At 46.8% G+C, this 72,089-nt stretch overlaps 2 protein-coding genes across 2 annotated transcripts; one reads left to right on the forward strand and one right to left on the reverse strand.

Moving 5' to 3' along the window:
- The first annotated feature begins 431 nt into the window (after nt 1-431).
- LOC146007431 (uncharacterized) lies at nt 432-2,770 on the forward strand. Its single transcript, XM_083145781.1, has 2 exons — nt 432-474; nt 882-2,770. The coding sequence occupies exons 1-2, from the start codon at nt 432-434 to the stop codon at nt 2,402-2,404; spliced, it is 1,566 nt and encodes a 521-aa protein (XP_083001907.1). The 3' UTR covers nt 2,405-2,770.
- A 21,715-nt stretch (nt 2,771-24,485) lies between these two features.
- On the reverse strand, nt 24,486-60,124 carry LOC146007432 (uncharacterized; the record flags this gene model as incomplete). The annotated part of the gene is given in 8 exon segments (XM_083145782.1): nt 24,486-26,646; nt 32,568-32,679; nt 40,711-40,813; nt 45,382-45,644; nt 45,790-46,089; nt 46,865-47,344; nt 54,225-54,383; nt 58,451-60,124. Coding segments are annotated over 8 exon segments (4,470 nt in total), but the record flags the coding sequence as incomplete, so codon positions are not given.
- Between the last annotated feature and the right edge of the window lie 11,965 nt (nt 60,125-72,089).

Below are 72,089 nucleotides of genomic sequence, written 5' to 3' on the forward strand. Positions count from 1 at the left end.
TAGCACACCCTAACACTTTATTAACATTTATGTTTTTTCCCTATTGTATGTATTATTTTAATCACACCTTCACCTCCCTACATAGCACTTATGTGCTTCTTATTTAACACTTACTAATTTTCATTTGTGTGCTGCCCTGGAGTAGTCAGCCTGTGTCGGCATGTTGGGGGCCCACACCCCAGACCCATACCCAGTGTTAGGGACCCCCAGTGACAGAGACGCCTTGACGTACGGCCTGGGGGCTTAACCCTATATCTGCAGATATATGCAACCAAGATCTCTGTATTGTCTGATTATTATATGTATATTTCTCATTCAGTGTGCAATAGGGATACAAACTGTTTTTCTTTCCTAACCAGATTTACCCCTCCCTGTTGGCACCTGAATGACAGACCTCTGATTGAGCAGCTTACCAATAAAAATGTCCTACCATGTGGCGTCTGGGTCTCGCTCCCTGCTTCAGGGAGCTGGGCGGTGGGAGTAGAGATGACAGGCTGATGCAGCAGCACAGCCTCTCAGTTTTTGTACAGGGGCATAACCACGCCCCCTCGAGTTGGCCATGCCCCTCCCACTGGCCACACACCCTTATTTACTGGGGCTTTCAGCTGCCCTGTCACCAACTGGTCACTGAACACAGACCAGGTCCTCTACAGTGGTAGCTGGCAGAGTCAAGTACCCACTTTCATGTAAAGATGGCGCTGCAGCACAGGTATTAACCCCTTCAGTGCAGGGGCGTCCAATTGTCAGTGTGCGAGGGGGTCTCCGGAAATATTCCCTGGTGTAAAAAGAAGAAATCTATTTCCATGCGTATATTGTATTCCCAGCACACGGACACCAAAGAAGGAATCACTCTGATGGATAAACCCCATTTTGTTTTTCAGATTTGAAAATAGAAGATGACATCACAGGAAGTTCTCCAGGAGAAAACCGCATTCCTCTAACTATACATTCAGACCATCGCAGTGCAGATACATCGCCCGCTCCCTCCGATAGTGAGGAATGTGCCACTGATGACAGTGATGTTGGTACACCTAGTACATCTCCCAAAATATTTGCCTGTTGTGAATGTAATGAGTATTTTCTGTGGAAGTCAAAGTTAGTTAAACATCAGAGAAGTCACAGACCGTTTCCATGTTCTGAATGTGGGAAATGTTTTACACTGAAAGCATCACTTGTCAGACATCAGAAAACTCACACAGGAGAGAAGCCGTTTTCCTGTTCTGAGTGCGAGAAATCTTTTGCTTATAGAGGAGATTTTTTACTACATCAGAGACTTCACACAGGGGAGAGGCTGCTAACATGCTCTGAATGTGGGAAATGTTTTACAAAGAAAGCAAAACTTGTCATACATCAGAGAACTCACACAGGGGTGAAGCCGTTTACATGCTCTGAATGTGGGAAATGTTTTGCACAGAAAGCACATCTTGTTATACATCAGAGAAATCACACGGGTGAGAAGCCATTTGCATGCTCTGAGTGTGGGAAATGTTTTACATACAAATCAGGTCTTGTCCTACATTATAGAACTCACACAGGGGAGAAGCCATTTTCATGTTCTGAGTGTGAGAAATGTTTTGCTGTTAAAGGAAAGCTTGTAAACCATCAGAGACATCACACGGGGGAGAAGCCATTTTCCTGTTCCGAGTGCAAGAAAAGTTTTGCTTTGAAAGGATATCTTATACAACATCAGAAAATTCACACAGGGGGGAAGCTGCTAACATGCTCTGAATGTGGTAAATGTTTTACACAGAAATCAAAACTTACCAGACATCAGAGAATTCACACAGGAGAGAAGCCATTTTCCTGTTCTGAGTGTGATAAATGTTTTGCCGTTAAAGGAGATTTGGTAAACCATCAGAGACATCACACGGGGGAGAAGCCATTTTCCTGTTCCGAGTGCAAGAAATGTTTTGCTGTGAAAAGAGATCTTGTTGTACATCAGAGAATTCACACAGGGGAGAAGCTGCTAACATGCTCTGAATGTGGTAAATGTTTTACACAGAAATCAAAACTTACCAGACATCAAAGAATTCACACAGGAGAGAAGCCATTTTCCTGTTCTGAGTGCGAGAAATGTTTTGCTTTTAGAGGAGAGTTTGTGCTACATCAGAGACGTCACACAGGGCAGAAGCTGCTAAAATGCTCTGAATGTGGTAAATGTTTTACACAGAAATCAAAATTTGTCATACATCAGAGAACTCACACAGGGGAGAAGCCATTTTCATGTTCTGAGTGTGGAAAATGTTTTGTGATGAAAGGAGATCTTGTTGTACATCAGAGAACTCACACAGGGGAGAAACCGTTTCAATGTCTGGAGTGTGAGAAATGTTTTACACAGATATCACATCTTATTAGACACCAGAAAATCCACAAGAGAACAAGAGAAAATCTGGGAGATGAGTGACATAATACAGGCTAGCTGCAATCCTCAGGCACTACGGACAATTAAACATGAGAATATTTTAACATGTAATCTCTTATATATTTGGCTACATCTGTCACTCAAAGTGTGTGAGTGTGTGTATAACGCTCTGTTCCTGGACTTTCCTCTTAATGTGTGATTGCCTTCATCTGTGCTGAACACCTCTCTGATAAATTAACCTGTTTAAAACAGGTGATGGCAATCATATATTAAGGGGAAGTCTAGAAACAGAGCATTGTGTCCCTCTTGGAGAGGGTCATGTTGGGAGGTATGTGACAGAGAACCAGCCCAGTGAGCCCACAGACAGTGCCAGACACCCTCTGCCTTCCCATGTTACCCAGCACTGCTACCCCCCCCCCCCCCCCCCGCAATTCGCAGCAGCCCCAGGATTAAATGGCACATGCAAAACACTGGCACGGCTATGGTCGACAATGAAAAAGGTTGACATGAGTTTTTGAAGATTTATTTTTCATTTTTTTAATGTTTTCATATTCATTCTCATGTGTCGACATGGACACCAATGAAGTGCCACACTTATGTCAACATTTACATGTGTTGACCTTTCTGTGTTGATTTTTTCTTGTGGCGATTCGCGTCACTAAACCCCCCCCCCCCCGCAACCCCCACTCTTGCGATTCACGGCACACACACACAAACCCCGCGATTCGCAGCAACCACCCTCCGCAACCACCCCTCCCGCAATTCGCGACCCCCCCTCCTGCAATTCGCGGCACCCCCCGCGACCCCCCCACCCGCGATTCGCGGACACCCAAGTTGCAATACAGGGCATCTTTCATACAATTCTAACCATATTACTCATGTACAAACGTTCACAAATTAAGGGGGCGCAGCCCCTTACGACGGTGTGAAGAGCCCCCGTAGGGTGCGATGAATCACCTAGTAATATAATAAAGGTGTAATAAGGCTCCAGCAGATCACTCGGGTGGGGCGTGGCTTAGCAGAGCATGTAGGAGGCTGCAGGGTGAGAGTGCTCCGTGATATATCCATTTAACAATCCTGTGAGCAGGGACATAGGCGCCCCTAACCTGTATGTACTCACCCGTTTGTAGTGAGGTGTCCTGTGGCCGCAGCAGGCGTTTGGTGCGTCAGTGGTGGGATCCCTGGCCTGGTACACGCTGTCTCGCTGGCCTCAGCACGCTTGTGACCAAGCGCCATCTTGGAGGGACCTGACACGTGATCAGACCATCTGGCTGCTCTCCTGTCTCACCACCCCCGTCACCGGGCTCTTAGTGGGGTGGCTCTCCTGTAAACTACAGTAAGTGGTGGGACAATCCCTCCTGCACCCTCTTCCATCTGGCAGTGTGTCCTGCAGACGGCTGTTACACTGCCCTGTATCAGTAAGTGGGGACAGAGACATCCACGCTGTGGGGGATGCATAGCTCTCTCCTGTACTCTGCCCGGGACTGATTGCTAACCCAATGTGCTCCCCGGTACATTTACTTACTGGATCTCTCCAGTGGTCCACTACCTACCTCTATATACATCTTATCTGGTGTCATGGGGAAACCTGGACACCATGCTGCAGCTTCCAGGCTGGAGAGCTCACAATGTTCTGACCCCCCCCCCCCTCCAAGGGAGTGATTCATCTTCGGAGGCCACCCCTCTGGAGGTCCCTATACAAACAACGCAGCAGATGTTACTGGTTATATATCGGCCTCAGAGCAGCATGTTACAGATAAAATTGGCCAGGTACAGATTGAGAATCCAGGAACGGGTTGGTGAGGCAGAACACCGTACCTCTGACTTGGATGAGATACGGGATACCACTACTCCCCTGACAATACAGTTGCTGACTGATCTACACAGATGCTGGCGGTTAAGTCAAAGCTATCTGACAACGAAGGAGGCTGAGACGCAATAATGTGCGTCTGGTTGGTTGGCCAGAGAAAGTAGAGGGGTCATCCCCCGAACAACTTCTAGAGAGCTTGGTCCTCAAGCGTTAGCCGAGCAGCCTTTGGTCCCCACTCCTCTGTGGAGAGAGTACACCGGATGCCATCCAGGGCTCCCATTCCAGGTGCTCCTCCGCCCACTTTTATAGCCCGCTTTCTGCATTACAAGGACCATGACGCATTTCCGCTTATCCTGACTTTGCCCTGGATGTACAATAAAATGAATGGCCGTTTCTTCAGGTTAAGAAGAAACGAAGAGACCGCCAAATACAATCCTCCATGCTGTCTCCAGCTTGTCTGCCAGTGGTGTACGAGGACTCCGCTCATTTCTTCAGTTCTGCGCACAAGGCGGAAGCTTGGTTGGCCAGAGGAATTCGAGCTCCTGTCTGATAGAGGAAAGCATTTAATGTTCTGTTATTGGTGAAATTCTTCATTGGTATTTTATTCCTCAGTTCAACACGTTGATCCATCTTCTAAATGTAAATGGTTACAATATGCGCCTGGTTCTTATATTATATTATACGTTTCAATACCTGCAATATGCCTATGTCCACCGGAAACAGCCGCTCTTCCCTGGAGCAATTACTAGGATATAGTGTTTTAGGGGTTAATATCCCTACACCCCCTGGGTTCCTGTTGCCCTTGGTTTTTCTTTTATGTTGTATCTGGTTCTGATGGATGTGCAGGGTGGGGGGGGGGGGGGGGATGGTTGGGTTTTTCTAGCGGTTCTATGGTTTCCGCAATGTGTGTCTGTTTTACCGTTTGCTAACAATTCTTTTTGGCGGTGCTGTTATACAAGAGTTGTGGGCATGCCGTATACTGTATATCCGGGTTCTATAATAGATGCTGGTTTCCATTCCTTCTGCACACAGGTTACATTGTGTCCCTCTTGCATTACATACGAATATCTTTTTGACATGGCAGTGAGGGGTGACGGGCTTCATATACTCAGCTGGAATGTTCGGGGTCTGATCATGTGACACCAGCACTAATACTTACACGTTAGTAAATGTAAGGCAGGTATAGCTTGCCTTTCAGAAACCCATGTTACAGGTAGTAGGACAAAACCACAGGTAGGTTCTCTGTAGCATTCTACCTTATCTAACAATGCCAGCGGTGTGTCCATTTCAGTGAAGAAATCGGATAATTTCCATTAGTTCATAGTCAAATTGACCATTATGGCAGAGACGTTTTACTTAGGGCCCATATATATCCTAAACGTCTTCATATCCTTGCCATGTATGTCCCCGCTCCGTATAGTAATGAAATGCTTAATGTATCTATCTCTCCAGATACACCTGTTGCCTGTATGGGATACGTCAATGTCTATATGGATAGAACCCTAGATAAATGGAGCAAGACTTCTGCCCCAACGCCCTCTCCTACTCCGCTTGCAGCACTGGTTGCTGAATTAGGATTCGTATAGTTTTAGGGCATTCTCTAGAATTGATTTACATAGTAATTAAGGCTGAAAAAAGACGTTCGTCCATAGAGTTCATCCTATCTGACTTGTAACTACTGACTTGAGTGAGTCATATGTATAGGATTCTCTTAGTGGCCAAATATGTATCCAGTTCTGATTTAAAGTCATTAACAGTAGTTGCTGTAATCACCACCCCCCCCCCCCCCCCCGACAATGAGTTCCAGAACGTTACTGCTCTAATGGTGAAGAATCCTATTCTTACTTCAGTACGGAATTTCTTTTCCTCGAGCCTCAGTACATGCCCCCGTGTCCTAAGTATAGGCCTGTTACTGACCAATCCTCTCCAAGTTACATATGATTCCCAAACCTGTATTTGAACACACCAATCATATCACCTCTCAGACTCCATTTCTCCAGTGATAACATATTCAGCCTGGTTATCCTATCTTTGTATTCTAGTGATTCCAGACCTTTTAATAGCTTAGTCGCCCTTCTCTGTACCTGTTCCAATTCATTTATGTCCTTTTTAAGGTGCGGTGCCCAGAACTGAACACAATATTCCAAGTGTGATCTCCCCAATGCCTTGTAAAGAGGCACTATCACATTGGCATCCCTTGAATCCATACCCCTTTTAATGCATGCAAGTGTCCGGTTTGCTTTTGCTGCTGCACTTGAGCAGTGTGCACTATTACCCAATTACCTCATCTATGATGACCCCAAGTCCTTCTCTACAGCAGAATTCCCTATATATAATAACTCCATTTAGCATATAAGTAGCTTGTTCATTTTTGTTCCCATAATGAATTACTTTACATTTATCAACGTTAAACTGCATTTTCCCCATTTCCAGATTGATTACGTCACTTTGTAGTGTACACTAATTTAGCATGAGTGTCTCCTGACTTGGCCCCTGTAGTGCTGGAACCCAATATCTCCAACATGGTATTTCCCATCACTCTGCGCTATTGGTGATTTTGGACACTCATAAAAGGAATGCTGCCCACAAGAGGGGATTCAGTATTGGATCCCGGCATTCAAAATCCCGACGCCGTAATCCCGACTGCCAAAATCCCGACAAGGGGGGGACATGGATCGCCCCCCTTTGCGGGCTCGCTGCTCTCGCCACACAACGGGCGCGGTGCCTCGCTACCCTCGGCACACTAATTTATTCTCCTTCCGGGGGTGTCGTGGACACCCACGGAGGGAGAAAGTGTCGGGATTTCGAACGCCGGGATCCTGACCGCCGAGATTTACACTGCATCCCACAAGAGGCTGTATAGCTTATGACTAAGTTTCCGATTGATTGCATGAGTTGGGCTCTGGCTAGGAAAGAGTGGTCCAATTATCTGCTGGATAAATCTAAACGTAGGCTACTTCTTACTCAACATGCCTTATATTCACAAGCAAATGTAGCTGGCCGTTATCTACATACTTATAGCTGGCGGGGAAAGGCGTGCTAACTCAAGCAGCAGATCCGTGACACAATATATATAATAATAATATACGGCAATACTCTACACCCGACATTGCTCAGGTCTTCTACTCTTATTACTCTATATGCGTCCAGAATTTCCTACACGACACAACAACTGCTGGCAGATCTCTCACATTGACCTACTGTGGCTCTCGCAATCCGCTGTTGCTTTTATGGATCACTTCGGAGGAGGTAGAGGCTGCCATCACCTCATTCCCGAATAAGAACAGGGAGTGATGGTGCCCCAATTGAAGTTTATAAGAAATACTGTGATGTTTTTGTCCCCTACTTGCTGAGTGTATTAATGCCTGTTATGAGGATGGCAATCTGCCCCCCTTCTATGCTAGAATTATTGTACTCCCAAAACCGGGCAAGGATCCCACTGTCCCTGACTCCTGTCGCCCAATCTCATTATTATCTACTGATATAAAATACAGGTCGGGCATCCCGTATCCGAATTATTCTAAAAACCGTGTTTTTTTGGAATAATTAAAAAAATATTTTGTTGTTTTTTTCCCCCCAACCCTCTTTTAATACTTACCAAGTCCTCCGGCGTCCATAGCAGGCCTTCAGCATCCTCTCCGGCGTCTCCAGCAGTCCCAGGAGTGCTTTGCGCGAGTGCGCGCCGGTGACATCACCGGCGCGCCTGGGAACTTGCGCAAAGCACTCCTGGGACCGCTGGAGACGCCGGAGAGGATGCTGAAGGCCTGCTATGGACGCCGGAGGACTCCATGGACGCCGAGGGACCATCGGGGACCCACCAGGGGCAGGTAAGTATGGCTAAAACAAAATTATTCCAAAAAACTGAATATTCCCTTATCCGGAATGCTCGTGGTCCCGAGCATTTCAGATAAGGGATACTCAACCTGTACTAGCAAAAGTTTTTGCAATGCGTATGAACCATGTCATCAAACAGGATTTATGCCGGGTAAATCAGTCATTCAGAATTTGTGCAGGTTGTTTTGCCATTTGCAGGGAGATGGTGCCGATGGGTCGGAGGCAGTGGTGGTATCCCTGGATGCTGCCAAGGCCTTTGACTCAATAGAATGGTCTTACTTATGGTGCGTGTTTTATAAGCTGGATTCAGTTATTATAAGCCTGTCTATAGGCTAGGGTATCTATAAATGGCTTCCTCACTTCCCCCTTTCTCCTGGGTTGAGGGACTAGACAGGGCTGCCCACTGTCACCGGCCCTTTTCACCCTAGCAATCGAACCTCTGGCCTGTCTTATTAGAAACTTCCCATATTGAGGGTAACACCATTGGCAATCACATCGATGTCATTGCTTTGTATGCTGATGATATGCTCCTTATCTTAAATGACGCTGGCCACTCACTTGCTTGAAGTGGTGAATTTGTTTGGGTCCTTTTCAGGATTACTAATTAATTGGGACAAATCTAGTATTCTCCCCATTTTGGGAGTTATCCCCATAATATTGCCCCCTGCCTCCCCACTTCAGTGGTCCCTCCATTTCAGATACCTTGGATTATGGATCACTCCAGATGTTAAAACCTTCACCCAGCACAATATTGATCAGGTTACGTCTGAACTTTAGAGGGAGGTTCATATTTGGCAGAAGCTCCCCCTCACTGTTACTGGTCGTATAAATCTTTTTAAAATCAGTGCACAGCCTAAATATTTATTTAGAATAATTTTAATAGGCATTATGGTGTGTGGCATAATAGGTAATGGACATTACGGTGTGTGGCGTAACATGTAATAGGTATTATGGTGTCATTTTTTTTTTTTTTCAAATAAATGTTTTATTGAAACACCATGAAATGACATCTTACAGTGTATATTCATATAAATTGTCTGTGACAAAGTAGATCCAAAGATGACAATTTAACATCATTGTTCAATGTTTTAAGAATAATGTGGAGTGTCAATACAAATAAATACAATGACCAGCATACAATAAGTGTCTCTCATGCCTCTTATTAATGAGTGAATGTTTATACATTTATTACTTCCTGGGGCCCTTAGTACGAAGTACCAGACAAGAACATTTCCTAATTAATTGTTTAGCTCAATCGGTAGATCCCCGAAAGAGTCCTCAACATGTACCGCCGGACCAGGGAATTGATGAGGTTGTAGACTAATCAAGACTTCATGTAATTCCTCTGACGTTACATCCTTCATGACGATTTCTTTCTGATTTTGGGACAGTGGGGGAAGATTAGCTGCTGATAACAAAGATTCTTGTTTCTCTATGTTAATGGGGAATTCTCTGTATAAAGTTTTAAAGTATTCTTCAAAGTGGGCAAGTATGTCTTTTGTTTCAAACAAAGTTCTATGGGAGGCTGGGTCCATTATAGCCATAATGAAGGATTGTTTTCTGTAAGGTTGTGACATGAGGGAGAGCAGCCTACCCGATTTGTTACCCCATTTATAAAACATTTGTTTCGTGTAATCTAATTTGGGTCGTGCTTGAGCTGTTAAAAAGGATTCAAGAAATTTTCTATTGTTTAAATAGCTATCTAAATTTGAAGCAGAGCTGAGATCCTGATAATTCCTAAAAGAGCGAGTTACCTCTTGTTGTAAATCCCGATACTGTTTTGCGGTGTCTTTTTTACGTTACGCAACATATTGTATCACCTGACCTCGCATTACCGCCTTTGAGGTTCTCCAGAACAAAACTATTTCTTCCCAATGCTCTAAATTGTCGTCACGGAAATTGTTCCAAGACTGTTTGAGGAAGTTTTTAAAGTCCTCTGAGCTTCCCAGGTAGCCTGGAAATCTCCAAAGGTGGTCCGCTCCCTCCCCAGAGCCCAACCACAGACTCAGTGACACCGGAGCATGATCCGATATGCGAATATCGTGTATGTCCGCTTGGCGTACAGCAGACATTAACTGATCAGATACCAAGAAATAATCTATCCTGGACAGTGTATGGTGCGCCCCTGATAGATGCGTAAATGATTTCTCTGTATCATGTATCAAACGCCAAGGATCACTCAGCTGTAGGTTGGTTTTTAAAGTCTGGATATGGAGCCAGGAGGGGGGTAATGAGCCCAATAAAGACAGGGATTTATCCAGCGTGGGGCTATCTACTGAATTAAAATCCCCTCCCATTATCAACTTGTAAACCATGCGGCCCGCCAGAATTTGGGAGATCCTGGACAGAAATCTTTCAGGTGAAACGTTAGGAGCATATAAATTTAATAGGGTAAATCTCATTCCCTCCATCTCCACATCCAAGAGCAGGAAGCGACCCTCCACATCCTCCACAGTGTGGAGGACTTGATATCTAAGATTTCTATTGAGTAGAATGGCCACACCCCTGCTTTTGGTTCTATACGAGGCCGAGAAGCATTCCCCAATCCAACGTGCCCTTAATATGGAATCGCTGTCCCTTAACCAATGTGTCTCCTGCAACATAGCAATATCAGGCCTATGTTTTTGTTTAAGTGAGTGATTACCTTCTTACGCTTTATGGTGGTATTCAGGCCATTGACATTCCATGACAACAGCCACAAGTGTGGGTGGTCCCGTCACGGTGTGGGATTATTTAGTCCTGCAGACATGGATCGACGCTATAAGGAGTTGGCCCTGAGCTAAAAAAAAAGGGCATATGTTAGACACCAAATTGAGTTGTCGAAAAATCTGAGATTGTGCGGCAGCCCTGAGACACAAACAGAAACATTGACACTTTCATAAGATAACATGAAATATGAAAAGACGAATATGAAAGACTATTTATTCGGTATATGTCAGGGACCACAGGCTTAACAGTGGGTAGTGGAGTGGAAGTGAGACTTTACCAGCACCTAAGAGGTTAAACTTCTCCTCTCCTCCTCTACCCCACCTCCAGGCCAGGCATTTCAGTTTTGTTGGTGCTGGGCAGGAGCCAGTTGCACCTTTACAGAGGAGCTGCTATATGCAGCCTTACTTCATTTACATTTATCATTCTATATTTACACTAAGTGTCAGTGACAGCAGCAGCGTCAGACACCAGCACTGCTGCTCCATCACCCGGGCCCGAGCAGCTGCAGCACCACTCAAGGGTGTGTGGCCGCAGCTGGCCCCGGGCACTCTGGATGGCGGCAGCCAGGAACTGACAGAGAAGGTAACACGCTCTCTGTGATGGCGCATAAGCGTCTGTAAGCAGCCCTGCACGGGAGAGAGAGTGCGGTCTATAGTGATAAACCAGATATTTATCTGATAAGCTTAGATATGATAAATAACCCAAACCAAATATATTTACTTTATTACCTTTAAATATAACGGCAACGCTGAAATGATTGCACACCCACACAACCTTTTTATAAAATGTATGGCAATGCTTTACTTAAAGAATAGCTTCGTTACAGGTATTTGCAAATGCAGACTAACACAAGAAACATAAAACTGACTAGCTAATACTTAAACAGCAATTCTAAATCAAATCAAAATGGACACCTTTCAAGGACAGTGATCAGCCATGATTAAACCTCCTTCATAATTACCTCCAGCCCCCCCGTGCTTGCTGGTTCTTCCTCAACTGCCTTAACCACTCCCTCTTTATGCCCAATATTTATACTTTATTCAGCTCAGTTATTTCATTATTCATATGGCCTAAAATGTGATTGGATCAGTCCTATTGAATTAATGATATTATAATCAGTCACGTCATTTCAGACTGGTAACTAGGAAGAGAAATTTCGAGGTCTCGTTGACCTGGAGGCCTTGGGGTCTACGCATGCGTACCCCGTTATCTGGTTAGTTCTCATTTCTAGACAAAACTGTGCAGACTGGCTGTCTGCCCTTGTCCTCTGTTACATCAATAAGACATTCTTAAACCCAGAAATCCAAAACAATATCTCATAAGAAATTACTTATTTCAGCAGTATTCTGACTCCACACGCCATCTTGTAACGAGATATGCAAGTCATGCCTAACAAAATGGCTGCTGCTTCTAACATATAATAACTGTTTAGCGCAAAGGGAAGGCCTCATACGCAGTGAATAGTACATTGTGCAACAAGCTAAAGTCATCTGCAGCAATAATAACAATATTTGAGAAAACAGAGTATAACAAAAGTATATAATTATTGATGCGTTATTTCAGTTTTAACAGTAGCACCGGTAGCGGTGCCGCCCGGCAAATGAGGGATACCCACCATTTTACCGGCACTGCATGAGAGATACTTTCCCTGGCGGCCATTTGTTAGCAGGGGGAGTGGTCTCTCCCCACACAGCCACTCCGCTGGGGACAATAGGAAAGGATACTCATGCAGTTCCCGCCACTGCTCCCTCCTGCTGCACATGGAGCCACCCGGGGTTCCATTCCTTCACTGCCAGGATGCATCTCCTACAGGACAAAGGCTACAGTTTTTGTGCTCCAGCCAACCATAGCTGCGGCAAAAGAGGTTAGTGCCATTTGTCTACATTGTTTGCCTTTTGTATGCTTGCTGTGTACTGTATTAACACTATAACTGCCTGCAGAAGATATTGTGTTTGCTGTACCATATAGACTGCCTGTATATTTTATAGTCCTGACTCACTGCAGTCCCTGATCATGTGTCTAAGGGTAAATCCAACAAGGCAGGGGCACCAGCATTGCTGTCATGTACAGTCTGTAATGCTGGCCTATTCCCCAGGACTATATACAGGATTGCTTATGCGTCAACTGCTACAATACACGGTGCCATGCCTTCAGCCTCCTCTCAGGAGCCTGCTTGGGCCTCATCACTTACACAAATAATTGATACAGTCTCAGCAGCACCACTCCTGAGGCCACCTTTGGTCAGAGTGGCCCCCCGCATTGGATACTCCCTGGGTGGGGTCGGTATCTGCCGCTACTCAGCAGGGTGGGCCCGATAGACGCAGGGCCTTCATCAGGGACTCCCCCCACATCCCAGCCCTTCCGTCAGCATGACACTGACACAGGAGGAAGATGATGAGGAAGACGTAGATGATGCAGTGGATGTGGGGGACAATTTAGATAGGGCAGACCCCCCCCCCCCCCATCCCGTCTTAATGTATCAGCCTTGGTTACAGCAGTAAAAGAGGTCCTTAAATTAGAGGACCCCTAAGCGCAGTTTGGCTTTATTCCCAAAGTCGGAAAACCTGACCAAAGTCATCACTTAGGCATGGGAGGTGCCAAATAGGAGGTTTAACTTGCCTAAAAGAGTTCCTTATTTTGACCCCCTCCACCAGGAGGAAAGAGTTCACTGGGAAATGCCACCCAAGGTACTCGCACATGTGGCGAAGCTGGTGAGATCCACCACGCTACCCATTCCAACCGCGTCTCTTAAGGACCCTGCTGATAGGAAGTTGGAAAACTTCCTAAAACTCATTTACATCACTGCTGGTGCAGGGGCTAGGCCTTCCCTGGCATCAGCCTGTGTGGCTAAGGCCTTAACAGAGTGGGCAACTACTTTCATGGCTGGTGCTGCCGAGGGTGTGCCCGCAAGTGACCTGCTACCCACTATTAACATGGTAAATCAGGCTGCACTCTATTTGGGGGAGGGAGCCCTTGATTCTGCCACCCTCACCTCTAGGGTGTCAGTTTCGGCTGTGGCTGCCCGCAGATCCTTGTAGCTGTGCTCTTGGATGGTGGACCCTAAAACTTTAAAAGCACTTCCCTTTGATGGTTCCCTTTTGCTACTCTGTAACTGCGGTGGCAGCTTCTAAGGTAGCTTTTCTGCCATCCACCCCTACTTATCCCCAGGTTGCCTTACAGTCCTTTTGCTTTCAGGGCTGGGTTAAGGGACAGGCCTTCTCTAGATACCAACCCTAATGGGCCAGATCCTTCAAGCCTAAGGGTAAGCTTCCCTGGGCCACCAGGTGCCTTGTCCCTAAGTCAGAGGGCAAACCCTCCACATGACGGGGTGGGCCTCCACCTGGGGGATCCCAAGGTGGGCGGTCATCTGTTGGGGTTTTCGGCCATCTGGCTGGAATCCACGGTGGATGCATGGTTTAGGGATGTTGTCTCCCAAGGCTACTCCCTAACCTTTTGGCATCGCCCGCCAAACTCATTCTTTTCCAAAAGCTTTGGAAAAGTTCAGGACTCTGGAACATTACCACCCAGAAGCTCCTTCAGTCAGGAGTCATAGCACCTGTCCCATCGGCCCAACAGGGCTCGGGTTTCTATGCCAGCCTCTTTCTGGTCAAGAATCCAAACCATCCCATTCTTAACTTAAAAAGGCTCAAGGCAATAAGTCTGTTTGTGTCCCAAAGTTCAGGATGGAGACACTGCGATCCATAGTCTTGGCCCTAGAGCCGGGAGACTATATGGCTTCCCTGGACATCCAGAATGTATAACTGCATATCCCCATCAGGCCAGACCACCGCTGGTTTCTGCGGTTCATACTTCAGGACTGTCACTTTCAGTTTCTGGCCCTGCCTTTCAGCCCTTTCGACTGTGATGGGCAGCTGCTTTCGCAGCCAGGGTGTCCGGATACTACCCTATCCGGGTGACCTGCTAATTCTGCACTCCGCAGAGATTCTCTGGGACCATCTGACCATAGTGGTGATGCTCCTGGAATGTCACGGCTGGGTCATAAATTGGCCCAAGTCCTCCATGCTTCCAGCTCAGTCCATGATCCACCTAGGAGCCAGGTTGGATACCATTCATTTGAGAATCTACCTGCCGGAAGACCGCCGCCGGACTCTGGAGTCCCGCATCCGGCATCTCCTCTTGCTCAGACAGGTGTCAGTGTATGCCTGTATGAGGGTCATGAGGTCAATGTTATCGACCTTCGTCATGGTGGAATTTGCCCACTTCCACTCCCGCTCTCTGCAGCGGGAGATACTCACCAAGTGGTCAGGGTCCTACCACAATATCCAGACGCAGATGCTAGCCTTATCACCAGCTGTATGTCTCTCACTCTCCTGGTGGCTCATGGACCACCACATCACTGTGGAAAGACCATTCTGGATCCTCTGGTGGACCCTCCTCACTTGCCAAAGGTCATTTAAGGGCCTTTGGACCACGCTGGAGGCCCAGATTTCCATCAATGTCCTCAAACTGAGGGCAATCTTCTGGGCCCTTTGCTTGGCGGAACCCTGGCTCAGTCAGTCAATGCAACGAAGGTGGCTTATCAACCACCAGGGTGGCACTCCCAGTCGTGTCATGGTGGAGTCATGCCCCATCTTCCAATGGGCAAAGAAAAAGATTCCTGTTCTCTCAGCGATCTTAATCCCAGGAGTCCTCAATTGGGAAGCGGACTTCCTGAGTCATCAGACCCTGAATGCGGGCGAATGGGCCCTCCATCCATAGGTGTTCCAGTTACGGGTGCGCCATTGGGGCAGGCCCGAGGTGGACTTGATGGCATCATGCCACAACTACAAGGATACCCTGTACGGATCCAGGGGCTTGCATGGTGGACGCACTGTTGGCTCCGATTTCCTTCATCCCGCAGGTAATTCACAAGTTGAAGGTGGAGGGTGACACCTTGATCGTAGTGGCTCCATATTGGCCCAGACGAATCTGGTTCTCGAATCTGCAGGCCCTGTCAGTGACCCCTTTGATCCGTCTACCTCTACGCACAGACATGCTCTCTCAGGGACCGGGTCTACACCCGGATTTGCGGCATCTGGCTTTGACAGAGTGGCTGTTGAGATCTCCCTATTAAGAGCCAGAGGCTTTAACAGGGGGATTCCAAAGGCAAGGCTGCATGCTTGTGAAGAAAAACAAAGCCCTCATCCTCATGTGAGCTAGCCTATGGGCGTCAAATACTTGGAGGGTGTGACCCTTGGACCAATGAGAGAAGACTTTACCTGATGCATTATGTGCTTTTGGAGACAGTGTATAAATATCTGCCACTTGGATCAGTTTTGGTAACACTCTGAAGACTTCTACTTGACGACGAACATCCTGGATCCAGGGGGCACTTGTGTGTGTATGTATGTATGTATGTATGTATGTATGTATGTATGTATGTATGTATGTATGTATGTATGTATGTATATGTAGGTTGTGGTTCTCTCTTTGCTGTAATTATCTGTTGGCTGTCCTATACATACTTTGCTGTTATCTTTACTTTGCTAATTAAATCTGTGCGTTGGACCACAATACAACAGTATATGCTATTGTACTCTCTTAAAAGTGATAAAGTGCACATAACCGCACCAGAGGTTCGCTATGCTAATAGATGCAGCTTGCATCTGCGACAAATATCTTGTCATGCTTAAAAATAATTTCCCTTCTACAGTTACTACTGTATGGCATTTGTTTAAGGGGTACTAGTGTCACATGATGTATAAGGGGGACTACTGTGTGGCATGTGGAGTGCTAGTGTGTGTAATAATGTGTAAGGGGTACTACAGTATGGAGTAATGTGTAAGATACACTACTATGCAGCATAATGTGTAAGGGGCACTGCTGTGTGGTATAATGTGTATATGGGGCACTACTGTATGGCATGTCTATAAGGAGTGCTAGTGTGTGAGATAATGTGTAAGGGTTACTACAGTGTGGAATAATGTGTGAGACACTACTATGCAGCATAATGTGTAAGGGGCACTACTGTGTGGCATAATGTCTATAAGGAGTGCTAGTGTGTGAGATAATGTGTAAGGGGTACTACAGTGTGGAATAATGTGTGAGACACTACTATGCAGCATAATGTGTAAGGGGCACTGCTGTGTGGTATAAGGGGCACTATGTGTGGCATAATGTGAAAGAGGCAATACTGTTGTGCATGTGTATATGGACTAGTGTGACGTGTAAGGAGTACTATAATGTGGTTTAATGTGTATTAAGGGCAGTACTATGTGGCATAATGTGTAAGGGGCACTACCATGGGGCATGTGATAAGGGGCACTACTGTGTGACATTATGTGCCAAATGACCAGTTTGTCACTATTTTAGGCGTAAAGAAATTGTAGATTGCGCTTTGTCTTTGGTTGGGTATGGGGGAACATATGTTGTACATGAATGATGGTAGAATTAACGCAGTGGTAAACTTTTAAATGCTTTTACTAAGTAAAATAAGTGATAGATAATGCATACAACAATTCAGTATCATAAACAAATTGAATGTCCTTAAGACTGACAGATCTGTAGTCTCGTGCTATGGTCTGTACACCGGGCCCTGAGCGCGTGTGTCAGATTAATGGCAACGATCTCCTGATCTGTGAGTGAAAGTTAGGAACAGTGTCCAATCTGTTCCCAGTTGAAATAAATCTCTGTCCACAGTTTCTTTAAAAGTTAAGAGTTATCTAAATGCGGCGTCCCGCTTATCAGATAAATTATGTCTTCGGGTACCCCTTTAAAAGCCCGCTGGTTTGTTGCTGCAGGTTTTCAGAGGAGAGGGACTGGTGCAGCTTAGGGGTGCCGGCGTCCACTCTCAACTGATAGCCCCAGATGGTGAAGGTGTTGCACATGTGTACACTCCATGTTTAGATTTGTTCTTGTGCGCTATTTTTTGCCAATGATTGATTTAACCTCATTGTGTAGGTTGAGCCCTCTTGGTGCAAATGTTTTATGTTTTTACATTCATTTTAATTCTGCTTTGTTGATTTTATGTGTACAGTCTTCCACCCTCCAGTTTGGATGTAACAATTCTATACCCACAATTTTCAATGATTGTGGGTAGGGTGGCCAATCCCGGGATCATTATCGGCGGGATCCCGGGATCATTATCGGCGGGATCCCGGGATTTGGCCCCCAAAACACCGGGATTGGTGTATCCAATCCCGGGATTTCAGGATCTGCGCAGTCTAATGCTGGGCAGCGTCTGAGCATCGCTCAGACGCTGCCAGACTTCCCCTGCACCTGGCAGTGCGGCCCTGCGCAGTGTGATGAGGTCATAGGTCACGCTGCGCAGGCCGCACAGACAGCCTAAGAAGTGTCCTGCGTGCTGGCTCCCGGAGACCCCACTACCCACCCGGCTCACTGAGAACTCTCTCCCCCACCCGGCTTCCTGCCTGCTCCTGTCCTAGACAACATGCTGGCTGGCTCCCGGAGACCCCGCCTACCCACCTGTGGGTCACTATCATGGTGAAGTTTGAAGTGTCTTGAGATATTGTGTTCCTTGTACCCTCTTTTTATGTTCCTTAAGTGCTCGTATATACGCTCTTTTAGTTGTCTGGTAGTTCTGCCAACGCATTGTTTGTTGCACCCACATTTCAGGAGATAAATGACACCCTTACTGTCGCATGTGATTTCTTGCTTTATTTTAAATATTTCGTCATTGACAAAGGATTTAAAGTCGGTGGTGGGTCTGGTGCTTCTCTGTTTTTGGTTGTTACAACCGGCAAAGTTTCCACAATAGAAGAAACCTTTTGTTAGGGGGGCACTGATCTATTGTTGTTTGTATGGCAGGTTTTGGGGGGATTTGGTTGTTTATTAACTTTTGTTTTAAATCAGGTACCTTTTTGAATATAAGTTTTGGTATTTGTGGGAGATGGTCTGCCAGAACTTTATCTTCTAATAGTATTGGCCAGTGTTTGATTAGAATTGTCCTGATTGTTTGGAGTATTGTGTGATGAAAAGTACCTCATTAAGGATTGGATCTTTATCTGCTCCTTTATCTCTGTATTTCAATAGGTCTTCTCTATTGGTCTGTTGAATTTGTTGAAAGGCTTCACTGATTTTGTTTTCTTCATATTGTTTTTCTTTGAATTCACTGGCCAGTTCATTCCCTTGTTTTATGTAGTATAAAATGTTGGAGCAGTTTCATCTTAGTCTCATAAACTGGCTTTTGGAGACTGAATTCATCCAGTTTGGGTGATGCCAACTGGTTGACAGTATGTAGCTGTTTACATCTACTGTTTTTTTAATTATGTTTTTGTTTGAATCCAAGATTTGTCTGTGTAAATGTTTAGGTCGAGGAAATGTACTTATTTTTTGGTTGTGAAAATTAGATTGTTCTTGTTATTGTTTGTGTGAAATGAATTATTTTAATGACTGCTCATCCCCTCTCCAGATGAAGAGCACATCATCTATGTACCTTGTCCGTAGCACGAGATTCGCCTCTAGTCACCTCCCCCCATATGTGGTGGTCCTCCCACCAACTCAGGAAGAGGTTGGCGTTTCTGGGGGCGAATCTCGTGCCTATTGCTGTCCCAGTGGTCTGCATAAAAAACCAATTCTCAAACCAGACATAATTGTGTTTAAGAATGAAATCTATGCTGGTGATAATGAATTGTATCTGTTCTGTTGCTAAATCTTTATCCTGTGTGAGATGGTATTTAATACTTTCTAGCCCTTGCTCATGTTCTATCACTGAATATAATGATGTAACAATGGATGTGGCCATCCAGAGGTCTTGGTCCCATTGGGTATTTTGAAGTTTGTCTAGTATATGTGTGGTGTCTCTTAGAAATGATCTGTTTTTGAACATATGGCTGCAAAAAGGTATCCAAGTATCGTGAGAGGTTTGATGATTTATTGGCCTACCAGGCTTTACAGCATTTTTGTGGATTTTCGGGAGATAGTAAAACACTGGTATAACTGGATGGTTGGTCTGTATGAATTGTAATACTTTTTGTTTCAGGATCCCCATTGTATGTCCTTCATGTAAGTGTTTGTCTAACTCTTGTTTGAATTTAATGGTTGGGTCTTGTTTTAGTCGGGAGTATGTTTTTGTATCCCCCAGAATTCTCTGTGATTCTTCTAGGTCAGTGGTTCTCAACCTCGTCCTCAAGGACGTTTTCCATGTCACCCAGCAGGTGCACTCATTATTCACTGACAGATTTTAAAAGATCCACAGGTGGAGCTAATTATTTCATCTGTGATTCTGGGCCTTATTCTAGTTCACTCTTAGAGGCAAATTCCTTCTCAGATGGACAAAACCATGTGCACTGCAGGGGGGCAGATGTAACAGGTGCAGATAGAATTAGATTTGGGTGAGTTATTTTGTTTCTGTACAGGGAAAATACTGACTGCTTTATTTTTACACTGCAATATAGATCTCACTTTGAAGAAAAACCCCACCCAAATCTAACTCTCTCTGCACATGTTATATCTGCCCCCCTGCAGTGCACATGGTTTTGTCCATTTGAGAAGGAATTTGCCTCTAAAAGTGAACTAGAATAAGGCCCACTGTGTGGAGACCTGGAAAACATGCACTGTTGGGGGGTCCTGAGAACCGGCATTGAGAACCACTGCTCTAGGTAATCGGCTTTATTAAGAATTATAATCCCTCCCCCTTTGTCAACTGGTTTTATTATTATTATTGAGTGATTGTTTTGTAGATCCTGTAATGCTGATATTTCTTTTCTAGTTATTATTCATTCATACACCCTCCCGCCCTCTACGGTCAGCTGACGACTGTCGTCTCTCCTCCACCCTGATCACTGCTTCCCATGCTAGAGTACAGGACTTTGCCCGTGCTGCACCCCTTCAGTGGAACGCACTCCCTCGCTCCATTAGACTCTCCCCGACCTTGCAAAGCTTCAAACGGGCACTGAAAACTCACCTATTCATCAAAGCGTACCCTTCCACTGCATAAACCAGCTGGTTCTCCGACCCCTTGCCTGTTTACATCCTGCTATCTAACCACCACCCACTTGCTTGTACCTCTTGTAATCTGTCTGTCTCCCCTTCCTACTAGATTGTAAGCTCCTCCGAGTAGGGCCCTCTTCCCTCCTGTTGTCAAAGCCCACTTCTCTTCACATTTCACTCACAGCTCTCCTTTACTCCAACACTCAGTGACCATCTTCATACTCATCTCCATCATTGGCCTCAAGCCTCTAGTTGTATGTTGATTGGGTCCTCACTACTTACATTTAAGCTGTAATGTGTATTGAACTGTGGTGCTCTTTATTTGTACTGTATTTTTGTTATTTATTCAATGTTATGCCAAGTTTTGTCTCCCTGTATTGTTCCTTTGTACGGCGCTGCGAAACACTTGTGGCGCCTTATAAATAAAATTATAATAATAATAATAATAGTTAGGTTTCTGTCATGATTGTGTATGTCTAGTTTTTCTAGATCTTTTTCTACCATCTTTGTGAAACTGTCTCCCTGTGCGCCTTTCATGTAGCTGGGGTAGAAGGTCGATGCTGGTTTTTGGTGTGTATGTTTGTATTGGTCCCCATTATCAGTGTTTCTTATTGGTGCTGGCGTTGTATTTGCAAAAAACTTCTTGTTATGTGAGTTTTCCTGTAAAATTATGTAAATCAAGGTACGTCTGGAACTTGTCTCATTGATTGGTAGGAGTGAACTTTAGCCCTTTACATAGTAATTTTGTATGTTCTTTTGTCATGATATGGTTGCTTAAAATGAATATTCCTTTTCCTATTTCCCCCTCCTGTGTCTTACTCTCTTTCTTGCCACCTCCTCCTCTGCACCCTCTTCTAGTCCTCTTATTGTGTTTGTTACATTTCTCCATCTCGTTGCTTTCTTTATTTATGGAGGTGCTGTGTGTTTCACCCCTAAAAAAAGAGGTGCTATGTCGACACATGTCTGGGTGCTTGTTGTCTCACTTGGGGCCTTATTCTAGTTCACTCTTTCTGACAAAATCCTTCTTAGATGGACAAAACCATGTGCACTGCAGGAGGGCAGATGTAAAATGTGCAAAGAGAATTAGATTTGGGTGAGTTATTTTGTTTGTGAGAAGGGTAAATACTGGCTGCTTTTATTTTACACTGCAATATAGATCTCACTTTGAAGTAAAACCCCACCCAAATCTAATTATCTCTGCACAAGTAACATCTGCCCCACCTGCAGTGCACATGGTTTTGTCCATCTAAGAAGGATTTTGTCAGAAAGAGTGAACTAGAATAACCCCCTTGGTGAGGTCTGATGTTGTTTAGATGTTCTTTGGTCAGTGTTTGATTCTAGTTCTGATCCTTTCTCAGATGTACCCTGATGTATTGCGAATTCTGTTTTTAATATTGAGAATCTGATGGTATGTCCCTCTGTTCTGCTTGATTCCCATCCTTGTTCTAGTGAAATCCTAGCTAGATGGTCGTAATGTGCGTTTTCTTCTAACGGTGTTTCTACTTCATGTATTGAAAACGATTGTTCAGATATCGATGTATTCGTTGTCTCATCAGCTAGAATATTGTTTTCTGCTGGGGTCTCTGTTTCTTGTCTTGCTTTGGTATGTAGTGATGTCATATACTGCTGGTATGTAGTGATGTCGTATACTGCTGGTATGTAGTGATGTCATATACAGCTGGTATGCAGTGATGTCATATACTGCTGGTATGTAGTGATGTCGTATACTGCTGGTATGTAGTGATGTCATATACTGCTGGTATGTTAGGTTGGGTCTTTTGTATACTGAACTGCTCGTCAATGTTTTTTTCTCTAAAGTCTTAATTGGTTTCTTCTTGTCTCTGGGTGGTATATTGAATCTGTCCCCAAGGAATTTTTTATTTTTGAAGTTCAATTAGTTGTAATTCTCCTCTAATCAGTCTGTCAGAGGTCAGGTCTGAAAGGGTGATAAATTCTACTATTTTAGGCGTGGCAAAATATCACTGCCGGTGACACCTTACTGACTACCTCAGCGCATGTGCTAAATCAAATCAGTTACTGCCACCAGCCAGAGTACCGTGTGTATGCCAATGCCCAGGGCAAGCACTGACTCTTACATGCACACAAATTTATTAATACATAAAGAAAATGGTAACATGCTCTCGGTCTTGGGTTGGAAAACGCAGAAAACCAGAACTAAGATTTAGATTTTTAATCCAGGTCCAAACTTCAAATCTCATTGTTACAGAAATAAGAAAGGTTACAAGAATATCATAGTTTCTTTCACTGGCTTCCCTTTCCTTTCAGAATCCAATTTAAGCTTCCAACACTTACTCACCCATTCACATCTCTGACCTCATCGCCCTTTACACTCCTGCCCGCCCTCTTCGCTCTGATAATGCACGCAGCCTCTACTGCCCAGGGATTACTTCCTCCCACTCCTACCTCCAAGACTTATCACATGCTGCCCCCTACCTCTGGAATTCTCTACCTCTCACACAGGCTCTAAAGACCCACATCACTTTTTAAAACAACCTGACGGGTCTGCAACCATACACACTGTGGGGAGGATTCGCACAGGCACTGAAGTGTAACATAAGTAAATAATCAAATTTTACCAACATCAAAACCACATTACCGGTAATCCCATGTGGTATCAGGTTGGCGGTGCTTCCAAGGTAGGTTCAGAGCAATAACTGAAAACAACAGTCAGTCGTAGAAAACCAAAGAAGAACAACAGGGGATAAAATGATCAGTGAATTAATTAAAAAAACTTTTATTCAGAAGATAGTTTAAAATAGCGTCATATATTTAGCAATAAAGACAAACATGAAAGACATAATCAATACATATAAATGCAGAAATCCTTATAATGATAGGAAAGGTCTTTGTGATCACATACAATGGTTACACTACGGATTATCACCTATATAACTGTCACCACCGGTAATAAGATGTGAGTCACTACAATAGGTGACATCGGCAAGGAAATGTCAGTTATAACGCATGACACTGAATGAGAACATTCCGTACTCAGCAATAGATACAATATTTAGTATCCATAGGTTCCAGTGAATACATTTATAATATTGCTCAGCACCAGTTAGCATCCTAAAGGCTGACAGATGAGAGATGCAGAGGAACAGAACAGATCTGGCTGTATAGAATACTCCACTGGGAATAGTTCCTGCGCTTCTGCTGTCTGAGAGATTACAGCACCAGGTATTCCCTGGTAGTCTCCTAATCAGGAACTAACCAGGCCAATCACTGCTTAGCCTCTAAGGTGGGAGGAGACTAGGGGACACAGTGAGGTATGGCAGTAATATGATCACCGCAGATGAGAGCATTTGGTCATCAGCAAGTTGGAGTGAAAATGAAAAGAGAACGCTTCTGCTTTTCTGTGCATTGGTGCAGATGGGCCCCTGATACAGAATCGGCATTGCAGGAACACTCACCACCACAGAATGAGACAGCCTTAAGAAAATAGGGAATATATACATATATATCAAAAGTAATGCTGCCCATACACTTATGCTATCGGATTTGATGCAACATCGAAGTGCGATGTCCATCAAACCCGATTGCATCTTGCGGTGTAAAAAGTGCCCCTTTTCAGCACCCGATGTCCATGCCATCTTGAGATGGCACATCAGGTGCTGGCAGAGGACCGCATTGTAGTGTAGTGCTAGCGGGCGTCAGCAGTGGTGGCAAAATTGTTTAAAACACTGGGCAGCCCTCTGATTGGCTAAGCTGTCTCAGCCTATCAGAGGGCTGCCCAGTGTTTTAAATAATTCTGCCACCACCGCTGACTCCCGCTAGCGCTACAATACAATGTTGCCCTCTCCCACACCTCCAGCGCTCCCTTCGGCCCCCTCTCCCCAAGCCACTGAAAGCGTTCTCTCCGCTGCCCCCCCCCCCCCCACCCGTGGATTGCATTTGAGCGATTGCATGTGGTTAAAAACTACATGGGATCGCTCCTGCAATTCAACAGAAATGATGTGCAGCACATACGATCTATCGGTGCAGCGTTCAAAGGCGTGCCCGCGCATCCTGTTTAATGGTCCCATTAAAATGCATACAAACATTTCATCTATCAGCCAGATGTGGTCAAAAGCAAATGATTACATGTAATAACTCACAAGTGTATGGGCAGCATTAGTTCTCACCCTCACAATTGCCTTCTGCTGTCCACCGTCTTATTTAACACATTGAATGGCGAATGAGAGACAAAGTAGAAAATGCTCTGAATCTACAACTAATCCCGGATAAAGAAGCCAATATTCAAACACTGAGATGTCAGCCTCCTGCTTCCCCGGGACAGCTCATATCTGACTATCAAAGGGACACCTGAGCCGAACGCTGAGGAGGACCCCGCAGCGCGATCGTGACACTGTGACAGGCAGGAAGTAGATTCTGATTGGTTGCCCATAGCAACACCACATGTGAAGCAGAATACACATCTTAGTAAATGTCCCCCTTAGACTACTCGTGTATGCACTGACACGAAAAATCCTATAGAGACCGATATTAATAATAAGGTTATATAATGAATATTTAAGATCAAACAGCGCCTGACAATTTGGTATAAGTGAATACATCATATTTATGCCAACATTTCTCCTTTTTACTGTCAGAGTAATGTAACCAGCCTGTATCATTTCCCTTATCTTCCGGGTATTACATTACACCTGTGTGTGGATTTTCTGGTGTCTAACCAGATGATGTTTATATATAAAACATTTCCCGCACTCAGAACATGCATACGGCTTCTCCCCTGTGTGAGTTCTCTGATGAGCACAAAGCGTTTGTTTTTGTGTAAAACATTTCCCACATTCAGAGCATAAAAACTTCTCCCCTGTGTGAATTCTCTGATGTTTAACAAGATCTCCTTTCAGGGCAAAACATTTCTCACACTCAGCACATGGAAACTGCTTCTCCCCTGTGTGGCTTAGCTGATGTCTATTAAGTTTTGATTTATATATAAAACATTTTCCACATTCAGAACAAGGAAACGGCTTCTCCCCTGTGTGAGTTCTCTGATGTGCAACAAGAGCTGATTTATGTGGAAAACATTTCCCACACTCAGAACATGCATACGGCTTCTCCCCTGTGTGAGTTCTCTGATGTAGGACAAGATGTGCTCTCTGTGTATAACATTTCCCACACTCAGAACATGCATACGGCTTCTCCCCTGTGTGAATTCTCTGATGCCTCCCAAGATCTTTTTTTTGTGCAAAATATTTCCCACACTCAGAACATGGAAATGGCTTCTCACCTGTGTGAGTTCTCTGATGTTTAACAAGATCATCTTTCAAAGCAAAACATTTCTCGCACTCGGAACATGAAAATGGCTTCTCACCTGTGTGAGTTCTATGATGTAGGACAAGAGCTGATTTAAGTGTAAAACATTTCTCGCACTCAGAACATGGAAACATCATCTCTCCTGTGTGGGTTCTATGATGCACATTAAGATGCGCTTTCATTTTATAACATTTCCCACACACAGAACACATAAATGGCTTCTCCCCTGTGTGAACTCTCTGATGTGTTATAAGATAAGACTTTACTTTAAAACATTTCCCACACTCAGAGCATGGAAACGGCCTCTCCCCTGTGTGAGTTCTCTGATGTTCAACTAACTTTGACTTACATGGAAAACACTTATCACATTCACAACAGGCAAATACTTTGCGAGATGTACTAGGTGTACCAAATGTGGCATCAGTGGAACATTCCTCATTATCGGTGTCATCAGTGGAACATTCCTCATTATCGGTGGCATCAGTGGAACATTCCTCATTATCGGTGCCATCAGTGGAACATTCCTCATTATCGGTGACATCAGTGGAACATTCCTCATTATCGGTGTCATCAGTGGTACATTCCTCATTATCGGTGTCATCAGTGGAACATTCCTCATTATCGGTGGCATCAGTAGAACATTCCTCACTATCGGCGGGAGCAGGCGATGTATCTGCACTGTGATGGACTGAATGTATAGTTAGAGGAATGCGGTTTTCTCCTGGAGAACTTCCTGTGATGTCATCTTCTATTTTCAAATCTGAAAAACAAAATGGGGTTTATCCATCAGGGTAATTCCTTCTTGGGAATAACAGACGCATGGAAAGAGAGATCTTGTGTTACACTGTGGAGCATTTCCACAGATGAGTCCTTAATTACTGCAGAAGCACCGTATAGCCCTCTGCGTGCCAGGCCCCGTGCCCCACAGCAGCACAGAGTGTCTCTCATCCCAAATGTGCATCTTATTTGGAGAAGTAAAACAGACAGAGGTGGAAGAACGACATTGCTAGTGTACACTGATCTCTGGTGTGTGCGACATTTGTACATCAGTGTGTGACTGAGGCTGAACACATACACAAAGCACCACAATGCAGTGCCAGCAGCGTATATCACACGTTCTGTTGTGCGTCATCTGTGACTGTACGTGTGCGACACCAAGTCACAGCCCAGAGTCTGTAGTGCAATCAGAGGCTTTTCTCTGCACCTGCGATGTGACTAAGATGCCTATTGTAAGGAAACATACGGTGCACTACTCCTCTCGTGGTGTCACCGGGCATCTTGTACCACGTGGTGTATAGATACCCGGGGCATTAGGACCCAACTATGATGTGACTAAGATGCTAAATGTAAGGAAACATATGGGGCACTACTCCTCTCGTGGTGTCACCGGGCATCTCGTACCACGTGGTGTATGGATGCCCGGGGCATGAGGACCCAACTATAATGTGACTAAGATGCTAACTGTAAGGAAACTGGACAATGAGGCAGCAACAGGACAGAGGAGTAGGGTACAGAAGGAGATCACACAGAATGGGGACATCAGGACTGAGCTGGAGAATGGGGCAGGACAGAGGAGTAGGGTACAGAAGGAGATCACACAGAATGGGGACATAAGGACTGAGCTGGACGATGGGGCAGGACAGAGGAGTAGGGTACAGAAGGAGATCACACAGAATGGGGACATCAGGACTGAGCTGGAGAATGGGGCAGGACAGAGGAGAAGGGTACAGAAGGAGATCACACAGAATAGGGGCATCAGGACTGAGCTGGAGAATGGGGCAGGACAGAGGAGTAGGGTACAGAAGGAGATCACACAGAATGGGGACATCAGGACTGAGCTGGAGAATGGGGCAGGACAGAGGAGTAGGGTACAGAAGGAGATCACACAGAATGGGGGCATCAGGACTGAGCTGGAGAATGGGGCAGCGGCAGGACAGAGGAGTAGGGTACAGAAGGAGATCACACAGAATGGGGGCATCAGGACTGAGCTGGAGAATGGGGCAGGACAGAGGAGTAGGGTACAGAAGGAGATCACACAGAATGGGGACATCAGGACTGAGCTGGAGAATGGGGCAGGACAGGGAGTAGGGTACAGAAGGAGATCACACAGAATGGGGCATCAGGACTGAGCTGGAGAATGGGGTAGGACAGAGAATAGGGTACAGAAGGAGATCACACAGAATGGGGACATCAGGACTGAGCTGGAGAATGGGGCAGGACAGAGGAGTAGGGTACAGAAGGAGATCACACAGAATGGGGACATCAGGACTGAGCTGGAGAATGGGGCAGGACAGAGGAGTAGGGTACAGAAGGAGATCACACAGAATGGGGGCATCAGGACTGAGCTGGAGAATGGGGCAGGACAGAGGAGTAGGGTACAGAAGGAGATCACACAGATGGGGGCATCAGGAGTGAGCTGGAGAATGGGGCAGCGGCAGGACAGAGGAGTAGGGTACAGAAGGAGATCACACAGAATGGGGGCATCAGGACTGAGCTGGAGAATGGGGCAGGACAGGGAGTAGGGTACAGAAGGAGATCACACAGAATGGGGACATCAGGACTGAGCTGGAGAATGGGGCAGGACAGAGGAGTAGGGTACAGAAGGAGATCACACAGAATGGGGACATCAGGACTGAGCTGGAGAATGGGGCAGCGGCAGGACAGAGGAGTAGGGTACAGAAGGAGATCACACAGAATGGGGACATCAGGACTGAGCTGGAGAATGGGGCAGCGGCAGGACAGAGGAGTAGGGTACAGAAGGAGATCACACAGAATGGGGACATCAGGACTGAGCTGGAGAATGGGGCAGCGGCAGGACAGAGGAGTAGGGCACAGAAGGAGATCACACAGAATGGGGGCATCAGGACTGAGCTGGAGAATGGGGCAGGACAGAGGAGTAGGGCACAGAAGGAGATCACACAGAATGGGGGCATCAGGACTGAGCTGGAGAATGGGGCAGGACAGAGGAGTAGGGTACAGAAGGAGATCACACAGAATGGGGGCATCAGGACTGAGCTGGAGAATGGGGCAGGACAGAGGAGTAGGGTACAGAAGGAGATCACACAGAATGGGGGCATCAGGACTGAGCTGGAGAATGGGGCAGCGGCAGGACAGAGGAGTAGGGCACAGAAGGAGATCACACAGAATGGGGACATCAGGACTGAGCTGGAGAATGGGGCAGGACAGAGGAGTAGGGTACAGAAGGAGATCACACAGAATGGGGGCATCAGGACTGAGCTGGAGAATGGGGCAGGACAGAGGAGTAGGGTACAGAAGGAGATCACACAGAATGGGGGCATCAGGACTGAGCTGGAGAATGGGGCAGCGGCAGGACAGAGGAGTAGGGTACAGAAGGAGATCACACAGAATGGGGACATCAGGACTGAGCTGGAGAATGGGGCAGCGGCAGGACAGAGGAGTAGGGTACAGAAGGAGATCACACAGAATGGGGACATCAGGACTGAGCTGGAGAATGGGGCAGCGGCAGGACAGAGGAGTAGGGTACAGATGGAGATCACACAGAATGGGGGCATCAGGAGTGAGCTGGAGAATGGGGCAGGACAGAGGAGTGGGGTACAGAACGAGATCACACAGAATGGGGACATCAGGACTGAGCTGGAGAATGGGGCAGCGGCAGGACAGAGGAGTAGGGTACAGAAGGAGATCACACAGAATGGGGCATCAGGACTGAGCTGGAGAATGGGGCAGGACAGAGGAGTAGGGTACAGAAGGAGATCACACAGAATGGGGACATCAGGACTGAGCTGGAGAATGGGGCAGCGGCAGGACAGAGGAGTAGGGTACAGAAGGAGATCACACAGAATGGGGGCATCAGGACTGAGCTGGAGAATGGGGCAGGACAGAGGAGTAGGGTACAGAAGGAGATCACACAGAATGGGGACATCAGGACTGAGCTGGAGAATGGGGCAGGACAGAGGAGTAGGGTACAGAAGGAGATCACACAGAATGGAGACATCAGGACTGAGCTGGAGAATGGGACAGGACAGAGGAGTAGGGTACAGAAGGAGATCACACAGAATGGGGACATCAGGACTGAGCTGGAGAATGGGGCAGCGGCAGGACAGAGGAGTAGGGTACAGAAGGAGATCACACAGAATGGGGACATCAGGACTGAGCTGGAGAATGGGGCAGGACAGAGGAGTAAGGTACAGAAGGAGATCATACAGAATAGGGACATCAGGACTGAGCTGGAGAATGGGGCAGGACAGAGGAGTAGGGTACAGAAGGAGATCACACAGAATGGGGACATCAGGACTGAGCTGGAGAATGGGGCAGGACAGAGGAGTAGGGTACAGAAGGAGATCACACAGAATGGGGACATCAGGACTGAGCTGGAGAATGGGGCAGCGGCAGGACAGAGGAGTAGGGTACAGAAGGAGATCACACAGAATGCTGCTTGGACAATTGGTGAGCATACTCTTCAGTGAGGATTACCTGTGCTATAGTGAAGATCTGGCATGCGGTTTACTTTTAGTAATCTCTGAGGTGTCTGTTCCATGTAAATATATCTGTATGTGATCTCGAGCTTACACTACTTGGGGCTGAAGTCCTGATGGCTGCAGAATACCAGTGAATGACTGCAGATCTGGGAAAGTGGCTGTTATAGGCTGAGGTACTTGGTAGGTGGGGACTGTAAGCTCTAGGACATGGAAGACACCATATAGGAGCCCATACACGCTCCGTTGTGGGCGTACGTTTTGTACTTTAATAGTACACATCGCATCGCATGCCTTGTGCATGCAATGCGATGCAATGAAAAGCTAGTACAAAAAGTTTGTGCAGCACATACTTTTTGTACTGTACAATGAGATGCGCAGGAGCGCGCATCTCAAAGTACAAAATGGAGCCGCCGCATTGCAGCGTGTATGGGCTCCTTAACACAGGGAGATAATGGGCACTATGACAGGTGATACTGCACAGGAGGGAAATTAATCTGCCCTGTTGGTAACGCAGGAGCCAATAATCTTCCATCCCCCGAACATCCCCTCTTCTCCCACTATCTCCATCAGCATTGGTGAAACCGAGATCACCTCCACTGACCAAACGCGATGCCTCGGTGTCATCATTGACTCCTCCCTCTCTTTCACCCCCCACATTCGTGCTCTCACAGTCTTGCCGCTTTCACCTCCGCAACATCTCGCGCATCAGACCATTCCTCTCCACTGACGCGACCAAAATTCTCATTCACTATCTTGTCATCTCCCGCCTTGACTACTGCAACATCCTTCTCTTCGGGCTACCTCTCACCCGCCTCGCACCTCTCCAATCCATTGTTAACGCTGCTGCTAGGCTCATCTTCCTCTCCCGCTGCTCTGCCTCCACCTTCCCCCTCTGGCTATCTCTTCACTGGCTCCCCATTCCTTTCCGAGTTCTCTTTAAACTCCTCACCTTCACCTACAAGGCTCTCTCTCCTCCTCAGCTGCTTCTTACCTCTCTTCACTGATCTCTATCCACACTCCCTCCCGTCCTCTTCGCTCCACCACTGACCTCCGACTGACCTCTCACCTAATCACCTCCTCCCACTCCCGTGTCCAAGACTTCTCTCGCGCTGCCCCCCCTGCACTGGAACAACCTCCCGCCACCCATCAGGCTTTCTGATTTCCTTACCCACTTCTTTTGACTAGCCTATCCCTCCTCCTCCGAACCTCTTTTGATCCTCCTATCCTGCCTCCATTCCTACTTATCCTATTGTTTTTCGTTCGTCCACCCACCTCCTTTTAGTCTGTTAACTCTTATGAGTAGGGTCCTCCTTCCTCACGTACTCACCCTACCTCTTTACCTCACCTGTGCTCCTGTCCTGTTCTTCCCTTCCTCTACTTCATCCTCAGTCTCCTCAACAATTTCAAAACCTACTTCTGAACTGATGCTGATTTTAGTCCTATCAGCTATACCCCTATTTATGCTGCATTTTATCAACGCACCCTGTACGTTACCTTGTAAATTGTTTTTATGTTTGCTATGTACGGCGCTGCGGACACTTTGTGGCGCCTTATAAATAAATAAACTACTTCTACTAATGTCACCGGGTCTCCTCCCATTGACTAATGATGGAATCACTGCGGCAATGTGCCTTGTAGGAGCAGCACCAGGCTGCGGGGAGGCTGTGGGAACAGCTGAGAACATTGGTGTAAGAGGAGATGTTGGCTCCAGCGTTACCCACGGGGCAGATACATTTCCCTCATTAGTCTGAGCTGATAGAAGAGGGTATAGAATAAGATAATACTGTAGAGACTGAACAAGGAGAATATGTGCCTGTGATTAGTACACAGAAGCCTACGCAGCTGCCATGTCTGAGGTTACAGACCTAGTAACCATCACACGTGAGCAGCTGCCCACACAAGATTATACACGGCCACCGGAGCCATTGCAAGGTCCTCAGCAACCACCTCACCATACACGGCACCATCCCAGAAATGGGGAACATCGGCTCCCTGATTCTATGGTCACACAGACTGGCCGCTGCAGTACTGATACTGGCCCGTGTTTCTCTACATATATGGTCACGGCTAATGGACGGAACACACCCTGATAATGACGCTCCTGCCGCCACTTCCTGTTACCTCCCCCAAGCCGTCCCTTCCTGTCATTCACTCTCCGAGTACTCACTGCGGCAGCATCACAGAGTTACCCTCTGTTCTGTACTTAGTGATTATTACTCACCTGTACTGATACCTGCAGGGATTTCCTCCTCCTTACACTGCTGGTCACCCCTCACATCCATCTCTTCTTCTCCCTCTTTATTTTGTTCTTTAATATCGGTCAGTGTTTCACCCTAATTAAATCACAAAATAAAATACATTAATAATGTCTGAATATTACTGACGGGGGGCTGCTAAGAACATATATTACATGCATCTTCACATCTATGTTTATATGTGCTGGCAGTGTATTTGGGATAGGCAGCAGCACTGTGTATATCTCCTGGCCAGCTTGTCCAGCATCAGGAGCCCTGTACCCAGCAGAGGTGTAAGCCAAGGTTACAGGTGCTGATTACCTGGCTGTTGTTCCCAGCAGGCTGCAAAAGCTGCTTAAAATAGGAAATACAGTCCATTACATTCTGTTATAGGTTATAGCTTTTATGATTTAGTACAATCCATGAATGTATATGTGCTACAGGAGGGGTAGCAACAGGAAATGGGACAGGCTAGAACCAGATAGATGACTGAACTGGAATCGGTTAGGTGTGCTGCTGCTGGTTTGTTATTTAGCTGTTGCTAAGCAACCTGGTCTGATTTTTCTCATTAGCTGATTACCTGTCATTAGGGATTCTGACCAGCTGCTCCCTGCTGGTTATATTTCCTGTTTTGTTCCACAGCAGTGGCTTCTCACTGTGCAGTCTGTTGGTTAGTGTTCCAGCCTGAGTTCCCAGCCGTGGGTCTGCTGTCCAGACTCCACGTGCTGCTGCCTTGCCTTAGTTTGCTGTTGGAATTGCTGTCTGCCGCAAGTCCCTGTTTCTGAGTCCAGTAACAGTCCTGTAGGACACAGGCCCTGCAGAACCTAGGAGGTTGAGATAAGTGCACCCCCTTGCCATCATTGTGCCTTACTAGCATTCTGTGAGAGATTCTGTTTAGAGTTTTTTTGTCTCTCTTCCAGGTCAAGTGGCTTCTAAAACACTGTGCGCCTTTGTACTTGTTAATTATTTTGTGTAACATCTTTATGCATTGTTGCATTTACCAGCATTATACTTGTGAGTTACTTTTGTTTAACATCTTCATGCATAGTAGCATTCATTAACACTGCTCGTGTGTATGTTGTTATTTCCTATACCTCCATGCAGAGTGATTTTCCATATTTTGTACACAGAGCAGAGGGGTCATTACTTCTGTGCTTTTACCTTCTGACTAGGCCTGGGTTGTTAGGTCTACACCAACTAGGTTTGGTGGACAAGCACTGGGTCGACATGGGCGAGGTCAACACTGTTTTTTGACCCGAATGTCAAATCAGTCGACATTGACACAGTTTGAAGTACACTGCATAACCCCGCATTGCTCGCAATGCTTTGGGCACACTATTTTATTCTCCCACCACACCCTAGTGGATGGTAGTGCATGAAATACTGCCTGCCGGCACATGTCGGCTCAAAAAACAGTGAAAAACCCCATGTGGACCTTTTGACTGTCAACCTATTGCTTGTGTCGACCTACTTACCTGTCAACCTAGACCCATGTCAAACCAGTTGGTGTAGACCTAATGACCGTATCCCTTAGGCCTTTAGAGTCCGTTTGGGGGTCATTCCTCAAATTACCCATTGGGAACAATTGTGCCACTGTCTGTTTGCTTGTTTACTGGGTTTTAGTTAGTTTTTCCTCTTGTCCAGTTTAGAGGTATTAGGCACCTTGTTCCCTATAATACCTGGTGGCACCGGGCTGAGGCCGGACACAAACATGGCTATTATAGGTGAAGCCTTAAGGCCCACACACACACACACTAGAAGATTTTCACTCCAAAAGACTTTGCCAAAATCTATAGGCCCATACACACTTGACGATTTTCAGCTGAAAATCGCCTAGTGTGTATGGGCCAGAGATCCCCGACTAGCGATGATGCGCGCTCCCGCATCATCGGTAGCGAGGTGGGAAGTCTGCTGGTTTTACCAGCACATCTAGCGATGATGGCTAGTTTTTTAGCCATCATCGCTAAATGTGTACGGCAGCCGGGCTGAAAGATCACAGACTTTCAGCCCAGCTGACCGCCCGCTCCCTCCCCCTGCTTATACTCACCCCTCCTCGCTCCCACGCTGTCCGGTCACAGGCTGCAGATATGCACGCAGCGCAGCCTCCTCTCCCCCTCCTCCCGGCTACAGTACACAGCAGCACATCGGAGCGCCCCGCCCCCCCAGCCGAACGCCCGGCCCACAGCCCACTGGCCGCATCCTCCCTGCTCCTCCGCTGACCACCAATGTTAAAGGCAGTGATATATACATTGCTGGCATATGCCAGCAATGTATATATTTCTGCCACCACTGGCCACCAATGATATTTATAATGCAGTAATATATACATTGCTGGCACAGGTCAGCAATGTATATATTACTGGCACCACTGGGCAGCAATGTTATTAATAAGCCAGTAATATATACATTGCTGGCACAGGTCAGCAATGTATATATTACTGGCACCACTGGGCACCAATGTTATTAATAAGCCAGTAATATATACATTGCTGGCACAGACCAGCAATGTATATATTATTGGTGCCACAGGGCACCAATGATTACGTATTAGCAAGTAATATATACATTGCTGGCACAGGCCAGCAATGTATATATTCAGGGACATCTTAATGCAAGGGCTTGATGGGCAGTTGCCCTAGGGCCCCATAATCCTAGGGGCCCAAGTTCCAGTAGCGGACTGTGTCGGGTGGCAGGGTGGCATGTGCCCCCCCAGCCAGTACACTTTCCGTCACCATCACCGGCCACCCTTACGCTGCCGTCACCATCACCCACTGCCCATCACCCTCACGCTGCTGTCACCCACTGCCCGTCACCCTCATCCACCACCCTCATGCTGCTGTCACCCACTATCCATTACTATCACTCACTGCTCGTCACCCTCACACCGATGTCGCCCTTATGCTGCCGTCACCCACTATCCATCGCTATCACCCACTATCCATCGCTATCACCCACTGCCCATCACCCTTACACTGCTGTCACCCACTATCTGTCACTATCACCCACTGCCCGTCACCCTGAATCCACCACCCTTACACTGCTGTCACCCGCTATCCATCACTATCACCCACTGCCGATCACCCAATGGTGTGTGGCATATTGTGTAATGGGCATTCTAGTATGTGGTATAATGTGTAATGGACATGATGGTGTGAATAATTTTCTCCCTATGTGCACGGCTACAAATAAAATGTTTGCTGTGCACACGGGCGGGATTTTGCCAACAATCAGTTCTGAATCAGGCACCAAGAACAGGAATGCACTGATTAAAATGGACCCTGCTCCCACCCTTGGAATTCAAACCCAGCCCATTATGTAAATAGCCTTGTATATGAAAGATTTTCAGCAAAGTCTTTCGCCTCCTGAAAAGCTCTCGCTCTTTGAGGAAAATAGTCTAGTGTGTACGCACTACTTTGGTGAAAGATATATCTATCAAAGATTTTGGCAAAGTCTTTTGAAATGAAAGTCTACTAGTGTGTATGGGCCTATAGATAGATATATCTTTCACCAAAGTAGTGCGTACACACTGAGCTATTTTCCCCAAAGAGCGAGAGGTTTTCAGGAGGCGAAAGACTTTGCTGAAAATCTTTCATAGAAAAGGCTATTTACATAATGGGCGGGGTTTATATATATTACTGTATTGCTGGCGCAGGCCAGTAATGTATACATTATAGCTGACACTGTCCACCTGCGCCAGATTTTAATATATATATATATATATTGGCAATATCATTGATTGTGTACCCCCGAACTCCAGAGGAGGTGACAGAGGCCGCCAGCTCCTTCAACTTGAAGCGAGGTGGATCTATAAACTACAAACAGTACAACCCCTCGGTTTAGATGAACAACTGTCCTACACATGCTTTTTGTAAAACAGTTGACACAATGTCGACCATGTAGCCTGCTGACCACACATCATGCACACAACCCGTGTAATTAGCACAGTCCTTACAATTACCCTAACTTGTCCATTCTGCTTCTTACTCTGAGTGCCAGGCTTGATTGGCACCCCACAGGACATTCAGTTTACCCCACTGCCTTGTTCCTAATTAATTGATGAGCGCTCTTCTGCAACATCATGCTCGTAATATGCGTCACTCTATATCGCTTGCCTACTTACATACTTTGTGATTAATGTAGGATTCCTTGCGTGAAATATGTATGCCCAGTGCCCACCATTGTTTATATATGTGTATGCCCACTGACCACCAATGTTTATGTGTATGCCCATTGCCACTAATGTTTGTATACACAGGGTATTCCGCAGAGACATAACAGAACCATATTGATTACTGGGCTGGAACTGGATAGTAATAAATAGGAACCAGACTGATGACGGAAACAGAAAGGGGATCGGTGACAAGACTAGAACCGGATGTTTGCTGCTAGGAACAAGTCACTGTGTATCTACATTGGAACTGAACGCTGGAGCAGAGCACGGATGTGAAGTAACCAGACTGGAACTGGATTGGACGGACTGGAACCGTGCGGATACAAAGTACCGGGGAGCTCAGCACTAAGCTGTTACTTCTGCAGAAGCGACATTGTACTGGCAAATTTGGTTGGTCAGGAAGTTCCCTTTATAGTACTGTGTGTTCACCCTTTGGAAGATGCTAACAGCTGATCTGGGTGCAGGGCCCTGAGTGGCTGAGGAAAGTCAGGTGACCGATTTCAACATGGCTGCACCCATAATGGTGTTTAGGAGGGAACTCTAGCATTCAATATAATAAGTATTACAAGATCACCAAATTTATTATGTTGTACAGTTGGACAAGTATAAAATGTTTAGTATATATCTGCTTATTTCATCTTTTTTTGCGCCTGATAAGTGTTCCTTAACTCTGGGCACTGACAGCGCTGTGCAGGTACAGCATGAACAAACTTCACTGCCAGCTGGGAGTGTGACATCACCAGCTCCGTCTTTTTTATTTTTTACTTCAAAACGTATGCAAAATGGGTTCCACTAAGTACAGATAAAAAGAAACCTCCCCGGTCAGGTCCCTGTGTCAGTAATAGAGATAAGAGTGATGTCACTGTGACGCTCCCAGACCCCCTCACCTACCAGTCAGGTCCCTGTGTCTGTAATAGAGATAAGAGTGATGTCACCGTGACGCTCCCAGACCCCCTCACCTCCCCGGTCAGGTCCCTGTGTCAGTGATAGAGATAAGAGTGATGTCACCGTGACGCTCCCAGACCCCCTCACCTCCCCGGTCAGGTCCCTGTGTCAGTGATAGAGATAAGAGTGATGTCACCGTGATGCTCCCAGACCCTCTCACCTCCCCGGTCAGGTCCCTGTGTCTGTAATAGAGATAAGAGTGATGTCACCGTGACGCTCCCAGACCCCCTCACCTCCCCGGTCAGGTCTCTGTGTCAGTAATAGAGATAAGAGTGATGTCACTGTGATGCTCCCAGACCCCCTCACCTCCCCAGTCAGGTCCCTGTGTCAGTGATAGAGATAAGAGTGATGTCACTGTGACGCTCCCAGACCCCCTCACCTCCCCAGTCAGGTCCCTGTGTCAGTAATAGAGATAAGAGTGATGTCACCGTGACGCTCCCATACGCTGGTCCATGGGGGCGCAGTCACACGCAGGTCCATAGGGGCACAGCCACACGCAGGTCCATAGGGGCGCAGCCACACGCAGGTCCATAGGGGCGCAGTCACATGCAGGTCCATAGGGGCACAGTCACACGCAGGTCCATAGGGGCACAGCCACACCCAGGTCTATAGGGGCACAGCAACACCCAGGTCTATAGGGGTGCAGGTAGTCAGGTGTAACCCTTTCCCCAGCACCGCTCACACCGACACTGCAGCACTTACTTACACCCCGCTGGCCGCCTCTCCCGGAGCTCCGAGTCCGGACACTTCTCTGCGGCGGCGCCGCCCGCTACTTCCCTCTTCTGGAGACTCCGAGAAAATGGCCGCAGCGCGGAAGCGAATACACCGAAAGTGATCATGCTCATCTAGTGACTGTGACGCGTCCAATGGAACCGCCGCCTGCAGCGCCCTCTGCCGCTGGGGAGCTCTCTGTGCCGTTGCCGGGCAGCAGCCGGGGAGGTGACACTGCTCAGCAGTGCACGGAGCCGCCGTCACTGGGGAGACCCCGAACCCGCTGCTGCCGCCCCCGGACACACTGGCTGCTGCTGCCTGTATATAGCCCGGCTCACACTGCTGTATACACAGGGAGGGGGCACACAGGGACACTAGGATGGGGGCAGATAGGGATTGGGGGACAGATATTATCAGAACACTATATTAATACCTAACCCGCCCGCTGGCTCCCTGGTAGTGTCGGGAGGTCAGGGGGCGGGACGCTGGGAATATCAGTGACAATCAGTTTATCGATTAATTAGAAAAAACATCTCCTCCATCATTTCCTGAGCAGGATGATCAGTTCTGTAACAGGGAGCAGATGGCCTTAGTTACCGGATCTGGAGCAGACAAACTCAGCCAGATGTCTCAGGGTACAAAGCACCTTAGATACCCATTGTGGGTGCCGGGCAGGGTACAGACCACCATATAAGATTGTTCTGGATGTGTGAATGGGGCGTAGACCACCTTAGCCATTTCTAGTGGCAGACACCACCATAGACAGATGTGCCGAATGTTGACCACCTTAGATAGCCATTCTAGGTGTAGACCACCTGAGCAAGACCTCCTTATTTATTTAAATGCCACATGGTGTGAAGACTACCTTAGTTAGCTGTTCTGTGTGTTGGAACAGGATGCAGACCGCCATAGCTGTTTCAGATGCTAGAATGATGAGCAAACCACCTTCACCAGGTGTTCCGGATACCAGAATAGGGAGTAGACCACCTTACCAACCATTCAAGGTACCAGAATAGGGTGCAGACCACCTTAGCGCAGAGTAGGGCGCAGACCACCTTACCAACCATTCAAGGTACCAGAATAGGGTGCAGACCACCTTACCTAACCATTCAAGGTACCAGAATAGGGAGCAGACCACCTTAGCGCAGAGTAGGGTGCAGACCACCTTAGCCAACCATTCAAGGTACCAGAATAGGGTGCAGACCACCTTACCTAACCATTCAAGGTACCAGAATAGGGAGCAGACCACCTTAGCGCAGAGTAGGGCACAGACCACCTTAGCCAACCATTCTAGGTACCAGAATAGGGAGCAGACCACCTTAGCTAACCATTCAAGGTACCAGAGTAGGGCGCAGACCACCATACCCAACCATTCTAGGTACCAGAATAGGGAGCAGACCACCTTAGCTAACCATTCAAGGTACCAGAGTAGGGCGCAGACCACCATACACAACCATTCAAGGTACCAGAATAGGGAGCAGACCACCTTAGCTAACCATTCAAGGTACCAGAGTAGGGCGCAGACCACCTTAGCCAACCATTCAAGGTACCAGAATAGGGAGCAGACCACCTTAGCCAACCATTCAAGGTACCAGTATAGGGCGCAGACCACCATACCCAACCATTCAAGGTACCAGTATAGGGCTCAGACCACCTTAGCCAACCATTCAAGGTACCAGAGTAGGGAGCAGACCACCTTAGCCAACCATTCAAGGTACCAGAATAGGGAGCAGACCACCTTAGCGCAGAGTAGGGCGCCGACCACCTTAGCCAACCATTCAAGGTACCAGAGTAGGGAGCAGACCACCTTAGCGCAGAATAGGGAGCAGACCACCATACACAACCATTCAAGGTACCAGAATAGGGAGCAGACCACCTTAGCCAACCATTAAAATAAATATAAATGTATAAAATATAAATATATAAGAAATGCGCTATTTGCTGGCATGAATAATAGATGTTCGTCTCACACATTTGAATAATGTAAGAGACGCCGCACGTAACCTGGGAGACAAAACAGCACCCATTCACACAAGAAAATAATGACGCTCTCTGTTGCTATGGAGAAACGGAGCGTCACATATACTTTCAAAATTGCTAGGTGACCGGTCAGATGATGCACTCGGTCAATGTAGGAGCGGACATGAAGCCGTCAGCCCCTAGGAGAGAGTTACGCTATTGTCTCATCATACAGAGCGGAAGGAACTTCCACAGCCCTGATTTGCCATTGATACCAGACAGACCTAAAGTAAGACGTATCACAATAATGCAGGGAGGTGCCGCCGAAACCCGAAGCACCTAACCTGGTAGCTTGTAGATTCGTACAAATAAAGGAGACCCAACACGTCCTCCTCACTGGTGATTAAGCCTTCGTACCGGTGAAACGCGTGGCCAGAGTCTGGGGGACTACACCAGATGGAAACCAGAGTCACATATGATCTGATTACGGCTCATTAGAAAGCTAAGTACACATTTACTAAGTCCATTACCCCCGGTTTTCTATATACATCCGTCATCGAGGAGCAAGTATTTAAATGGACACAGTGCATATTTATTTAGAGAAATATGAGGATGTTATTTAATGTTATCTATAAATTGAGAAATATAAGAGCATTTAATCAGTAGTACCTAAACGGATGTCCGCACTTTGGGATACAGGAAAGAGTTGGGGGGAATCTGTATAAGATATACATCACCATGGAGTGCTAGAGTACATCTGAATAAGATAGAACTGAATAGCTTACCATCTATTAAGACATATGGTTTATTGGAATTATACTTTGGCTATCTACTGCCTATCTTACCCCATTAGGGGATTTATTATATAAACTATACCTTGGCTATCTACTTTACACCACTAGGGGACTCTCATTGTTGGCCAGTCCTAGTTTGACCCCCTGCGCTGGGTTATTCTAAACTGGTTAGAAACCTGGCACTGGACCTCAACAGCAGATCCCCATATCTTCCTTCTACTGCTGCTAATAAGCCTCTATTTAATTGTGCCCTCATCCAGTCCGTTCACTGTCCTTGAGACACATGGCAAGAGAGCAGGAACAATTTGAGGCATAAGGGAGCAGTCCTTCTTTCATAATCTCCCATTGATACTCCTCATCTTCTCCCTCTGTGTAATAATATGTAAATCTGCGTTGTCGGCAGTGTGTATGTGTGTGTGTGTGTGTATATACACATATACACACACACAATATTTTCCTGAATGAGTATTCCATTAACATTGTGGCTATCAGCCTGAGACAGTCACCCAGACCCAGAATAATATCTTTGTCAATTTTTAACATTTATATTTAATTTGATGTTTCACGTAATGGGGCAGATGTATTATAGCTATAATACTTCCTGCTTCGCCTCATTAGCGAGGAGGAGGGGAGACCGACAAGATCACCGAAGCGGGGGAGCGCTACCCCCCTCCCCCTCCGGCGATGTCCCCTCCTGGAGACAGTGCATCAGTTTACACTGATGCGCTGTCTCCTGTCCCCCGGCCGGCTGCACTGGGCATACATTCGGCCTGCTATCATTTAGATAGCAGCGCCGATATGGACAGGGGCGCATAGCGCCTCTGTCCTGTACCGCACGCTGGCTGCTTCATACATGGGGGAGAAGCGGTATCAGTGCACATAACATGCGCTGATACCCCTTCTCCCCCATAACGACCCTTCATACATCTGCCCCAATGTTTGTTAATATATCACTTATATAAAAAATCTGTTAAAGATTAATGCCACAAGGGATGTGATAAACTCCCAAAGTGAGATCATTGGCTATCACAGCTGATACAAATAAATAGGTACTTGTTTCCTAACAGGGCGCCCATCGCATACCATCCTTATTGAGTGGTATGTGATGGTATGCAATGCGATATTCCCGTTAAATTACCAGGAGTGCTTGTACAATGAAATATTGCATAGCATTGCATGCCAGCAAATGGCATGTGATGCAATTTTTAATTGTACAAGCACAATGATGGGTGCTTACAATGTTAAATGCACCCCCATTGTCAACGACACCCCCACTATCATCGCCAACCCGAAGTGTGGCAAGCACAGCGAGCCCACGAGGGGCAGCGGTACGCGTCCTCCGACCTTTTCATACCCCCACTATCCACGTCGGCATTGAGTTGATTTTAGATAGTGTGGCGAGCCCGAAGCGTGGTGAGCCCCGCGAGGGGACGTGGAATACATGGAAAGTAATCCATGTCCCCTCGCCACGCTTCGGGCATGGTGGCTCGCTGCGCTCGCCACACTATCTAAAATCAACTCCGCTCCGACGTGGATAGTGGGGTTATGAAAAGGTCGGAGGACGAGTACTGCCGCCCCTCGCGGGCTCACTGCGCTTACGGTTGGCGTTGATAGTGGGGGGGCGTTGACAATGGGGGTGCATTTAACATTGTAAGCACCCATCATTGTGCTTGTACAATTAAAAATCGCATCGCATGCCGCTATATTGCATGCAATGCGATAAGATGCACTTTGATCAAAATCGGTGGCACCGTGCTAGGAAACAAGTACCAATAAATATTCTTGATCCACTATTGTTTGATGTCATTATCTTTTCACTCTTTAAAACAGGTATCTAGTAGTGCAATTATTAATTATATAGTTGCTATTGGGTGGCAATTAAGCGCAAAAGTATAGTGTAGGAATATAGATTTTAACGTATATCAATAAAAATAATACATTTTATAAAGAAGTGTCCCAACAAAGAGTCATCTTTCTTCTTCAGTCCGACTTGCCAACCATTCTAGGTACCAGAGTAGGGAGCAGACCACCTTAGCCAATGTCACATCGGATGGTTGTTGTGGATCAGTGACAGGCTGCGGTCCCCGGACGGGCTGCACTTATGGTGCTGGAAGCTTGGCGGGTAGGATGTAGGACCTATGCATAAATTCTCTGGCCGTGAGACTTAGCTAAACTCCTTGGTGAGGGCACTGAGTCTAACTGCCCAGCTTTGCAGATCACCTTAGCCAACCATTTAAGGCACCAGAATAGGGAGCAGACCACCTTAGCCAACCATTCAAGGCACCAGAATAGGGAGCAGACCACCTTAGCCAACCACTTAAGGTAGCAGAATAGGGTGCAGACCACCTTTGCCATTGTGGCTGCTGGGCAAAGTGTAGTCTACATTCAGCAGCTATTTCTGGTGGCGGGATAGGGTGTAGACCACCTAAGACAGCTGTTCCGGATACCAGAATGGGGTACTGGCTACCTTAGTGTTAGTACTCTGGGGAGTACCCGTGTACAAATACAGAAGGAGACTGACCACAGCACCACACCAGGCCACAGCACCACACCTGACTCCAAAGGTTATAGGCAGCAGCGCTAAGACTTCACCTATAGTAGCCACATTTGAAGGGGTAAATTAGGTTCACCCCAACCCCGGTGCCACCAGGAATTTGCAAGGAAACAAGGTGCCCACCACCTCTGGAGCAGACAAGAGTAAAGCTAACTAAAACCCGTACAATGGGAAACCAAACAAAATGTGGAACAACTGTCCTCCACGGGAAGGGATCCTCCAGCTGAGCAACGTAGAGTTTTATAAATAAGTAACCCCTACATAGGTCAGAGACACCATAAAGGGATTTTTGTAAGAACTTACCATTCAAATCCCTTTCTCTGATATGGTCCTGGTGACACAGCTTCACATTGGGATGTAGGAGGGTCCACAGGAGCCAGGCACCTATACCAAAGCTTTAGAGAGGTAGGCTCCTCCCACTGCATCCCAGAATCCTCAGTTCAACTTTCAAAGCCACTGGAATACATCAACTCAGTACAAACGCCTGAACATATCATATGCAGAAACTTCAATTTTACCATCATAACACGATACATCATGAAAACGGCAATACTTACTGAGTGTAAGGGAGGGATCGCTGTGTCACCAGGACCATATCAGAGAAAGGGATTCGAACGGTAAGTTCTTACAAAAATCCCTTTTTCTCTTTCAATGGTCCTAGTGACACAGCTTCACATTGGGACGTTCAAGAGCCGGTCCATTGGGAGGGTACGCTCAGGTCTGCAGCTCTCATCACTGCTCGCCCAAATGATGCGTCCTCCAACGCGAACTCATGTAACCTGTAGAATTTGGCAAAAGTGTGAACAGATGACCAAGTGGCAGCCCTGCATACTTGCTCAGCCGTAGTTCCAATGGCGAACCGCCCAAGAGGTGGCAACAGACCTGGTGGTATGTGCGTTTATTCTGGCTGGTACAGGCCTACCAACCTTAGTATATACAAACGCAATAACTGATCTCAACCACCTGGCAATGGTCTGTTTTGAAGCGGGCCAGCCTATCTTGTACATCATATAAAACCAGTAAAGTATCTGTCTTCTGAAAAACTTTAACTGTCCATATAAATGCGCAAGGCATGCACCACATCCAAATTCCTCAATTTGTCCCTTTTCTTGGAACCCTCTGGGGGTTGAAACACAGGAAGAACAATATCCTGATTTAAATGGAAAGCCGAAACCACTTTCGGCAAAAACTGGGGTACTGTTCTCAGAACAGCCTTATCATGAAAGATTAAGAAGGGAGGCTTACAAGACAATGCTCCCAACTCCGAAACCCCCTTTACAAAGGAAACAGCCAACAAAAACACTAACTTCCAAATGAAAAACTTGAGGTCAGCCGACCTTAATGGTTCAAAAGGAGGCTTTTGAAGTATCTCCAACACCAGAGACAAATCCCATGGTGCCACCGGTTGTTTGTATGGTGGTTTTAATCTGGTAACTCCCTGAAGGAAGGTTTGCACCTCCGGAAGCACAGCCACCCTTTTCTGAAAGAAAATCGACAGTGCCGATATCTGGACTTTAAGAGACTGGAGACTCAGCTCTGAAGAAAATCCATCCTGAAGGAATTCAAGCAACTTAGATAGCCGGACTCTGGACGTATGAGACTTCTGGCGCTCACACCATCTAATATATGTCTTCCAGACCCTATAGTAGTTAGCCGAAGACACCGACTTTCTAGCCTTGATCATAGTATTCACAACCGCTTCAGAAAATCCTTTGTTATTTAAAATGGCGGTTTCAATAGCCAAGCCGTCAAAGTTAGCCGAGCTAAATCCTGATGAAAAAACGGCCCTTGACTTAGTAGGTCTGGCCTTAGAGGTAGACGCCACGACTCTACTGATAGTCTCCGAACACTCGAGTACCAAGACCTCCTTGGCCAATCTGGAGCTATCAGTATTACTGGAATCCCTTGGTATCTGATCCTCTTCAGAACCCTGGCAATCATCGGGAATGGTGGAAAAATGTATGCCAGATTCCCTGTCCAGGGTATGGTCATTGCATCCACAGCTGACGCCAGAGGATCCCTAGTCCTGGAAAAGAATTTGGTTGATGGTTAAACCTGAACGCCATTAAATCCACCTCCGGGAGCCCCCACCGAGATGCAATCTGCTGGAAGATCTGTGGATTCAACGTCCATTTCCCTTCTAGCAGCTCTTCCCTGCTCAAGAAATCGGCCTCCACATTCCTCACACCTGGTATGAATATTGCCGATAAGTCTGGAACATTCTGCTCCGCCCACAATAGAATCCGCGACACCTCACTCATAGCCAGCATGCTGCGTGTGCCGCCCTGATGATTCAGATATGCCACAGCCGTGGCGTTGTCCGACTGAATCCTTATGGGGAGGCCTCTCAGTCTGTCTTCCGACAGGGATAAGGCCTTGCAAACAGCCCAAAGCTCCAGGATGTTTATCGGGACAGCTGACTCCACTGCAGTCCACAGGCCCTGAAGCCTCAGGTCCAGGACTACTGCCCCCAAGCCCCTGAGACTGGTGTCGGTAGTGGAGCCTTAGCCAGTCCAAAGGGCAGCGCCTGGAATTGAAAATGTCAGTCCCCGATTGCAAACCTCAAAAGAGCCTGATGCTTCAGGTGAATTGGGACATGTAAATATGCGTCCTGGATGTCCATGGACGCCAAAAATTCTCCCTGGTCTAGGCTGAGAAGCACAGACCGCAGAGACTCCATCTTGAAGTGATCCCCCCACAGGTGAAGATTTAATGACTTCAGATTCAGGATGGGTCTGAAGGTTCCATCTGGTTTGGGCACTAAAAACAGAATGGAATAAAAGCCTTTTTTCCATTCCTCCCGTGGTACCGGGATCACCACTCCTTTTTCTAGAAGCGACTGAGCCCCCCCCAAAAGAGCAGTTCGGAGTCGTGACTCCTTTGGGAGTGGTGTGGGTAAGAATCTTCTCGGAGGAAGACCCCTGAAAGGGATCTCGTATCCCTTAGAGACAATGTCTAACATCCAAGGATCCTGATCCAACAAGGCTCAAGCTTCCCGAAACCTTAAAAGACGACCCCCTACTCTGAAGACAGATGGGGATTCCCCAGGCAGTCATGCCGAGGGCTTTTCATCACCTTTGGTGCTCAGTTTCTTATGGAAAGAGCCGAAGCAAGATTTTGGGGCTTTTCCTTTACTGGACTGGAATTTACCCCTAAAAGACTGGACCCAAAAGGATGCACCTCCTCTAGAGGAGGGCCGAAAGGCCGAAAATTTTGGAGCCTCTTATCAGGCATTTTCCAAGCCCCTTCTAAAAGATCCTGTAAACCTTCATCTGCCGGGAAGGAAACAGCCTCTCTACGTTGCCTCTTAAACACCCCTTTAAAAGGAGTCTTGTCTTCTTCAGACAAATTCAAGGCCTGCTTAACAGCAGCAATCAAATCCTCCACCACAGGGGTTGAGGTATCCTCAAAATCATCACCCTGCTCCCAGTGAATATCTGAGGTGCACTCTCCTTCCTCCCCTGAATCAACAGGCAGCAAAGGGACCGAATAAGACGGTCTAGGAGTCCCCTCGGAATCATTGTCAAATCTATCCAGCAGAGCATTAAACCTTCTGATACCCTTAGCAGTGTCCTGCATCACCTGCAACAGACCAGGATCTGCTTGAGTCAGAGGCAAGGAGCCAGAGGACTGTTGAGAAGATGATATAGGTTTAGGGGAAGATACCCCAACATCTCTGTTTGTCAAACAACTGCACTAAGGCATTCACTGACCTGCCCAGGGCATTAGCCCACGCAGGCTCTGTCTGCTCTACCCTCTGGGGTTCACTGCCCATCGGTCTCACAGCTACGCAAGCAAGGCACAATCCCCCCTTGGCCATCTGTTCAGGGGATATTTGAAGTGCACAAACACTGCATGTGCACAATGTAAATAGGGCTCCCTCCCCCAAAGTTACAGACTTTTGCTCTGACATGATTACGTATTTTCACACAGTGCAAACTGACAGGCGTTATATACAGAGTCAATGCATATCACAGCACTTATCTGTCTGAAGCTCTGGAATTCTCCTCCAGATGAAGGGGGTAGCGGTGCCCAGGAAATCCACCACTCAGCCAGAAAACAGCGCTTCAGCTCCACAGTCAGCGTCTCCCAAAGCAGCGCCAAGCAGAGTGAGGGAAGAGACCAACTGTCCCTGCTGCTGCGGGGTTTGTGGAGTTTTGGCGCCAAACTACCCCCAGTAGCTGCTCCCACTGTTGGATCTCCTCATTCCTATTGTCTCCCCTTCGCATAGGGACCACTTGGAATCGTCCTGTGACAAGCTGCTGTCTTTTTCAATAAGGAGCTCAGCTTGTAAGCTCCGCATAAAATGGCCGCCCCCATAACGGAGCGCCCCTCCCCATGAACCTCACCTGCGTGAAGCCGGTTCAGTGCACTCCGGAGCCCAGGCAGCTTCTTAATAGAAGCTGTCAGCGCCGCACAGAGAGAACAGTGTCTCCTCTGTGCGCAGGGAGCTGACAGGACGCGCTTCTGTCAGCTCATACAGCGCTGGCAGTGTGAGGATTCTGTGAGAATCCTCAGCACTGCGTCCTACCTATAAGTGCAAAATTAAGAAAATAAAAAACACCTATCTATCTCTAATCTTCAGCTGCGCAGCGGCCTCTTCAGTATAACACCCACTCCGATGGGCACCTAACACGAACTGAGGATTCTGGGATGCAGTGGGAGGAGCCTACCTTTCTAAAAGCTTTGGTATAGGTGCCTGGCTCCTGCGGACCCTCCTACAGCCCAATGTGAAGCTGTGTCACCAGGACCATTGAAAGAGAAATGATCCTTTATTTGGAATAATGGTACAGCTAGAATTGCTATTAAAACCCTGTATAAGGCCCAGTCATCGGGAGGTTTGGGACTCCCCAATCTGCGACTGTATTATGTGGCCTCACAACTGGCGCATCTGTCTGAATGGGTGAAGGGAACGGTGGATCCAACAATGGTCATTTTTTTAGCTGAGCAGGTGGACCGTTCCTCTACTTTTTCCTTCTCTCCACTACAATTTTTTACTTTCAGGCGTATCATCGGTTAAACTTTTACTTCGTCAAGCTTTAACGGTCTGGCAATTTGCTCATACATTTCACTACACAGTAAATACACTTACTACTACATGTTGAAATTTAAAAGAACCATTTTTTGGTTATTTTGACCGTCACAGTTAGATAGGATATATAGAAACACACGCATTCGAGTTTTCTCATCAGTTCTATGCGGTATATGGTATAAATGGACTCACATAGAAATCCCACACACTGATTTACACAGAAACCAAATTACTAAGGGAGAATATCCATAAATTGAGAGGTCTGCTATGGTCTTTCGATGCTTATCTCCATTGAATTATTACCATTGTTGGAGAAATGTACTAAATGATGTAAATGCATTATACTATGTACTTACTTTCTTTTTCTTTGTATGGAAAAAAAAAATACAAACATAAAAATACACACACACACACATACAGACATGGCTGTGTGTGTTTGTGTAATTTTAAATATTTGAAGGTGGTGAATAAAACCTAGATGTGAAAATACACTATTATTATGAAAGTCTCTGTCCACAGTTTCTTCAAAAGTTAAGTATGTTATCTAAATGCCGCGTCCCGCTTATCAGATAAATTATGTCTTCGGGTACCCCTTTAAAAGCCCGCTGGTTTGTTGCTGCAGGTTTTCAGAGGAGAGGGACTGGTGCAGCTTAGGGGTGTCGGCGTCTCAACTGATAGCCCCAGATGGTGAAGTTGTTGCACATGTGTACACTCCACGCACCGACCGCCGCTGATATCCGGCGGCTTCAGGGACTTCAAATAGCAGAGTGCGATGTTCCGGTCAACAGCATTGCCGTGGACACTGCCTAGCTTATTCAGACCGGGATCCCTCCTGCCTCGCTCGTCACTTGCGGCCTCCTACTTACCCTTTCCTTGCAGTCCATCTGGCTCCCGTTCAGCTGCGAGAAGAGTGCTCCCGGCTGTCACCGTATGGGTGCAGGTTGGATCGTTCCCATCTTCGTCTGTCTCCAACGCGTTTCAGCTTGTAAGCCTTCAAGGAAGTTTGTGCTTTGGAAAAGTCTGTGTGTTTAAAACCTTCTCCGTTCTCTGGATGGTTCTGGTAATCATTTTGTATTGGTCGGTCAGAGTGTCTGTCATCAATGCCTTCTGATTGGCTCCAGTGGTGTACTTTTCATTGTTTTTTCAATTATTTTGTCTGCGTATCTCTAGAATATCATATCTGTTTGGTTTTAGGCATTGCTGTCATTATTGTACATTTTATCCTCTTGTGTTAGCAGTGCGATTAGTTTTTATATATGTTTTTCCAAAGTATCCCTCTTTTTTGTTCAATTGGACATGACATTCCCCTAGAATGTGCCCCTGTCAGCACCTAACAGTCTACCCTATTTACACTAGGACCTAACAGTCTTCCTTAGTCGCAGCCCCGTTAGTACCTAAAGGTCGGAATCTTTGTCAATGCTTCTGTCGATGTCTGGAAAAATCTCTTGTGTACCTAAGATGCTTCTTTGATATATTATTTCCTCTGTGTATACGACTAGATAATTTGTTATCAATGTAATCTTTCTCTCGGAGAGTATATGTGTTAAGTATTTAGAGTCCAAATGTTTGTTGTAATTAGCTGCTGTGAAAAGTGATATTTTAAAGTGTGTGAGCTATTGATGTTCTGTAGTCTGATTAATTATTTATTAATTATTTACTTCCAATGATTGATTTAGCCTGTGGTTCGTTGAATTTATTTTAAATTCATTATCCCTTTATTAAGAAGTGTATTTGATAATATTATTGTACATTCAAACTATACTCATATTAATGCTTATGCTGTGTACTGGTTTCTGATGGAGGAATGGACTTTTGTTTAGATTTGTTCTTTGTGCTCTATTTTTTTGCCAATGATTGGTTTAACCTCATTGTGTAGGTTGAGCCCTCTTGGTGCAAATGTTTTATGTTTTTACATTCATTTTAATTCTGCTTTGTTGATTTTATGTGTATAGTCTCCCCCCCTCCAGTTTGAATGTAACAATTCTATACCCACAATTTTCAATGATTGTGGGTAGGGTGGCCAATCCTGAGATCGGTATCGGCGGGATCCCGGGATTTGGCCCCCAAAACACCGGGATTGGTGTATCCAATCCCGGGATTTCGGGATCTGCGCAGTCTAATGCTGGGCAGCGTCTGAGCATCGCTCAGACGCTGCCAGACTTCCCCTGCACCCGGCAGTGCGGCCCTGCGCAGTGTGACGAGGTCATAGGTCACGCTGCGCAGGCCGCACAGACAGTCTAAGAAGTGTCCTGCGTGCTGGCTCCCGGAGACCCTGCCTACCCACCCGGCTCACGGAGAACTCTCTCCCCCACCTGGCTTCCTGCCTGCTCCTGTCCTAGACAACATGCTGGCTGGCTCCCGGAGATCCCTCCTACCCACCCGGCTCCCGGCGACCCCTCCCGGCTCCACGCCCACCCTCCCGGCAACATCACCATGCCCATGTAAGTAAACATGCAGGGCATTGAGCATTTTTCAATCCCGGGATTGAAAAATTGCCCTGGGATTGGCTTCCCTAATTGTGGGTCACTATCATGGTGAAGTTTCTTGAGATATTGTGTTCCTTGTACCCTCTTTTATGTTCCTTAAGTGCTCGTATATACGCTCTTTTAGTTGTCTGGTAGTTCTGCCAACGCATTGTTTGTTGCACCCACATTTCAGGAGATAAATGACACCCTTACTGTCGCATGTGATTTCTTGCTTTATTTTAAATGTTTCGTCATTGATAAAGGATTTAAAGTCGGTGGTGGGTCTGGTGCTTCTTTGTTTTTGGTTGTTACAACTGGCACAGTTTCCACAATAGAAGAAATCTTTTGTTAGGGGGGTACTGAGCTATTGTTGTTTGTATGGCAGGTTTTGGGGGGATATGGTTGTTTATTTTTGTTTTAAATCAGGTGCCTTTTTGAATATAAGTTTTGGTATTTGTGGGAGATGGTCTTCCAGAACTTCATCTTCTAATAGTATTGGCCAGTGTTTGATTAGAATTGTCCTCAATTGTCCTGGTTGTTTGGAGTATTGTGTGATGAAAGGTACCTCATTAAGGATTGGATCTTTATCTGGTCCTTTATCTCTGTATTTCAATAGGTCTTCTCTATTGGTCTGTTGAATTTGTTGAAAGGCTTCACTGATTTTGTTTTCTTCATATTGTTTTTCTTTGAATTCACTGGCCAGTTCATTCCCTTGTTTTATGTAGTATAAAATGTTGGAGCAGTTTCATCTTAGTCTCATAAACTGGCTTTTGGAGACTGAATTCATCCAGTTTGGGTGATGCCAACTGGTTGACAGTATGTAGCTGTTTACATCTACTGTTTTTTTAATTATGTTTTTGTTTGAATCCAAGATTTGTCTGTGTAAATGTTTAGGTCGAGGAAATGTACTTATTTTTTGGTTGTGAAAATTAGATTGTTCTTGTTATTGTTTGTGTGAAATGAATTATTTTAATGACTGCTCATCCCCTCTCCAGATGAAGAGCACATCATCTATGTACCTTGTCCGTAGCACGAGATTCGCCTCTAGTCACCTCCCCCCATATGTGGTGGTCCTCCCACCAACTCAGGAAGAGGTTGGCGTTTCTGGGGGCGAATCTCGTGCCCATTGCTGTCCCAGTGGTCTGCATAAAAAAACAATTCTCAAACCAGACATAATTGTGTTTAAGAATGAAATCTATGCTGGTGATAATGAATTGTATCTGTTCTGTTGCTAAATCTTTATCCTGTGTGAGATGGTATTTAATACTTTCTAGCCCTTGCTCATGTTCTATCACTGAATATAATGATGTAACAATGGATGTGGCCATCCAGAGGTCTTGGTCCCATTGGGTATTTGGAAGTTTGTCTAGTATATGTGTGGTGTCTCTTAGAAATGATCTGTTTTTGAACATATGGCTGCAAAAAGGTATCCAAGTATCGTGAGAGGTTTGATGATTTATTGGCCTACCAGGCTTTACAGCATTTTTGTGGATTTTCGGGAGATAGTAAAACTTACTAACTGGATGGTTGGTCTGTATGAATTGTAATACTTTTTGTTTCAGGATCCCCATTGTATGTCCTTCATGTAAGTGTTTGTCTAACTCTTGTTTGAATTTAATGGTTGGGTCTTGTTTTAGGCGGGAGTATGTTTTTGTATCCCCCAGAATTCTCTGTGATTCTTCTAGGTCAGTGGTTCTCAACCTCGTCCTCAAGGACGTTTTCCATGTCACCCAGCAGGTGCACTCATTATTCACTGACAGATTTTAAAAGATCCACAGGTGGAGCTAATTATTTCATCTGTGATTCTGGGCCTTATTCTAGTTCACTCTTAGAGGCAAATTCCTTCTCAGATGGACAAAACCATGTGCACTGCAGGGGGGCAGATGTAACAGGTGCAGATAGAATTAGATTTGGGTGAGTTATTTTGTTTCTGTACAGGGAAAATACTGACTGCTTTATTTTTACACTGCAATATAGATCTCACTTTGAAGAAAAACCCCACCCAAATCTAACTCTCTCTGCACATGTTATATCTGCCCCCCTGCAGTGCACATGGTTTTGTCCATTTGAGAAGGAATTTGCCTCTAAAAGTGAACTAGAATAAGGCCCACTGTGTGGAGACCTGGAAAACATGCACGGTTGGGGGGTCCTGAGAACCGGCATTGAGAACCACTGCTCTAGGTAATCGGCTTTATTAAGAATTATAATCCCTCCCCCTTTGTCAACTGGTTTTATTATTATTATTGAGTGATTGTTTTGTAGATCCTGTAATGCTGATATTTCTTTTCTAGTTATTATTCATTCATACACCCTCCCGCCCTCTACGGTCAGCTGACGACTGTCGTCTCTCCTCCACCCTGATCACTGCTTCCCATGCTAGAGTACAGGACTTTGCCCGTGCTGCACCCCTTCAGTGGAACGCACTCCCTCGCTCCATTAGACTCTCCCCGACCTTGCAAAGCTTCAAACAGGCACTGAAAACTCACCTATTCATCAAAGCGTACCCTTCCACTGCATAAACCAGCTGGTTCTCCGACCCCTTGCCTGTTTACATCCTGCTATCTAACCACCACCCCCTCGCTTGCACCTCTTGTAATCTGTCTGTCTCCCCTTCCTACTAGATTGTAAGCTCCTCCGAGTAGGGCCCTCTTCCCTTCTGTTGTCAAAGCCCACTTCTCTTCACATTTCACTCACAGCTCTCCTTTACTCCAACACTCAGTGACCATCTTCATACTCATCTCCATCATTGGCCTCAAGCCTCTAGTTGTATGTTGATTGGGTCCTCACTACTTACATTTAAGCTGTAATGTGTATTGAACTGTGGTGCTCTTTATTTGTACTGTATTTTTGTTATTTATTCAATGTTATGCCAAGTTTTGTCTCCCTGTATTGTTCCTTTGTACGGCGCTGCGAAACACTTGTGGCACCTTATAAATAAAATTATAATAATAATAATAATAGTTAGGTTTCTGTCATGATTGTGTATGTCTAGTTTTTCTAGATCTTTTTCTACCATCTTGGTGAAATGGTCTATCTGTGCGCCTTTCATGTAGCTGGCGTAGAAGGTTGATGCTGGTTTTTGGTGTGTATGTTTGTATTGGTCCCCATTATCGGTGTTTCTTACTGGTGCTGCCGTTGTATTTGCAAAAAACTTCTTGTTATGTGAGTTTTCCTGTAAAATTATGTAAATCAAGGTACGTCTGGAACTTGTCTCATTGATTGGTAGGAGTGAACTTTAGCCCTTTACCTAGTAATTTTGTATGTTCTTTGATCATGTTATGGTTTCTTAAAATGAATATTCCTTTTCCTATTTCCCCCTCCTGTGTCTTACTCTCTTTCTTGCCACCTCCTCCTCTGCACCCTCTTCTAGTCCTCTTATTTTGTTTGTTACATTTCTCCATCTCGTTGCTTTCTTTATTTATGGAGGTGCTGTGTGTTTCACCCCTAAAAAAAAAAGAGGTGCTATGTCTACACATGTCTGGGTGCTTGTTGTCTCACTTGGTGAGGTCCGATGTTGGTTAGATGTTCTTTGGTCCAAGTTTGATTCTAGTTCTGATCCTTTCTCAGGTGTACCCTGATGTATTGTGAATTCTGTTTTTAATATTGAGAATCTGATGGTATGTCCCTCTGTTCTGCTTGATTCCCACCCTTGTTCTAGTGAAATCCTAGCTAGATGGTCGTAATGTGCGTTTTCTTCTAACGGTGTTTCTACTTTATGTATTGGAAACGATTGTTCAGATATCGATGTATTCGTTGTCTCATCAGCTAGAATATTGTTTTCTGCTGGGGTCTCTGTTTCTTGTCTTGCTTTGGTATGTAGTGATGTCATATACTGCTGGTATGTAGTGATGTCATATACTGCTGGTATGTAGTGATGTCATATACTGCTGGTATGTAGTGATGTCATATACTGCTGGTTTGTTAGGTTGAGTCTTTTGTATACTGAACTGCTCTTCAATGGGTTTTTCTCTAAAGTCTTAATTGGTTTCTTCTTGTCTCTGGGTGGTATATTGAATCTGTCCCTAAGGAATTTTTTATTTTTGAAGTTCAATTCGTTGTAATTCTCTTCTAATCAGTCTGTCAGAGGTCAGGTCTGAAAGGGTGATAAATTCTACTATTGTAAGCGTGGCAAGTCTCCAGGTATGCCAATCTGAGAATCGCTGCCCGTGACACCTTACTGATTGGCTGGTGGCAGTAACCGATTTGATTTACCACATGCGCTGAGGTAGAGTACCGTGTGTATGCCAATGACCAGGGCAAGCTCTGACTCTTACATGCACGCTTGGATTGGAAAACACAAAAAAAACAGAACTAAGATTTAGATATTTAATCCAGGTCCAAACTTCAAAGCCCATTGTTACAAAACAAAGGTTACAAGAATATTATAGTTTCTTTCAATGGCTTCCCTTCCCTTTCAGAATCCAATTTAAGCTTCCATCACTCCCTCACCCATTCCTTTGCCATTAACATCTCTGACCTCATCGCCCTTTACACTACTGCCTGCCCTCTTCGCTCTGCTAATGCACGCAGCCTCTCCTGCCCAGGGATTACTTCCTCCCACTCCTACCTCCAAGACTTTTCACATGCTGCTCCCTACCTCTGGAATTCTCTACCTCTCACACAGGCTCTCAGGACCCACTTCTTCACCAAACCCAACCAAATCTCACCTCTCTGTTCCATGCTTGCTGTCTGTCCCATCTGTGTCACCCCTATTTGTCTGCCCCTCATCTTTAGAATGTAAGCTCTTACGAGCAGGGCCCTTTTCCCTCATGTGCTTTTCCTTCTATTACTTAAAAACCATCTTTGATGGCACCACATTCTGCAATTTTCTGATAATTATTCCAGTGTCCTCTGCTGATACAGCTATTTTTATGTACCCTATACTTGTCCTCTGTTGTGTTCAACTGTAAGTCCCTGTTTTGCATATTCGTTTATGCGTCTGGGTGCTGGGGATCCTTTGTGTAACCATATAAATAAAGAATAATAATGTGTAAGAAACACTACTGTGTGGCATAATGTGTAAGGGACACTACTGTATGGTATAATGTATAAGGGGCACTACTGTGTGGTATGTGTATAAGCGGCACTACCGTTTGTTTCATTATGTGTAACACTAATGTGTGTTATAATGTGTAAGAGACTGTATTGTATGGCATGTACCCTGTTCCTTTTATCTGACACATTTTTAAAACAACCTGATGGGTCTGCAACCATACACACTGTGGGGGAGGATTCGCACAGGCACTGAAGTATAACATAAGTAAATAATCAAATTTTACCAACATCAAAACCACATTACCGGTAATCCCATGTGGTATCAGGTTGGCGGTGCTCCCAAGGTAGGTTCAGTGCAATAACTGAAAACAACAGTCAGTCGTAGAAAACCAAAGAAGAACAACAGGGTTTTTGGGACACACTTTATAAAGATATAGATAAAATGATCTGTGAATTAATTCAAAATAACTTTTATTCAGAAGATAGTTTAAAATAGCGTCATATATTTAGCAATAAAGACAAACATGAAAGACATAATCAATACAAATAAATGCAGAAATCCTTATAATGATAGGAAAGGTCTTTGTGATCACATACAATGGTTACACTACGGATTATCTCCTATAAATGGCCACCACCGGTAATAAGATGCGAGTCACTACAATAGGTGGCTAAGATATAATATGATCAGTGACATCGGCAAGGAAATGTCAGTTATAACGCATGACACTGAATGAGAACATTCCGTACTCAGCAATAGATACAATATTTAGTATCCATAGGTTCCAGTGAATACATTTATAATATTGCTCAGCACCAGTTAGCGTCCTAAAGGCTGACAGATGAGAGATGCAGAGAAACAGAACAGATCTGGCTGTATAGAATACTCCACTGGGAATAGTTCCTGCGCTTCTGCTGTCTGAGAGATTACAGCACCAGGTATTCCCTGGTAGTCTCCTAATCAGGAACTAACCAGGCCAATCACGGCTTAGCCTCTAAGGTGGGAGGAGACATGGGGACACAGTGAGGTATGGCAGTAATATGATCACAACAGATGCGAGAGCATTTGGTCATCAGCAAGTTGGAGTGAAAATGAAAAGAGAACGCTTCTGCCTTTCTGTGCATTGGTGCAGACGGCCCCTGATACATAATCAGCATTGCAGGAACACTCACCACCACAGAATGAGACAGCCTTAAGAAAATAGGGAATATATACATATATATCAAAAGTAATGCTGCCCATACACTTATGCTATCGGATTCGATGCAACATCGAAGTGCGATGTCCATCAAACCTGATTGCATCTTGCGGTGTAAAAAGTGCCCCTTTTCAGCACCCGATGTCCATGCCATCTTGAGATGGCACATCAGGTGCTGGCAGAGGACCGCATTGTAGTGTAGTGCTAGCGGGCGTCAGCAGTGGTGGCAAAATTGTTTGTAACACTGGGCAGCCCTCTGATTGGCTAAGCTGTCTCAGCCTATCAGAGGGCTGCCCAGTGTTTTAAACAATTCTAAAAACTACATGCAATCGCTCCTGCAATTCAACAGAAATGATGTGCAGCACATACGATCTATCGGTGCAGCGTTCAAAGGCGTGCCCGCGCATCCTTTTAAATGGTCCCATTAAAATGCATACGATCATTTCATCTATCAGCCAGATGTGGTCAAAATCAAATGATTGCATGTAATAACTCAAAAGTGTATGGGCAGCATTAGTTCTCACCCTCACAATTGCCTTCTGCTGTCCACCGTCTTATTTAACACATTGAATGGCGAATGAGAGACAAAGTAGAAAATGCTCTGAATCTACAACTAATCCCGGATAAAGAAGCCAATATTCAAACACTGAGATGTCAGCCTCCTGCTTCCCCGGGAGAGCTCATATCTGACTATCAAAGGGACACCTGAGCCGAACGCTGAGGAAGACCCCGCAGCGCGATAGTGACACTGTGGCAGGTAGGAAGTAGATTCTGATTGGTTGCCCATAGCAACATCACATGTGAAGCAGAATACACATCTTAGTAAATGTCCCCCTTAGACTACTCGTGTATGCACTGACACGAAAAATCCTATAGAGACCGATATTAATAATAAGGTTAAATTATGAATATTTAAGATCAAACAGCGCCTGACAATTTGGTATAAGTGAATACATCATATTTATGCCAACATTTCTCCTTTTATTGTCAGAGTAATGTAACCAGCCTGTACCATGTCCCTTATCTACCGGGTATTACATTACACCTGTGTGTGGATTTTCTGGTGTCTATCCAGATGATATTTATATATAAAACATTTCCCACACTCAGAACATGCATACGGCTTCTCATCTGTGTGAGTTCTCTGATGAGCACAAAGCGATTGTTAAGATTTCCCACATTCAGAGCATAAAAACTTCTCCCCTGTGTGAGTTCTCTGATGTTTAACAAGGCTTCCTTTCGCTGCAAAACATTTCTCGCACTCAGAACATGGAAACGGCTTCTCCCCCGTGTGATGTCTCTGATGTTCAACAAGATTTGATTTGCGTGCAAAAAAATTCTCACACTCAGAACATGGAAACGGCTTCTCCCCTGTGTGAGTTCTCTGATGTGCAACAAGAGCTGATTTATGTGGAAAACATTTCCTGCACTCAGAACATGCATACGGCTTCTCCCCTGTGTGAGTTCTCTGATGTGCAACAAGAGCTGATTTATGTGGAAAACATTTCTCACACTCAGAACATGCATACGGCTTCTCCCCTGTGTGAGATCTCTGATGAGCACAAAGCATTTGTTTTTGTGTAAAAGATTTCCCACATTCAGAGCATAAAAACTTTTCACCTGTGTGAGTTCTCTGATGTTTAACAAGGTCTCCTTTAGCTGCAAAACATTTCTCGCACTCAGAACATGGAAATGGCTTCTCCCCTGTGTGATGTCTCTGATGTTCAACAAGATGTGATTTACGTGCAAAAAATTTCTCACACTCAGAACATGGAAACAGCTTCACCCCTGTGTGGCTTAGCTGATGTCTATTAAGTTCTGATTTATATATAAAACATTTTCCACATTCAGAACATGGAAACGGCTTCTCCCCTGTGTGGCTTAGCTGATGTCTATTAAGTTCTGATTTATATATAAAACATTTCCCACACTCAGAACATGCATACGGCTTCTCCCCTGTGTGAGTTCTCTGATGTCGGACAAGCTGTCCTCTCTGCGTATAACATTTCTCACACTCAGAGCATGCATACGGCTTCTCCCCTGTGTGAGTTCTCTGATGCCTCCCAAGATCTTTTTTTTGTGCAAAACATTTCCCACACTCAGAACATGGAAATGGCTTCTCACCTGTGTGAGTTCTCTGATGTTTAACAAGATCATCTTTCAAAGCAAAACATTTCTCACACTCGGAACATGAAAATGGCTTCTCACCTGTGTGAGTTCTCTGATGTAGGACAAGAGCTGATTTATGTGTAAAACATTTCTCGCACTCGGAACATGAAAACGGCTTCTCCCCTGTGTGGGTTCTATGATGCACAATAAGATGAGACTTTACTTTAAAACATTTCCCACACTCAGAGCATGAAAATGGCTTCTCCCCTGTGTGAGTTCTCTGATGTGCTTCTAACCTTGACTTACATGGAAAACACTTATCACATTCAGAACAGGCAAATACTTTGCGAGATGTACTAGGTGTACCAACATCTGTGTCATCAGTGGGACATTTCTCCTTATTGGTGTCATCAGTGGTACATTCCTCATTATCGGTGGCATCAGTGGAACATTCCTCATTATCGGTGTCATCAGTGGGACATTCCTCACTATCGGAGGGAGCAGGCGATGTATCTGCACTGCGATGTACTGAATGTATAGTTAGAGGAATGCGGTTTTCTCCTGGAGAACTTCCTGTGATGTCATCTTCTATTTTCAAATCTGAAAAACAAAATGGGGTTTATCCATCAGGATTATTCCTTCTCGGGTGTCCTTGTGCTGGGAATACAATACACGCATGGAAAGAGAGATCTTGTGTTACAACGTGGAGCATTTCCACAGATGGGTCCTTAATTACTGCAGCAGCACCAAATAGCCCCTCTCAGCCGTGCCAGGCCCCGTGGCTCACAGCAGCACAGAGCATCTTTCTCACCCAAAATGTGCATCTTATTTGGAGAAGTAAAACAGACAGAGGTGGAAGAACGACATTGCTAGTGTACACTGATCTCTGGTGTGTGCGACATTTGTACATCAGTGTGGGACTGAGGCTGAATCTGTACACAAAGCACCACAATGCAGTTCCGGCAGCGTATATATCACACGTTCTGTTGTGCGTCATCTGTGACTGTACGTGTGCGACACCAAGTCACAGCCCAGAGTCTGTAGTGCAATCAGAGGCTTTTCTCTGCACCTGCGATGTGACTAAGATGCCTATTGTAAGGAAACATAGGGTGCACTACTCCTCTCGTGGTGCCACCGGGCATCTCGCACCACGTGGTGTATGGGTGCCCGGGGCATGAGGACACAACTGTGATGTGACTAAGATGCTAAATGTAAGGAAACATATGGGGCACTACTCCTCTCGTGGTGCCACCGGGCATCTCGTATCACATGGCGTATGGATGCCCGGGGCATGAGGACACAACTGTGATGTGACTAAGATGCTAAATGTAAGGAAACTGGACAATGAGGAAGCAGCAGGACAGAGGAGTAGGGTACAGAAGGAGATCACGCAGAATGGGGACATCAGGACTGAGCTGGAGAATGGGGCAGGACAGAGGAGTAAGGTACAGAAGGAGATCACACACAGAATGGGGACATCAGGACTGAGCTGGAGAATGGGGTAGGACAGAGGAGTAGGGTACAGAAGGAGATCACACAGAATGGGGACATCAGGACTGAGCTGGAGAATGGGGCAGCGGCAGGACAGAGGAGTAGGGTACAGAAGGAGATCACACAGAATGGGGGCATCAGGACTGAGCTGGAGAATGGGGCAGGACAGAGGAGTAGGGCACAGAAGGAGATCACACAGAATGGGGGCATCAGGACTGAGCTGGAGAATGGGGCAGGACAGAGGAGTAGGGTACAGAAGGAGATCACACAGAATGGGGACATCAGGACTGAGCTGGAGAATGGGGCAGGACAGAGGAGAAGGGTACAGAAGGAGATCACACAGAATGGGGACATCAGGACCGAGCTGGAGAATGGGGCAGCGGCAGGACAGAGGAGTAGGGTACAGAAGGAGATCACACAGAATGGGGACATCAGGACTGAGCTGGAGAATGGGGCAGCGGCAGGACAGAGGAGTAAGGTACAGAAGGAGATCATACAGAATGGGGACATCAGGACTGAGCTGGAGAATGGGGCAGGACAGAGGAGTAGGGTACAGAAGGAGATCACACAGAATGGGGACATCAGGACTGAGCTGGAGAATGGGGCAGGACAGAGGAGTAGGGTACAGAAGGAGATCACACAGAATGGGGACATCAGGACTGAGCTGAAGAATGGGGCAGCAGGACAGAGGAGTACGGTACAGAAGGAGATCACACAGAATGGGGACATCAGGACTGAGCTGGAGAATGGGGCAGCGGCAGGGTAGAGGAGTTGGGTACAGAAGGAGATCACACAGAATGGGGGCATCAGGACTGAGCTGGAGAATGGGGCAGGACAGGAGTAGGGTACAGAAGGAGATCACACAGAATGGGGACATCAGGACTGAGCTGGAGAATGGGGCAGGACAGGAGTAGGGTACAGAAGGAGATCACACAGAATGGGGGCATCAGGACTGAGCTGGAGAATGGGGCAGCGGCAGGACAGAGGAGAAGGGTACAGAAGGAGATCACACAGAATGGGGACATCAGGACTGAGCTGGAGAATGGGGCAGCGGCAGGACAGAGGAGTAGGGTACAGAAGGTGATCACACAGAATGGGGACATCAGGACTGAGCTGGAGAATGGGGCAGGACAGAGGAGTAGGGTACAGAAGGAGATCACACAGAATGGGGACATCAGAACTGAGCTGGAGAATGGGGCAGCGGCAGGACAGAGGAGTAGGGTACAGAAGGTGATGACACAGAATGGGGACATCAGGGCTGAGCTGGAGAATGGGGCAGTACAGAGGAGTAGGGTACAGAAGAAGATCACACATAATGGGGACATCAGGACTGAGCTGGAGAATGGGGCAGGACAGAGGACTAGGGTACAGAAGGAGATCACACAGAATGGGGACATCAGGACTGAGCTGGAGTATGGGGCAGCGGCAGGACAGAGGACTAGGGTACAGAAGGAGATCACACAGAATGGGGGCATCAGGAATGAGCTGGAGAATGGGGCAGCGGCAGGACAGAGGAGTAGGGCACAGAAGGAGATCACACAGAATGGGGACATCAGGAGTGAGCTGGAGAATGGGGCAGGACAGAGGAGTAGGGTACAGAAGGAGATCACACAGAATGGGGGCATCAGGACAGAGCTGGATAATGGGGCAGGACAGGGGAGTAGGGTACAGAAGGAGATCACACAGAATGGGGGCATCAGGACTGAGCTGGAGAATGGGGCAGGACAGAGGAGTAGGGTACAGAAGGTGATCACACAGAATGGGGACATCAGAACTGAGCTGGTGAATGGGGCAGGACAGAGGAGTAAGGTACAGAAGGAGATCACACAGAATGGGGACATTAGGACTGAGCTGGAGAATGGGGCAGTGGCAGGACAGAGGAGTAGGGTACAGAAGGTGATCACACAGAATGGGGGCATCAGGACTGAGCTGGTGAATGGGGCATCGGCAGGACAGAGGAGTATGGTACAGAAGGAGATCACACAGAATGGGGGCATCAGGACTGAGCTGGAGAATGGGGCAGGACAGAGGAGTAGGGTACAGAAGGAGATCACACAGAATGGGGGCATCAGGACTGAGCTGGAGAATGGGGCAGGACAGAGGAGTAGGGTACAGAAGGAGATCACACAGAATGGGGACATCAGGACTGAGCTGGAGAATGGGGCAGCGGCAGGACAGAGGAGTAGGGTACAGAAGGTGATCACACAGAATGGGGGCATCAGGACTGAGCTGGAGAATGGGGCAGGACAGAGGAGTAGGGTACAGAAGAAGATCACACAGAATGGGGGCATCAGGACTGAGCTGGAGAATGGGGCAGCAGCAGGACAGAGGAGTAGGGTACAGAAGAAGCTCACACAGAATGGGGACATCAGGACTGAGCTGGAGAATGGGGCAGGACAGAGGACTAGGGTACAGAAAGAGATCACACAGAATGGGGACATCAGGACTGAGCTGGAGAATGGGGCAGGACAGAGGAGTAGGGTACAGAAGGAGATCACACAGAATGGGGGCAACCGGACTGAGCTGGAGAATGGGGCAGCGGCAGGACAGAGGAGTAGGGTACAGAAGAAGCTCACACAGAATGGGGACATCAGGACTGAGCTGGAGAATGGGGCAGTACAGAGGAGTAGGGTACAGAAGGAGATCACACAGAATGGGGGCATCAGGACTGAGCTGGAAAATGGGGCAGTACAGAGGAGTAGGGTACAGAAGATGATCACACAGAATGGGGACATCAGGACTGAGCTGGAGAATGGGGCAGTACAGAGGAGTAGGGTACAGAAGATGATCACACAGAATGGGGACATCAGGACTGAGCTGGAGAATGGGGCATCAGCAGGACAGGGGAGTAGGGTACAGAAGGAGATCACACAGAATGGGGGCATCAGGACTGAGCTGGAGAATGGGGCAGGACAGGAGTAGGGTACAGAAGGAGATCACACAGAATGGGGACATCAGGACTGAGCTGGAGAATGGGGCAGGACAGAGGAGTAGGGTACAGAAGGTGATCACACAGAATGGGGGCATCAGGACTGAGCTGGTGAATGGGGCATCGGCAGGACAGAGGAGTAGGGTACAGAAGAAGCTCACACAGAATGGGGACATCAGGACTGAGCTGGAGAATGGGGCAGGACAGAGGACTAGGGTACAGAAGGAGATCACACAGAATGGGGGCATCAGGACTGAGTTGGAGAATGGGGCAGGACAGAGGAGTAGGGTACAGAAGGAGATCACACAGAATGGGGACATCAGAACTGAGCTGGAGAATGGGGCAGGACAGAGGAGTAGGGTACAGAAGGAGATCACACAGAATGGGGACATCAGAACTGAGCTGGAGAATGGGGCAGGTCAGAGGAGTAGGGTACAGAAAGAGATCACACAGAATGGGGCATCAGGACTGAGCTGGAGAAAGGGGCAGGACAGAGGAGTAGGGTACAGAATGAGATCACACAGAACGGGGCATCAGGACTGAGCTGGAGAATGGGGCAGGACAGAGGAGTAGGGTACAGAAGGAGATCACACAGAATGGGGACATCAGAACTGAGCTGGAGAATGGGCAGGACAGAGGAGTAGGGTACAGAAGGAGATCACACAGAATGGGGACATCAGGACTGAGCTGGAGAATGGGGCAGCGGCAGGACAGAGGAGTAGGGTACAGAAGGAGATCACACAGAATGGGGACATCAGGACTGAGCTGGAGAATGGGGCAGCGGCAGGACAGAGGAGCAGGGTACAGAAGGAGATCACACAGAATGGGGACATCAGGACTGAGCTGGTGAATGGGGCAGCGGCAGGACAGAGGAGTAGGGTACAGAAGGTGATCACACAGAATGGGGGCATCAGGACTGAGCTGGTGAATGGGGCATCGGCAGGACAGAGGAGTAGGGTACAGAAGGAGATCACACAGAATGGGGACATCAGGACTGAGCTGGAGAATGGGGCAGGACAGAGGAATAGGGTACAGAAGAAGATCACACAGAATGGGGACATCAGGACTGAGCTGGAGAATGGGGCAGGACAGAGGAGTAGGGTACAGAAGGAGATCACACAGAATGGGGGCAACCGGACTAAGCTGGAGAATGGGGCAGCGGCAGGACAGAGGAGTAGGGTACTGAAGAAGCTCACACAGAATGGGGACATCAGGACTGAGCTGGAGAATGGGGCAGTACAGAGGAGTAGGGTACAGAAGGAGATCACACAGAATGGGGGCATCAGGACTGAGCTGGAAAATGGGGCAGTACAGAGGAGTAGGGTACAGAAGAAGATCACACAGAATGGGGACATCAGGACTGAGCTGGAGAATGGGGCAGTACAGAGGAGTAGGGTACAGAAGATGATCACACAGAATGGGGACATCAGGACTGAGCTGGAGAATGGGGCATCAGCAGGACAGGGGAGTAGGGTACAGAAGGAGATCACACAGAATGGGGACATCAGGACTGAGCTGGAGAATGGGGCAGCGGCAGGACAGAGGAGTAGGGTACAGAAGGAGATTACACAGAATGGGGACATCAGGACTGAGCTGGAGAATGGGACAGGACAGAGGAGTAGGGCACAGAAGGAGATCACACAGAATGGGGACATCAGGACTGAGCTGGAGAATGGGACAGGACAGAGGAGTAGGGCACAGAAGGTGATCACACAGAATGGGGACATCAGGACTGAGCTGGAGAATGGGGCAGGACAGAGGAGTAGGGTACAGAAGGAGATCACACAGAATGGGGACATCAGAACTGAGCTGGTGAATGGGGCAGCGTCAGGACAGAGGAGTAGGGTACAGAAGGAGATCACACAGAATGGGGACATCAGGACTGAGCTGGAGAATGGGGCAGCGGCAGGACAGGGGAGTAGGATACAGAAGGAGATCACACAGAATGGGGGCATCAGGACTGAGCTGGAGAATGGGGCAGGACAGAGGAGTAGGGTACAGAAGGTGATCACACAGAATGGGGACATCAGGACTGAGCTGGAGAATGGGGCAGGACAGAGGAGTAGGGTACAGAAGGAGATTACACAGAATGGGGGCATCAGGACTGAGCTGGAGAATGGGGCAGGACAGAGGAGTAAGGTACAGAAGGAGATCACACAGAATGGGGGCATCAGGACTGAGCTGGAGAATGGGGCAGCGGCAGGACAGAGGAGTAGGGTACAGAAGGAGATCACACAGAATGGGGACATCAGGACTGAGCTGGAGAATGGGGCAGCGGCAGGACAGAGGAGTAGGGTACAGAAGGAGATCACACAGAATGGAGCATCAGGACTGAGCTGGAGAATGGGGCAGGACAGAGGAGTAAGGTACAGAAGGAGATCACACAGAATGGGGGCATCAGGACTGAGCTGGAGAATGGGGCAGCGGCAGGACAGAGGAGTAGGGTACAGAAGAAGTTCACACAGAATGGGGACATCAGGACTGAGCTGGAGAATGGGGCAGCGGCAGGACAGAGGAGTAGGGTACAGAAGGTGATCACACAGAATGGGGACATCAGGACTGAGCTGGAGAATGGGGCAGGACAGAGGAGTAGGGTACAGAAGGAGATCACACAGAATGGGGGCATAAGGACTGAGCTGGAGAATGGGGCAGCGGCAGGACAGAGGAGTAGGGTACAGAAGAAGATCACACAGAATGGGGACATCAGGACTGAGCTGGAGAATGGGGCAGCGATAGGACAGAGGAGTAGGGTACAGAAGAAGATCACACAGAATGGGGACATCAGGACTGAGCTGGAGAATGGGGCAGCGGCAGGACAGAGGAGTAGGGTACAGAAGGAGATCACACAGAATGGGGGCATCAGGACTGAGCTGGAGAATGGGGCAGGACAGAGGAGTAGGGTACAGATGGAGATCACACAGAATGGGGACATCAGGACTGAGCTGGAGAATGGGGCAGCGGCAGGACAGAGGAGTAGGGTACAGAAGGAGATCACACAGAATGGGGACATCAGGACTGAGCTGGAGAATGGGGCAGGACAGAGGAGTAGGGTACAGAAGGAGATCACACAGAATGGGGGCATCAGGACTGAGCTGGAGAATGGGGCAGCAGCAGGACAGAGGAGTAGGGTACAGAAAGAGATCAAACAGAATGGGGGCATTAGGACCGAGCTGGAGAATGGGGCAGGACAGAGGAGTAGGGTACAGAAAGAGATCACACAGAATGGGGACATCAGGACTGAGCTGGAGAATGGGGCAGGACAGAGGAGTAGGGCACAGAAGGAGATCACGCAGAATGGGGACATCAGGACTGAGCTGGAGAATGGGGCAGGACAGAGGAGTAGGGTACAGAAGGAAATCACACAGAATGGGGGCATCAGGACTGAGCTGGAGAATGGGGCAGCGGCAGGACAGAGGAGTAGGGTACAGAAGGAGATCACACAGAATGGGGACATCAGGACTGAGCTGGAGAATGGGGCAGCAGGACAGAGGAGTAGGGTACAGAAGAAGATCACACAGAATGGGGGCATCAGGACTGAGCTGGAGAATGGGGCAGCGGCAGGACAGAGGAGTAGGGTACAGAAGGAGATCACACAGAATGGGGGCATCAGGACTGAGCTGGAGAATGGGGCAGGGAACAAGGGTCACAGATAAATCAGAGGAAGAGAAGCTGTGAAGTATCCATAAGAGTGTAGGTCAGTGGTTCCCAAACTGTGTGCCGCGGCACCCTGGGGTGCCTCAGAGCACATGCAGGGGTGCCCTGGGATGGTGGTCCAGGAACAATTAATTTTATTTATGTAATTGGCAAAAACAGTGCTTATGGCTTCCAATCATACAATATGAGAACAAACTGAAGTGAATACTGTCCCTCACAACATAAATGGACCTAAGGATCACATATAAACACAATTTATTTAATTTAATATATATATATATTTTTAAAAGTACTCAATAAGAAAATTTTGGCCTAGGGGTGCCACGAAAAAAATTCTGATACTCCAGGGTGCCGTGATTCCAAAAAGTTTGGGAACCCCTGGTGTAGGTGAAAGTTACTTAGTACCCAGCTGCGGTGCCCGGTGTGCACCAGGTGGTGTTTTTGTTACCACCCCAGCCAGGAGCAGACATTATACACAATAGAAGTGAGCCGCGCTACAAGTAAAAAATATAAATAAAAAGCTGAAAAATTAAAAGTGATGCAGATTGGTAAATCTAGTACAAAAATGTATTTATAACTAAAATAATGGGCTAAGCCAGTGGTATCAATAGTACACATGGATGTCCATTTATGTGATAGACAAAACTTAAAAGCTGAATAAAAAAAGGGATTTTTGTAAGAACTTACCGTTCGAATCCCTTTCTCTGATATGGTCCTGGTGACACAGCTCAACATTGGGATGTAGGAGGGTCCGCAGGAGCCAGGCACCTATACCAAAGCTTTAGAGAGGTAGGCTCCTCCCACTGCATCCCAGAATCCTCAGTTTATTTGTCAAAGCCACTGGAATACATCAACTCAGTACAAACGCCTAAACATATTATATGCACAAACATCAATTTTACCAATAACAACATGATGCATCATGAACACTGGCATACTTACTGAGCGTAAGAGAGGGATCGCTGTGTCACCAGGACCATATCAGAGAAAGGGATTCCAACGGTAAGTTCTTACAAAAATCCCTTTTTCTCTTTCAATGGTCCTGGTGACACAGCTCAACACTGGGACATTCCAGAGCCGGTCCTTTGGGTGGGTACACTCAGGTCTGCAGCTCTCATCACTGCTCGCCCGAATGATGCGTCCTCCGACGCGAACTCATGGAACCTATAGAATTTGGCAAAAGTGTGAACAGATGACCAAGTGGCGGCCCTGCAAACTTGCTCAGCTGTAGCCCCATGGCGAACCGCCCAAGAGGTGGCAACAGACCTGGTGGTATGTGCGTTTATCCTGGCCGGAACCGGCCTACCAACCTTAGTATACGCAAATGCAATAACCGATCTCAACCACCTGGCTATTGTCTGTTTAGAAGCAGGCCAGCCTATCTTGTGTACGTCATACAAGACTAACAAGGAATCCGTCTTACGAAAACCTTTTACTCTGTCCACATAAATGCGCAACGCGCGAACCACATCCAAATTCCTCAATTTGTCCCTTTTCTTAGAACCCTCTGGGGGTTGAAACACAGGCAGAACAATCTCCTGATTCAAATGAAACTCAGAAACAACTTTTGGCAAAATTTGGGGAACTGTTCTAAGAACAGCCCTATCATCATGCAAAATAAGGTAAGGAGGCTTACAAGATAATGCTCCCAACTCCGAAACCCTCTTCGCAGAGGAAACGGCCAATAAAAAGATCATTTTCCAAGTAAGGAACTTAAGGTCAGCCGACCTTAATGGCTCAAATGGAGGCCTTTGAAGACACTCCAATACCAAAGACAAATCCCAGGGTGCCACTGGTTGTTTGTATGGTTGTTTCAATCTGGAAACTCCCTGCAGAAAAGTTTGCACCTCTGAAAGAAGATGGACAATGCAGAAATCTGCACTTTAAGAGACTGGAGACTGAGTCCCAAAGAAAATCCATCCTGAAGAAATTCAAGTAACTTTGAAAGTCGGAACTTTGACGTATGAGACTTCTGCCGCTCACACCACCTAATATACGTCTTCCAGACCCTATAGTAGTTGGCCGAAGACACCGACTTCCTAGCCTTAATCATGGTATTCACCACAGCTTCTGAGAAACCTTTATTCTTTAAAATGGCGGTTTCAATAGCCAAGCCGTCAAAGCTAGCCGAGCTAAATCCTGATGGAAGAACGGTCCTTGGCTTAGTAAGTCTGGCCTTAGAGGTAGACGCCACGATTCCACTGACAGTTTCCGGACACTCGAATACCAAGACCTCCTTGGCCATTCTGGTGCTATTAGAATTACTGGAATTCCCTGAGACCTGATTCTCTTCAGAACCCTTGCAATCATTGGAAATGGTGGGAAAATGTATGCCAGGTTCCCTGTCCAGGGAACGGTCATTGCGTCCACAGCCGATGCCAAGGGATCCCTCGACCTGGCAAAGAACCTGGGGACCTGATGGTTGAACCTGGACGCCATTAAATCCACCTCCGGTGTCCCACATCGAGCTGTAATCTGATGGAACACTTGTTGATTCAGCATCCATTCCCCTTCTAGCAGTTCCTCCCTGCTCAAGAAATCGGCCTCGACATTCTTCACCCCAGGGATGAATATAGCTGATAGGGTCGGCACATTCTGCTCCGCCCAATTGAAAATCCGGGATATCTCCCACATAGCCAACTTGCTGCGTGTACCTCCCTGATGGTTCAGGTACGCTACAGTTGTGGCGTTGTCCGACTGGACCTTTATGGGGAGACCCCTTAGTCTGTCCTCTGCCAGGGATAATGCCTTCCAAACAGCCCTGAGCTCCAGTATGTTTATTGGCAGGGCTGTCTCCTCCACAGTCCATAGACCCTGAAGCCTCAGGTCCAAAACCACTGCTCCCCAGCCCCTGAGACTGGCATCGGTAGTGACTACCAGCCAGACCCAAGACTGAAGAGACAGACCCCATTCAACTTCAGCTTTTTCGTCTTCATGGTCTGTGTGTTCCCCGACCAAGATGTCAGGATGTTCCATTGGAAAGTCCGAGAATGAAACCTGGCAAACGATAGCGTCTCGAAAGTCGCTACCATTTTGCCCAACAACTTTAGGCACTTCCAAACCGAGGGATTTGATGTTTCCAGCATCGACCTCACCAAACGGGACATGTCCTTTGCTTTTGTCTCCGGTAGGAATACTTGATGTAAATGGGGTATCCAGGATAACTCCCAAGAACTGGATCCTCTGAGATGGGACTAGGTGAGACTTTTGCAAATTTAAAAGCCAACCGTGACCTGGCAAAAACTGAATAACCTCTGCTAGGTGTCTCTGCAATGTCTCTGCTGAATCTGCTTTGAACAGCAGATCGTCCAAATACGGTATCACAAAGATACCCCTCAGTCTGAGGACAGTCGCCATCACTGACATGATCTTGGTGAAAACCCTTGGAGCCGTAGCCAGACCAAAGGGTAACGCTTGGAATTGAAAAGGCCTGTCCCCTATGGCAAACCTCAGGAGCGTCTGGTGCTCCGGGTGAATTGGGACATGCAGATATGCATCCTGTATGTCCATGGATGCCAAAAATTCTCCCTGGTCCAGACTGAGAGCACGGACCGTAGAGACTCCATCTTGAAGTGATCCACCCACAAATGGAGATTTAAAGATTTTAAGTTCAGGATTGGCCTGAACGTACCGTCTGGCTTGGACACTAAAAACAGAATGGAGTAAAAGCCTTTCCTCCATTCCTCCCGCGGGACCGGGATCACCACCCCGTTTTTTTTTAGGAGGGACTGGGCTGCCCCCAACAGAACCTTTCGGAGACGAGACTCCTTTGGGAGTGGTGTTGGCAAGAACCTTCTCGGAGGAAGGCCTTCTGAAACAATTCCCAACACCCAAGGGTCCATGTCCAACTTTGCCCAAGCTTCCCTGAACCATAAAAGACGACCCCCCACCTTGGTTACAGATGGAGGGCTCCCCAGGCAGTCATGCTGAGGACTTATCGTCGCTTTTGGTGTTCGGGTTCTTGTGAAAAGAACCGAATCTAGATTTTGGGGCATTTCCCTTAGATGACTGGAACTTTCCCTTGAATGACTGTCCTCGAAAGGACGCACCCCCTCTAGGGGAGGGCCGAAAGGACGGCCGGAATGCTGAAAACTTGGAGGATTGCTTTGCCGAGGGAGCGGGCAGAAATGTACTTTTGCCTCCAAATGTCACGGACCCACCGGTCGCCTGCTCCGATACGTCAATCTGAGCAGCGCCGGCCGTGACTGGGGTTCACTCAGGACACTCGGGTCCTTTCCTTGAGGTACACTGCCACCAGCCAAAACCTGATTTTAGCGCCTGAAACTGCGCAAGGGGCGGCTTGGCTCGCCCCTGACCACACAATACAAGATAACAATGGTAACGTTTTCCAGCCTTTCTCTTATGAGGCTAATGAGTCTTAAGAACACAGAACCAGGACTGAGAATATGTATTATTTATTCCTAGAAATACTACAGAGCTTTAGACAAAAATAGTTACAAGATTTTACAGTGATTTTAAAAGTACACACGAGTTTTAAATG

Source organism: Crinia signifera, chromosome 6 (genome assembly GCF_055691185.1).
Source record: "Crinia signifera chromosome 6, ASM5569118v1, whole genome shotgun sequence".
Classification (NCBI taxonomy): Eukaryota; Metazoa; Chordata; class Amphibia; order Anura; family Myobatrachidae; genus Crinia; species Crinia signifera.

Coding starts and splice junctions, on each gene's coding strand:
- LOC146007431 (XM_083145781.1), top strand. CDS start 432: ATGTGGCGTCTGGGTCTCGCTCCCTGCTTCAGGGAGCTGGGCG. Junction 475..881: donor CTGCTTCAGGGAGCTGGGCG/GTGGGAGTAGAG, acceptor TTTGTTTTTCAG/ATTTGAAAATAGAAGATGAC.